Below are 72,089 nucleotides of genomic sequence, written 5' to 3'. Positions count from 1 at the left end.
AATTCACTCCAGCTTAGAATTCACATTCTCAATAGGCCAACCAGTAGACACCCAAACCGATTGAAAACTTTTCTATAATAGACAATATGTTTTTCAAAATTCCAAAGTGACCCCTTCTAACTTTCACTCATAGTCATACAAGAAATCTCAAAACCACCAGTCTCAACTGTTGATACATATGCAATAAGGTAATAACCCAAGTACCAAGAAATCACATTGTGTCGTCATTCCTTCATTAGACAAGTCACGCATGATTCAAGACAACCTCCTAGAACTCAAAAGAATTAGATATCCAAATGGGTAACTTTCTGAAGTCCTTACTTCACCTGATTGGCATTTCAACACAAAGAAACAACGCATAAAACCTCTTGAACCATATTTCCCAACCAAAAGACCTATGTAAGATGTATGTTTGCTATACTTAGGCATAGTCTGGCCACTTCGAATATTGTTGATCATGTGTCTTATCAAGCACCAATTCCTCAAATTACTCATACCAAATACAGAGACCCAACTATATCATCATCAACTCTCAGTCACTATCTCAGAAGAGATAATAGTGCCTCTAGAAAATCCAATCTCTATACCTCAAGAATACAAGAATCTTTATACCAACGAACTCTAACTCTTCCACTTAAAATGACGGTGAAGTCATATATATATATATGTATAAGCACCTCATAAAGCACATTTTCTTTAATCTTTTCCATGTCAAGTAGCATAAATCTCAACCTCAATAGTTACCAGCGGCATAACTTTTATAGCACTTAATCAAATCATCCGCAAATCCATTCACGATGTGTCTTCTACAACTCACACCCTTCTCAAGTGATACAAGACTTATCGTACACTTAAGCAACTAAATTATCCGTGATGTCTTTGACTCCAAATCTTCTGCCCAAAGATGAACTGTAACCGCCATCATTCAATCTCAATCTCACATGTTTCACTATATCAATACTAACATCATATCATAAGTATAAGAACTCTGTCATCCGCTGTTAATCACAAGTAGGATAGTTATTCTCAAAATCACGTTATTGCATAGAAGAATACACCTTAGCTCAACTCATGAGATAATCACAAACATGCAACAAACTCTCCAAGCATGTAGACAATATCAACCTTAAAGTCATGGTTAAAACCATCTAAATCTCTTAGAAACTCACTTATGTATAGTCACGCCATGGGAACTGAAACTCTCTAAGTCAACCAAGTCATATAAACTGTTAACCCAAAAATCCTACCACAAAAGTGTTTGTAATACTCGATTTTACCAATGAAACTTATCGTTTCTCTTATAATACAGATCCAAGCCATTACTATACTGACTCAACTTCTTTTAAGATTTCTCTTGATTAGTTTTTGAGACATCACCTTTCTTTTTCAACACACTATGATTTTTCACCAAACTCATACCAAGTTATCGCGACATGAAACCACATCATCATAATATCCATAGGCCACTCTATCCCTGTCTCACGCGTGATAGTAACTAAAAGTAAGACATTCGCTCTAAAGAGTCCTCCAACGAATCTAGAACAGTTTAGTTCACCTCTCCAATTATGCATAGTCATGCCAAAACTGACATAGAAGTACTCTAAATCCTCAGCACAATCCCATGTCAAACTCAAATTCTCAACAACTAAAACTTTTAATAACTCCTTAAGTATCAAATCTTGGAGCTTGAACCCATTAGAACTATATTCAAGAGTCACCCACTTTACTCTAGTCCCTGATTCATAATCAAACATTCCAAACAACCCGTGTTCTATCTACACATCACCCCCTCAGAAGGAGTAACCTTTCCCTTAGGAAACTGAGTGAATATTTTCCCATTACATATTATATCCACAAGGAATATCAAACCTAAGTCATCCAACAACTTCAATATATTAGTTAGTTTACTACATCACACGTTCAACAAACTTCTTGCCTAAGTCATTCTTGATGTCACATTTCTCAAGTCATAACTAATATATAAGTGTACCTCAGTCCAAGAACTATAACAACACATGCCCATATGATCCCATCGTCGATAGTACCCACTTGGCTTAAAGGCATAATCACATCATTCGAGAACCTATATTAATTTTTCCTCCATAACTACAATGATTTCGTACTATTACTCAACTAAATTTCTCATAGGCTCATATGGTACTAATCATATAACATTCCAAATTATACATCCAATGCATGCATATCCTTGTGACATTTGTGTTATCTTGCTCCAGCTATACAGACCTCCGTCGTAGTGCATCCATCCTATTGGATTGAAAGAATGCCCGTCATAAGAACCTTATAAGAAGTCATACACCTTCAGACCTTCTCACAGAAGATAACTCACATGTTTAGCCTGAATTTAACATCTTTCTGTCACCTTGTCATGGTTACAACATCTATGTGATCAATTGCTCCTCCAACTGAAAGGTCTATCGATACGTCCATACTTTAAAACTATATACTACACTCCGAGATGATAATCAGGCATCCATATTTCCTTTGCATCTCAAACAAATCTTTCTCATTATACATACTCTCTAGGTGTGGTTCTTAGACAACATTACACGTATTACATATATGCCTCGGTAATTCTATCACTTTTCTTTGGTACCATTCTCTACATTATCCTTTGAGGTTATGGAGGTACCCGCTCAATTCACAAGCAACCAACTGTGAAAACATAGCTATCTTATAACTCACAATACCATAACACCCACTTCTAGGGGCACTACCGAACTGAATAATTCTAAATCACATGCTCACTTAACTGAGTCCCTCAAGCCAAAGTTGCGGTCTATACATGGCCACAAGTCCTTTAGAGTGGCCTGCCCTATATTACGTGAAAGCATTTCACACCTAATCCGCGACATCATCACAAGGCACAGGTGCCCAACTAATAATGAGTTCTCGACATTGCATACGAACAAAGAGAAAGAAATTGAAGATTTAGACTTTATGCTAAAACAAAATCGAACAATAAGGAAAGAAAGAAGAAGTTTCCTAGATGCCCTGTAGCTTCACAAAGTTATATATAGACGTCATCATACCGATCAAACTCTACCAGACATTTGCTCAAAACTCGTAGGACCTAGGAACATAGAGCTTTGCTACTAACTTATCACGATCCAAATCCCACCAGGATCATGATGGCGCCTAATCTAACATGCTAGGCAAGCGAACCAATATAAACACAACTGAAACTGAAGATCATCAAATAATAATAAAATAAAATTTGCAAAATTTAATACAAACTATCCTAAGAATTGATGATATAAGTCATGAGTCGCTAATAAATGATACAACGCTGGTATGAAGAAAATACATTATCTATTTGAATACAGATAAACAGAAATACAAGTTCTAAACTACCATGAACAAAATGGCTGCTGATAACCGAAACATTGACGTATCCTCAATGCTCGCTCCCGAACTCCATAACAACTTAGCATTAAAATTTGCACGATTATAATATGAGTATAATCGACTCCATGTACTAAGTAAGTAACAATGCTAACCTCAAAAGTATTGGCGAGGTTTTAGTCAGAGATACTCACTTTATATAACATCTTCTCTTAAGCATATACAATAATAGAGAAACAACTAAAACTAACGGATATTAATAATAAGGTGCACATTCAAAGAGAATGATAATAAACATGCTTTTTCAGATAACAAGGTCAAAAGCACATACAAATGCACCAATTTCGCATATAAAGGAGATATGTAACAACTATTAAAGACTCAACCGTTTCATCGATCTGATACAAGCACGACCCAAAATCCCATCAAAGGCCGTGATGGCTCCTAGCTCCCTTACTAGGCAAGCCAACACTCAATCAACGCACAAAAACTTGTGTCACAAGAATATAACAAGAGTAAATTGTCTCAACTGACAATAACATCTGTCTGAAAAGGAAACAAATGGATAGAGATGGCTAAGTAGGGAAGGGGGACTTCATGTGCTGTGGATCAAGTAAGGTAGCTCTCCACGAAGTCTCCAATAAGATATTCCTACTTAGCCGGATGGGTACAACTAATATCTGCCTTAGAACCTGCACAAAAATATACAAAACTGTACTATGAGTACAAAATTACGGTACTTAGTAAGTATCAAGTCTAGCCTCGAAAACATAGCAATGAGGGGTCAACATCGACACTTACTAACTGTCCAATAAACCGCTAAAAATATAAAAAAGATACGGAGTAAAGCATGGTATCATCAAATAGATACAAAGCCTAGAGATATGGTACATATTGAATTTAGGCATGTTTTGCAGATAAATGAGATTGAATTATATATGAAATACCCAATCCTCCCATAAAGATGTATATCAATTTAACATTTATATAAAAGCCACTGCATGAGTCTAAAATGCATAATTATGCACGCTCGGGATCCCTTCTCAATACCTCACAGCACAAATCCATGTGCCTAACACAGGCCACGTCTCCAAACCAAGCACCAAACTCGAGTGCCTATGCTCACAAGGCCCAAAGTAACATGGGTAATCACCTTACTCCGGAGGGACAGATCCATATCCAAGCGTTGATCATTTCATAGTCGATGATCAATTACCAATACTCAATATCCACTCATAGTGTCCTTAGTGCAAAAATCCTCAACTTCTCATAATATCCAACTCATACATATGTATATGAATTAATATAATTTAGAGGCATCGAAACATAAAAATAGAAATGCGAATAAAAGTTTACATGGCTTAAAGATGGCTACGGCTATTCATGTAATTCAATTTAGCACCACATTTCAATAAGCTATTTCAATATTCAAAATCTAATTATAACATTTAACATGAGTAAATTAAGTCATTTAACCACAAAATCATGAGTCAAACAAGAAACGTGTATGACTACGACTTAACAAGAAAGTTCAACATGGCAAAATAATCATTGATGCCCAATTAAATAAGTCATAACCTTAAGCATGCTTCTAAATCTTAATTATGAGTCATCACGCAGTCATAGAATCTGAAACATGGAGAATAAATTTATATAGTCCAAACATGGCATAATCATAAGCCAAACTCTACCAGATATGGTCATAACCTAGTTATGCATATATTCCCATTACCTCACATATACGTGGCTCCTAAATTAAGAAAAAAGTAGCAAATAAATTACCTATGAGAAGAATTCCCTCTTACAAGGATAGACAAGAGATTTACCTCCACCCTGTAAGACCTTCAACCTTCCAAAATTGCTTTTCTTTTCAAATTCAGCTCCAAACCACTCGAATCTAGTCAAATATTACTTAAATGAGTCAAATAATACTATAGAAATCAATCTTAAATAATAAAGCTGCAATCTTTAATCAATTCTAAAAAATTCAACACAATCCCGCATGGTCAAAACACGAGTCTAGGGGTAGATCCCAACTACTCATAACCCCACGATTCTAACTATATATGTAGATTCTAAATCGGGTTCCGATTTCATTTTCTAAACCCCCAAAATCACTCTCTTAAGTTCATTCCCAATTTTTACAATTTAAATCCTTGTTTTAGGGGTTAGAAATCTATGTAGATTCTTTAAATATAATTACAAATGAGTAAAAATCAAGTACCCTCTTGTATTGTATGAAAATCTCCTTGAAAAAAGCATCTCTCTAAGTTTAGGGTTCAAAATATGGGAGAATGGGCAAAAATATCGAAAATCACAACTTATATAGATTGTCCAGCACTACCCTTCGTGATGCTGCCCAAGCCCAAATTTGCCTCTTCCCCATATCTTCCACCATGAATGCGACAGGAATCTCATGGACGCGAAGGCCATCTAAATATCCTCTTCATGAATGTGACAAGCCCCTATGCCAATGTGAAGGCTCTTCACCCAGCCTTCTCTGCTAATACGGCATGCAACATAGGAGAATGAAGTCCATCACCCAGACCTCACCTCCTTCTTCGCAAATGCGGCTCCTCTCCCGAGAATACGAAGAACAACAACCCCAACCTCAATTTCCTTCATCACGAACGCGGGACACCCCTCGCAAACGTGATAAATAACTGACACCAAAAAATTAACAATCTCCAAACATGCTTCGAGTGGTCCAATACTCAATCTATCTCCCTGTTACCCCATCCAATCATACCATCAAGTCCATAAATACTATTCAGACTTATCTAAGGTGTAATAACCCGATACATCATTTTGAGTTCTAGTTTTCTATTTCGTGATTTGAAGTCTTCAATAGCTTCATTTTATGATTTATGACTTGGGTGCATGGTTCGTTTTGATTTTTAGAAAGTCGAAGATGTGTTTTGATAAAGAAACCTTGATTCTAGAGCTTTGATGTTGTTAGAGTTGACCACTGTCACAATCTTGGTAAACGATCTCGGATCAGTATTTTGATAATTCTGTTAGGTTAGTATGATTATTTTGGATTTGTACGCATGTTTGGTTGGGGTCCCCAGGTGACCGTAGGCTGTTTTGGTGCTTATAGTTGAAAGTTGGAAACTTGAGTTATGAACATTTTAAAATCCTTGAGTTCTAATTCTTAATTCTTGATTTTAGATGTTATTTTGATGTTTTGAGCTTTCAAACGAGTTTGTAAAGATTTATTGTCATGACCCAAAATTTCACCAACGGTCGTAATAGAACCTGACCCCCAAGACTAGGTAAGATAATATATAACATAGATCAAAATAAATGAAACAAGATATAATATAACAAAAATAGCATAAATAGCGGAATAAATCTTCGAACAATGGGAAATATAAAGATACTACATCATCAAATCCCCAAAATCTGGTAGTACGGAGTCATGACCTCTAAAACAAAATACAATAAAGTCTCTTAATAATACAATAATGTCTGAATATAGATAACAGTATGAAAGTTATGGATGTGAACTCCATGTAAACGATCATGCAGCACTACCTCGAGTCTCCACTTACAGCTACTATACTCCCTCCAGAAGTCCGCTACTTCTAATGCCCAGATCCATTCAAAAATGTGCAAAAGTATAGTTGCGTATGGGACAACGTGTACTCAGTAAGTAGCAAGACTAATCTCGGTAAAGTAGTAATGAAGTTCAAGTCATGTGATACCTACTAATAAATAAACCTGTATAGTTCATAGGTATTCACAACATGACTATGGAAAGAGATGCGATATCGTCAAAGATGATATCAAGAAATATCAGCTCAACATGAAAAATTCTATGCCGACTAACAAGTCCAAAACACATATCAGATGCATCAAGTAGCATGTTAGAATTCAACATAGAAAGCATATAAATTGCATGATAAGGCATAAGAGGTTCACTTAAATGATCAAAGCTTCCACCTTTATGCCCAAAACTCATCACATTGTATCCCACATCATAATCAACCAGAAACCCCTCGGTTTCTCACCACCTGTGTGTATTCCATCAAGAGAGAAATATGAGAGGGAGACCTTAAGGGAATGGATCCATATCCACACACTGCACGGAAATGACCTCGTTCCATAATAGTGACTATGTCACCTTAACTGCAGGGCAAAAGCCTCGTGCCATAACAGTAACAATTTTACAATGATCGCGCGGCAAAAACCTCATGCCATAGCCAAATCAATCCGCTCAACATATCTAAATATGCCATAATCATAACAATCCAAAATAAAATTTCATCTTTAAAGAGGCATATGCTCAAAAATAATTAGTAAGGTGCACAAGGACATGATAATTAAAAGTGCGGATGTGTGCTCAAGATGTGAAGAATGATTAAGGCTATATCAAGTATGACAAAAATTACACAAATAGCCCATCTTGACAAATTACAAAGTAGCAATCCTAAACGTGGATACTAGAATGAAAGGAATAGGTCACGTAGTCATACAATTGATTAGAACATGAATCATAGAAGGCACACAACCAAACAAGGACTAATAAACTCCTAAAGTCTAATCCGGTCATGAATCAAACATAGCACCGGTATGTATGTTCGTCACCTTGCATATGCATCTCTTCCCACACATTACAATTAAGCAAACAAGGTCATATCCTAAGGGTTATTCCTTCATAACAAGGTTAGGCAAAGTTTCTACCTAAGCAATCCCAATTAACCTTTCAAAATCACCTTTCCTTTGGAAATCACCACCAACTAGCTCGAATCTATCCAAATAATACTTAATACAGTCAAATAACATCATAGAAATTAATTCCAAATAATAAAACTTTAATCTTTAATCAATTTTCAAAAATTCAACAAAAGTCAACCCGGGCCCACATAGTCAAAACCCGAATCAAGGGGTAGAACCCAACCACCCATAACACTATCAGCCCAAATAAGTGTTTGGTTTTCAAATCCAAGTCCAAATCATAGCTTAAAACATCAATTTTCACTCTCTTAAGTTGTAGGAAAAAATCCCAAATTTCACCTCACAATATCATAATTTGGGTGTTAATAATCCATGTAGATTCTTAAAATATAACCACAAGAGATAAGAAATTACTTACCCTTTAATATTGCGTGAAAAGCTCCTTGAAAAATCGTCCCACTCCAAGTCTAGGGTTCAAAATATGAGAGAATGCGCAAAATCCCAAAATCCCCACATAATTGCACTGCCCAGAAGTATTAATCGCAAAAGCGGACCAAGCACCGCGTCCGCGAAGCACAAACAAGCCTTGCCCAAAATTCCTCCTTTGTGATAGCGGAAGCAGCCTCGCAATCATTAAGTCTCACCTGCCACACCTACGCAAACGCGAATACAACTCCAAGAACGCAATACCTTCCTACCCTGACTCCTCCTTCGAACGCGACCACTCCCTCGCGAAAACGAAGGCCTTCGCCCAGCTCCCACCGCCTCCATCGCGAACGCGGCTGCCCCATCACGAGCTTCCCCAGCTCTAAAATTTTTACACCCCATGTGTTCGTACGTGAAAGTATGCCATAAGTAAATTGATGGAAGCTCGAAAATGAGATATTACATCCCGCATTTTTGTGTGTTAAAGTTTCGTCGTAAGTTAATCGACGTAAGTTCGGAAATGAGATTATTTTGATATTATAAGCATTATGCTATTTCAAACAAGTGATGAGTAAATTCGTGAAGGTGAGAGGGCAAGCAAATCGAAGAAAATAAATTTCGTCGAAGTTTGACAATTTGGGATAAAATACGGCCCAAGCTAAAATACCCGGTATTTATGGACTAGTACCATACAAGGTACCACATGATCATGATAGTAAGGTGTATAAAGTATATTAAAAGTGAGTAGTATTTTAAGTAAGTTGAGATAATTCAATTATGTGGGAAATTGGTTAATTATTGGGTAACGGGGATAAATATTTAAGTAAAACTTGTTGGATAATTATAAGGGGGGCAACTATACACGTGGGGCTATGTAAGTGTGGCAACAAATTGCCAACAGTCTTATGCCTAAGGAGGTGGTGGCACTATTACATCCATATCTCATTTTGGGTGTAAAAATCTGATTAAGAAGGCCTTTCTTAGTTCACAAAGTAAAAAGGCATAATTCCAATCATTGAAATTACAAAGATACAGATGAAAGCTTCAGCAAAAGTCACAACAAGATTATGATCAAATTCATTTTTTTAGCAAGGAATATACAGAAAGGAAAAACAAGGAATATAGGTAAGGAAATTTTTGAAGTTCATATGAGACCTCATGCTACTATAGTGATGACAGTCTTAGATTAGCAAAGAAATTCATACGAAATTGCACTACGTAATAACAACGGGATTTTGCAACTCTAGAGGAGTACGGTGCAATCCTTCTCAAGAATGCCATACGGATTTTCCCTACTCCAGGTATGTTAAGGCTATTCCTTCTTTCTTTGGGTATGGTCCAAATAATACAAATAAAACGAGCAAAATACGCAACTTTCATAAATGACTCTTTTCATAGAAATACTAGGGGTGTCTATATTCTTGATTCCTCATGTGAATTATTATTATATCTTTTGTTCATGGGTCTCAGAAAAATACGTATATGATAAAGTTTATCCGACAGACATATTATTTTTATGACATTTCGAGAAATCTTATTAACGTATTTCTTATGCATTTCATGCATTTATACATATATATTGACCCATGACCAGATGGCGTTATATATGCGTATATTATATATATATATATATATATATATATATATATATATATATATATATATATATATATATATATATATAGAGAGATGAAAAAAGGTTACGGCATTATATACGCACCAACACCGGATCAGCTGGTATACGTTGATGATTTGCCCAAAGTGGCCGAGATGATATGATGGGATGCCCTCAGAGGCTTGATGATGTTATGAACGCATATACCCATGCATGGTATGACATTTATACGCATATGCATGATATTATAATATTAAATGATTCACAGAGATATTCAGATATACATGTCGAGTCTTTTACTCCATGTCTCTCTCATGTCTATTGTCTATTATTTACTAATTTTTATTCCTTACATACTCGGTATATTATTTGTACTGAAGTCCCTTTTGCATGGGGACGCTGCGTTTTATGCCCGCAGGTCATGATAGACGGGTCAAGAGTCCTCCAAGTAGGCTATTAACTCAGCGGAAGATGTTGGTGCACTCCATTTGCTCCGGAGTTGCTTGTTTGGTCAGTATGATATAGACGTGTATTGTTTGGTATGGCAGGCTCCTATCCCAACCTTTATGATAAGTATGTACTCTTAGAGGCTTGTAGACAGATGTCATGTATACGGATACTTGTATGGCCTTGTCGACCTATATGTTAAGTATATAATGGATCACATTGGCCTTATAAGCCCGTATGTCACAAATATGAGTTTCTATATCAGGTTGGGTCATTCTATGTCGGGTATTCTCTCATGTTTACTCTGATTATCTCATGACGCCCCTTGTGACCCACTTACCAATGATGATGTTATAAGAAAGATACGTCACGTTGGTACTCGGTTGAGTAAGGTACCGGGTGCCCGTCGCGGCCCATCGGTTTGGGTGGTGACAAAAGTGGTATCAGAGCCGTTCTGTCCTAGGGAGTCTACAAGCCGTGTCTAGTAGAGTCTTGTTTATAGGTGTGTTGTGCACCACAATTATAAGCAGGAGGCTACAGGACATTTAGGACTGTCACCCTTTCTTCTTACTCTAGATCGTGTGGTAGAACTTAGTTGTAAGAACTCAATTTCCTAAACTCTATCTTGTTCATAATATGACAATGACTACATCTAGAAAGAAGGTTGGTAAGGGATTGAATGTGGCTATGGAAGAGTTGAGTCAGAGGGACTCGATTTTTGCATCATGCTTATGATGAGTAAATGTGAGGTCTTCAGCAGACCATGTGTATACTAAAATGTGTAAGCTTCTTGATAAGGATCCTTAAGGCAAGAATATCCAGCCACCCATATGGTAAAAAGCAATGAGAGAATCAGAAGGTACAAGTTTCAATAAGTTAAAGAAGCAAGATGAAGAAGGGTACGAGTTACCCAGTTAATGAAGATTAACAGTATTTACAATTCAAGCAGAGAAAAATAAGCAATCCGAGTTACTTTCAACTGTAACAGAGATATATACAATTAGCTACACCTATCTCAACTATGCCCTATGGGAGCTAACAGATATGGCATAAGAGAAGGACGGGATATCAGGATCCGGTTGGGGTTAGGGTAACCCAAAATGGTGGATGGATTGTTAGTGTTAGTTGACATTTTTGAAGGATAGTGCAAACGTGGTAATGGATCTCCTTGTAAGATACCTAGATGGTGCACTCCAAAATAGTACAACTAGATACGAGTACTACAAAGATAGGCACTGGAAGCCTGGAAAGGATAAATACTATCTTAGTATGGCTCCCGTCCCTAGTAGAGAGATAATGTTAGGCAACCCGAAGAGCTAGTGGATGGAGCAAAGGGGAGCTAAAAGCAAAAGAATATCTTGTTGAAATTTTCAGAATAAAGTGATAGAAATGTTAACAGGAAATAAGAAGAGAGTTAATGAAGAATTATGAGTAAGATGTGATACATGGATAACAACGGTAGATAAAAAAAATGACAGTATTATAGAATCTGTAGTCAAGTGAAGGAAAAGACGAGAAGTGACAGGCTTTGAGTCAAGTGAAGGAAAAGACGAGAAGTGATAGGCTTTGAGACAATAAGAGAGTAAAGGTCATAAAGTCATATCCGCATTTCGAGAAATAAGTTCGCGACTCTAACGTGATTACCAGAAGGAAAAGTTAGACCCCAAAGTAATAAGAAATCAGTATGGGCTTGTGAACAAGGTAAACTAAACATGAATTGGGGACTGAGTGATTTGATAATAGTCGGCATCATGAGAATTTCATATTGCGTTCCGGCGATAATAGAATGGACGACAGAAGAATAACCTTTAAAAGTCATTCAGGAAGACGCTTCCCTAAAGCAAGCAATGTGAGCAAAGTTAAGCTTAAGGGACTATGTGTGCCAGTTATACTAAGTGTCACCCTCGTGAGTAAGGAATTTTGTTATCCTTGGTATAGAAGGACTACCGCAAGGCGAGTAAGGGTCATCAATGATGTGAAAAGATGCCAAAGAGGAAAAGGTAAAACATCTATAGGTAGATCGTCGTGGCTCCAACTCTTAGTACTCCCCTAAAGGGGGGAATATGGAGTGATGTGGCTTTAAGTCAGAATTAAGTGGTTCTAGTAATTAAGGAATGGTAACGAAAGAATGCAATAAAAATGAGAAAGGGATGAGATTGCACTTATTCAAATCCTACAAATATGCTATTATTCTAGAATATTATGCAAACACGACATCAAGGAAAGGAAGAAAGGATTCTTGCCCGGGATGTTATTGATAAATAAGGAGCCAATGCGAAAGGTAGGTTAAGACAAAGGAAATAACCCAGGAAAGATTACGTGGAATATTGATATGAGAATTGTCCAATGAGTAGTTGGTAGTTAATTTCGGAAGAGCTTAGTTATGGCTAGACAGGAGGTTATAGACGAATCAGCAGATCGTGCAAGATAAACATAGTAAAACCCAATATAGTGAATTCAGCCTCGCGGATATGACATCATGATCCTTGAGAAATATTTAGATAGGAGTTGGGGTAGTTAAAGGTACCGTATGAGTATTACGAAAATAAAAGAGAATGCCACTGGGAAGACAATCAAAATATCAAGTTCAGCAAAAACCCTACAAGCACAAGGTCATGGAGGTAAGTAACTACAGATAATTATAAGCGAGGAAGGACATCAAAAATTCCATCGAGGATATGATGTAATAAGCTCGCAGCTTTACAAGAGTCAGAGGATCCTCCCTAAGTACTACAATGAAATACTAGTTGAGGAAATAAGGAAGAAAGCTTCAACCTAAACATGGTAACTGGAAGGAAAAATGGCCATGTAAAAACAGTCTCACTAAAATATTGTATACACTCTATAGGAAAGTGGCACCTACCATGGCTAATGAACGGGAAATAAGATAAAAAGCAATATTTGAGATCATATGAGTTGCACGAAAATTCCGGCATGTGTGGGAATGAATATAAGATAAGTATGCACGCAATGAGGGGGCAGAAAGATCAGAAAAGTTAATAGCTTACGTTTTAAGAAAGTTGAGAAGGAACGAAAGGAATTATTCGATCAATGATCCGGAGTTAGTTACATTATGAACACACTTGTGATTTCGGAGTATACATATATGTTGACAATCATACAACCGTAGAAGACTCCGGTATAAGTTAAAAGAAAGAATTTAGTCCAGGTCATAGACAAAGGATTGAATTGTTAAAAGAATGTATCCGGGATATTCCATAGTGCCCATGAAGGGCTAAAGTAATAACTAATACCATGAGCCGCAGATCGGAAGATAGCTTAAGCCTACACAAAGGTTGATCAGAGGGAAGAGGAAACTAAAGAGTTACATCAACTAAGTAAATCAGGAGTCTGATTATTGGACCTAGGAAATTTTACAAATCGTGATCGAAAACATTGCAGGATCACCCTTAATATCAAAGGTACAAGAGAGATAGTACAACAACCATAGTCTATATAAAGGCTCTATAATAAAGCTAGTTAGAAAAGTAACAACCTCATAAGAAGTCAGTATGAAGCTCCCACCGGATTGTAGTATTATAATAAAGCTTCATGTTGTGGATGTGAATCATACCTATGTGGAAGGGAGGTTATGAAAGAGATAGAAGATATGATGTGATATTTTAAGGTAAGTAAGGTAAAGGTGAACAACGTACGAGATACTCAAATGCAGAAGGTTGTGAATAGTCCATACTTCGGATAGAAGGCTAGAAGCACGGAAATTCAATATCCAGGAATGATAGCGGCGTCATAAATGGTATATTCTCCAACCTATGATTTCTAGGTATTGAGAGGCCTAGTCAGGAGAGCAAAGAAGAGTTAGAGACGATGTGATATCTCGCTTGATATTCCAGAATAACATAAGGAAATCTATGGGGCAAGCAAGTTAAAGGAAGGTTGCAAGTAGTATAAATAGATATGTGTAGGTCGCAAGCTAAAGTATGGTAGAGCAACAAGATTTTAGGAAGACAAGAGTGAGGATAAGAAAAGGCAAGTGAGAAGATGACGAAAATGGATAAGTCCTCGGGATTAAGCCTGTGAAAATAAGAGAGCTAATGATTTCTCTAAGATATAGAAAGCTCAGCATAGCCTGAATGAACTCAAAGGAGTCTAAGACTAGTAGCAGAGGTGGAATGTTGCCTTGGTAGTAGAATGAGGGTGTAACTGTGATAGATAAAGGATGACGTTCGGGCCTTCGATTGAGTAATTTGAAGAAGATTTCACAATTGTACAGAATTAAAATACCCACTTAAAGTGAATCACAATGGGATGCTATAAAATATGATTATTGAAGTACAATATCGCCCCCAAGTGGATCAGGAAAATCACTTCAAATAATCCTCGATGCAACATAAGCCCTAGATGGATAAACGGATCTATGAAATAAGGTATAGCAATATTCGTAAGTTCAACAGAGTACCGATCGAAGAACTTCAGTATACCTATAGATGCCCAGAGAGACATTTTATCAAGCTCTGTATATGTTTACAAAGTGAGGCCTAAAGATTGGCTAAAAGCTGGAGAAAAAAAGAGAGAGATGTCGCATAGGCGCACTTACAAGGTCAGTATCGTACAGGCTACATGATAGAAGGTAGCAACAATTACGAGATTGGAAGGACTCCAACCACAAGCCATGGTGTGCGAAAGAGGCCTGGGGGGAGGGAATACCTTGGCCTTTGGATTTATTCACAGAACAGTTACCTAAATGGCAAGGAGAGTATTAAAGTATTCGCAAGAGCTATGGGTTATGAGAATGATAAGTGTATCAGTCAACATTCGAGGACGAATGTTCCAAAGGGGGGAATGATGTTACACCCCATGTGTTCGTAAGTAAAAATACGCCATAAGAAAATTGATGGAAGCTCGAAAATGAGATATTACGTCCCGCATTTTTATGTGTTAAAGTTTTGTCGTAAGTTAATCGATGTAAGTTCGGAAATGGGATTATTTTGAGATTATAAGCATTATGCTATTTCAAACAAGTGATGAGTAAATTCATGAAGGTGAGAGGGCAAGCAAATCGAAGAAAATGAATTTCGTCAAAGTTTGACAATTTGGGATAAAATACTGCCCGAGCTAAAATACCCGGTATTTATGGACTAGTTCCATACAAGGTATCACATGGTCATGATAGTAAGGTGTATAAAGTATATTAAAAGTGAGTAGTATTTTAAGTAAATTGAGATAATTCTTAATTATGTGGTTAATTGGTTAATTATTGGATTTGTGGATAAATATTTAAGTAAAACTTGTTGGATAATTATAAAGGGGCAACTATACACGTGGGGGTATGTAAGTGTGGCAACAAATTGCCAACAATCTTATGCCTAAGGAGGTGCTGGCACTACTACATCCATATCTCATTTTGAGTGTAAAGATCTAATTAAGAAGGCCTTTCTTAGTTCACAAAGTAAAAATGCATAATTCCAATCTTGAAAATTACAAAGATATAGATGAAAGCTTCAGCAAAAGTCGCAACAAGATTATGATCAAATTCATTTTTTTGGCAAGGAATATACAGAAAGGAAAAACATGGAATATAAGTAAGGTAATTTTTGAAGTTCATATGAGACCTCATGCTACTATAGTGACGACAGTCTTAGATTTGCAGAGAAATTCATAAGAAAGTGCACTGTGTAATAACAACAGGATTTTGCAACTCTAGGGGAGTACGGTGCAATCTTTCTCAAGAATAGCATACGGATTTTTTCCTACTCCAGGTATGTTAAGGCTATCCCTTCTTTCTTTTGGTATGGTCCAAATGATACAAATGAAATGAGCAAACTACGCAACTTCCATAAATGACTCTATTCATAGAAATACTAGGGGTGTCTATATTCTTGATTCTCCATGTGAATTATTATTATTTCTTCTGTTCATGGGTCTCAGAAAAATACGTATTTGATAAAGTTTATCCGACAGGCATATTATTTTTATGACATTCCGAGAAATCTTGTTAACGTATTTCGTATGCATTTCATGCATTTATACATATACATTGACCCATGACCAGATAGCGTTATATACGCGTATATTATATGTATATAGGATATGGGAAAAGGTTACGGAATTATATACGCACTACCACCTGATCAGCTGGTATACTCATTGATGATTTGCCCACAGTGGCCGAGATGATATGATGGGATGCCCTCAGAGGCTTGATGATGTTATGAACGCATATACCCATGCATGGTATGATATTTATACGCATATGTATGACATTATAATATTAAATGATTCACAGAGATATTTTTCCGATATACATGTCGAGTGTTTTACTCCATGTCTCTCTCTTGTCTATTGTCTATTATTTACATACTCGGTACATTATTTGTATTGACGTCCCTTTTGCATGGGGACGCTGCGTTTCAAGCCCGCAGGTCCCGATAGACAGGTCAAGAGTCCTCCAAGTAGGCTATTAGCTCAGCGGAAGATGTTGGTGCGCTCCATTTGCTCCGGAGTTGCTTGTTTGGTCAGTATGATATAGATGTGTATTGTTTGGTATGGCAGGGCCCTGTCCCGAGCTTTATGATAAGTATGTACTCTTAGAGGCTTGTAGATAGATGTCATGTATACGGATACTTGTATGGCCTTGTCGGCCTATATGTTAAGTATATATTAGATCACATTGGCATTATAGGCCCGTATGTCACAAATATGAGTTTCTATATTAGGTTGGGTCATTCTATGTCGGGTGTTCCCTCATGTTTACTCCGATTATCTCATGACGCCCCTTGTGGCCCACTTACCTATGATGATATAATAAGAAAGATACGTCACGTTGTTACTCAGTTGAGTAAGGTACCGGCTGCCCGTCGCGGCCCATCGGTTTGGGTCGTGACAAAAATAACCCTCTGCCATTGTGAAACTTTCTCCGCAATTGTGAAGCATAATAGACACCAGCAAAATCTGCAACTCTAAACATACTCTGGGTGGTTTAAAATCACTCGAACGACATGGGAACCATCCAATCAAACCATCAAGTCCATAAATACTACTTGGACCTATCCAAGGCCTCCAAACACATACGGAATCATTACGTCTAAGAACCAAAGATCAAACCACAAATTGAACTTCTTTTAAGTCTAAGAACTTCTAATCCTCCAACCAAGCGGCTGATTCATGCCTAACCACTTCAGATCTCAACCAATCATTACATACAAGTTTCATACAATAACACAAACCTTTCCCAAGTCCTAGAACAACAAACGGAGTCCCATATCATCAAAGTCAACTATCAACCAAACATATGAAGTGTCCAATTCTTCAAATTGCCAACTTTTGACAAATAGAATCGAAATCTTTTAGGAACCTCCAAATCAAAATCTGAACATACGTCTAAGTCCAAAATCATCATATGAACCTATTGGAATCCTCAAATCCTAATTTTGAGGTCATTTACTCAAAAGTCAAACATTGATCAACTTTTCAAACTTAAGGCTTCTAAAATGAAACTAAGTGTTCCAAAATCACTCGCGAACCCCATAAAAACCAAACCACCCATCCCCGCAAGTCATAAAGCATCAAGTACACAAATGGTAAGAATAATATTGGGTAAGGGGGTTCTAATAATCAAAACAACCGGTTGGGTCATTACATTCTCCACCTTTTAAACAAACATTCATTCTCGAAGGGGTTTAGAAACATACCTGAACTGCTGAAAATATGCGGATATATTCTCTGCATATCTAACTCGGTCTACCAAGTAGCCCCATGCTCAGTTGGCCTCTCTAAAATACCTTCTCCGACACGATCTCTTTAGAACTCAACTTCCAAACATATCTATCTAAAATGGCCATCGATTCCTCTTCATAAGCCAGATTCTCATACAATTGCACCTTGGTGAAGTGAAAACATGTTACTTATCTTCATGATACTTCCGAGGCATAGAAACATGGAAAACCAGATGAATTCCCGAAAGATTAAGAGGCAAAGCAAGCCTATAAGCAACCTTGCCAACTCTCTCAACACCTCAAATGGACCAATAAACCTCGGTCTCAACTTGCCTTTCTTCCTAAACCTCATCATGCCCTTCATAAAAGAAACTCTAAGAAGAACCTTCTCACCCTCCATAAGAGCCACTTTGCGGACCTTCCTATCCGTATAACTCTTCTGTCCGGACTGTGTTGTGCAAAGCCTCTCCTGAATCAACTTCACCTTATCTAAAGTGTCACAAACCAAATCAGTACCCAATAACCTAGCCCTACCCGGTTCGAACCAACCAATAGGAGATCGACATTGCCTACAATACAAGGCCTCATAGGGAGCAATCTGTATACTGTAATGGTATCTGTTGTTGTAAGCAAACTCCGCCAATGGTAGAAATTGATCCCAATAGCCTTCGATATCAATAACACAGACTCTCAACATATCCTCGAGGATCTAAATAGTCCCCTCGGACAGGCTATCCATTTATGGGTGGAATGCAGTGGTGAGCTTTACCTGCATACCCAAATCTTGCTAAACAGCTCTCTAAAAGTACGAAGTGAACTAAGTGCCACTGTTTGAAATGATTGAGATGGGTACACCATGCAAGAGAACAATCTCTCTAATATAGATCTGAGCCAAATTTTTTGAAGTGTGAGAAGTAATAACTGGAATGCACTGACTTGGTCAACATATCAACAATGGCCCAAATAGCATCAAACTTCCTCAAAGTCTGTGGCAAACCTACTACAAATGCCATAGTAATGCGCTACCACTTCCACTCCGGTATCTCAATCTTCTTAAGCAAACCACCTGGTTTCTAATGCTCATACTTGATATGTTGACAATGAAAACACCGTGACACATGCCCAACAGCCCTTCTTCATCTTCATCCACCCAAAATCCTGCTTTAAATCACATTACATCTTCGTTAAACCTGGGTAAATAGAATACCACAAACTGTGAGGCACCTCAAGAATCAACTGTCTCCAGCCATTAATATTAGGGACACAAATATGGCCCTAAAGTCGCATAACACCATCATCCTCAATAACCACCTTCTTAGCACCACCTCGCTGCATTGTGCCCTTAAGTACCAATAAATATGGATCATCATACTGGGAGCTTTGATACGCTCAAACAAGGACAACTGTGCAATAAAACAAGCAAGAACTCTGACAGGATCACAAATATCCAATCTCACAAATCTATTGTCTAAGGCTTGAACATCCATAGCTAACAGCCTCCCCTCAGTTGGATAAATGCCAAACTCCTCATGCTCTCTGACTGGCTGCTCAAGGAATCCACAACCACATGTGTCGTACCCAAATGATATAAGATAGTGATATCATAGTCCTTGAGTAACTCAAGCCACCTTCATTGCCTAAAATTCAAATCCTTTCGCTTGAAAGTGTGCTGAATGATTAGTGTAAACCTCACATGACACACCATACAAGTAATGCCTCCAAATCTTTAATGCATGCACAATTGATGCTAACTCCAAATCATGGACTGGATAATTCTTCACATAAGGCTTCAATTGTCATGATGCATAACTAATCACGCTAACCTCCTGCATCAATACTGCACCAAGACTAATGCATGAAGCATTACAATACACTGTGTATGACCCTGAACGTATGGGAAAGACCAACACTGGGACTATAGTCAATGTAGTCTTGAGATTCCGAAAGCTCTCCTTGCACTCATCAGAATATATGAATTGAGTGCCCTTCTGAGTCAACGGGTTACAATGGATGAAAATCCATCCACAAAGCGACGATAGTAGCCTGCCAAACCCAAGAAACTCTGGATCTCTATAGTTGTAGTCGATCTAGGCCAACTTTGAACCGCCTCAATCTTTTTGGAATCAACCTTAATATTGCCACTAGACCAACATGAAAAAGGAATGCAGCTGAATCAAAAAAGAACTCACATTTGAAAAAGTTAGCCTAAAGATTCCTATCTTTCAAAGTCTGAAGTACCACTCTCAAGTGCTGCTCATGCTCCCCTCCTACTAAGATTCCTATCTTTCAAAGACTGAAGTAACACTCTCAAGTGCTTCTTATGCTCCTCCCTACTACGTGATTAAACCAAGATGTCATCAATGAAGACAATTACAAACAAATCCAAATAAGTCTTAAGCATTATGTTCATCAAATCCATGAATGTCGTTGGAGCATTAGTCAAACCAAAGGACATCACCAAGAAATCATATTGACCAAAATGAGTCCTAAAAGCCATCTAAGGAAAATTTGGAGCCCTAATATTCATCTGCTGGTAACTTAATATCAAGTCAATCTTGGAGAACACCTTAGCACCCAGAAGATGATCAAACAAATCATCACTACAAGGCAAAGGATACTTATTCTTGATAGTAGCTTTTTTCAACTGCCTGTAACCAATACACATCCTCACATAACTATTTTTCTTCTTTACAAACAACACTGTCACGCCCCAAGGAGAAACGCTCGATCTATTGATTCCATTATCCAACAAATCTTGCAACTGCTCATTTAATTCCTTCAATTCCCTTAGAGCCATGAAATATGGTGGAATAGATATGGGTTGAGTTCCCGAAACCAAGTCAATACCAAATTCAATATCCTGATCCAGTGGTAATAGCATGAAATTCATCGAAAACACCTCCGATAAACTATCTCACCACCATCGTCGAATCCATAGGAGGAACCTCTATGCTAGAATCCCAAACCAAATCCAAATATTCTAGACATCCCTTCTCAACTATATGTTGAGACTTCAGAAATGAAACCACCCTGTCAGTAGAAAGATCAAAGGACCCTCTCCACTCTAATCTAGGTAATCCTAGCATAGCCTAAGTTACAGTGTTAGCTTCACCTGCTAAGATTGAATGATACAGGGATAACCAATCCATGCGAAGAATCGCCTCAAAATTCACCATGTCCAACAATATGAGGTCACCTAGTCTCATATCCCCAAATAGTAACCAAACAATAACGATAGACACGATCTACCATAATAAAATCTCGAGCGGGTGTAGACACAGATAGGAATATCCAAAGAATAACAAGGCATAACCAAATATGATGCAAAATATGATGACACATACGAATAAGTATAACCCAAATCAAATATTACTAAAGTGTCTCTATGACAGTCTGAAACAATACCGGTAATGATTGCATCAGATGCAATTGACTCATGCCTACGAGGGAAAGCATAACAATGAGCATGGCCTCTACTTTTAGGATGACCTCTACCCGTCTGACCTCCACCTCTAGCTAGTTGTGAAGGTGGTGTAGAAACTAGTGCGGGAATCAAGGTCTGAGTACCCTGCTAAGGTACACCCATCCGAAGCCTAGGACAATCCCTCCTCATGTGGTTTGAATCCCCATACTCAAATCAAGCTCTCTGCGAATGTGTCTACTGAGACTAAGCCTCCCTAGGATGACTTGAAGAACCACTGTTTGTGCCATGAACTGGGGATGCACTATAGGAACCACATGCGGGATGTGCACTGAATGACGACTGCATGGATGAGTACTCTGAAACCCATGGCTAGATTAAGCGCACTTGAAGCCTAAAGTGCTTACTGAATTGTCCTACTAGAATAAACTCTACCATAGTGAACCTTGCCTTTAGAATAGGCACCAAAAAATCCTCTAGTACTACGAGGCTCTTTGCCTCTTTGTCCACCATCTCCTGCCTAAGCATATGCTCCAATATCTTAGAAATATCTACATCCTGGTGAAAGGTAGTCTCAGTCTCAACCTCTCGTGCCATCCCAAACCTAAGAATGTAGTTGAGTCCCTCAACAAACCTCTGTACCTTCTCATTCTTAGTAGGAATCAGGAAAGCTGCATAGTGTGACAACCATGTGAACTTCATCTCATACTAGGTAACAGTCATACCCGCATGCTGTAAGTGCTCAAACTAGCTGCACAACTCATCTCTCATGGTGGGCGGTATAAACTTCTCCAAGAAGAGAGTCAATAACTGAGCTCATGTGAGAGGAAGTGACCCTACTAGTATGCTTGCCCATAAGTCTTCCACCACCTCTTGGCTAGCCCTCTCAACTGAAATGTGGTGAAACCAACTCCATTAGACTCCACAAGTCTTAAATTGCGTAGATCTCAAGACACCTATCCAAGAACTCCTGAGCATCAACTATAGTATCACCAGAATAACATGGCGGATCTAACTTCTGGAATTGATCCATCATCTTCTAGTCCTCCATGGTCATATCAGGTCTAATCTCAGGTCTGGATGTAGAAATATATTGATCCACCCCAATGGTGGAATAACCAGAACTCCTGGAGTCTAAAACATAGCAGTGGCCTGCTCCAGAGTGTGAATAGCCAGGGTTTGTGCTCCCCTTCTAGTCTGAGAAGTAGATAGAATTATATGGATCCTACTAGCATATGATAAGCTATCAAAGTAAATTAGGATTTGGACCTGTCACGACCCGAAACTCAACCTGTCTTGATGGCGCCTATCATGATACTAGGCAAGCCGACAACTCAGACATACCAACACTTTCAAATTTAAAATATACTAAAACAAGTTTAAATAAGTAAAAATCTCATAAAGCTGGATAAAACCATAACGACTCGATATAGAAGTTTTCCAAAACTAGGGTGTCACTGAGTACATGAGCATTTATACGAAAACAAAGTCTGATATACTGTCTGAGAAAGTAGAAACTGAATAAGGAAAACTGAGGGATAAGGGAGGAGAGTGAAGGTCTACGGACACCCGGGCAGCTACCTCAAAAATCTCCGAATGATTGTAAACTCGGAGAATCAGCAACCACTGTGTTCGAAAATACCTGGATCTGCACACAAAGTGCAGGGTGTAACATGAGTACATCTAACTGAGTAAGTAACAAGTCTAACCATTGGGCTGAAAGTAGTTACGAGCTTCACATGTACATTTCAATTACAGAATTTCAGTACAGAAATGTAGGCATGCTTCTCAGTTTAATAGTTAAAGCTCAAACATATAAGATATGTCAAGTTCAATTGAAACAAGATATGGTACATCTCGATATGTACATGTCAGTTATGTATGCCAACTGAAGTACAAAACAATGATGAAATCATATGCATACTCTCAGAGTATCAATCACGCAGTCCTCCCATTCACTTCATCCTCACAGTCACTCCTTCCTCACAGTCACTCCATTCTCACAGTCACTCAATCTTCCCAATCGCTCGGCACTCGCACTCAGTAGGTACCTGCGCTCACTGTGGGTGTGCAAACTCCGGAGGGGCAAATCCAGCCCAAGCGCTATAATAATCCAATCATAGCATGAATCAATAAAATATGATGCGACGTGCAGCTTGATCCCATAAATATCCTCACAATCAAGCCCTCGGCCTCACTCAGTCATCAATCTCGCCAGTCTCTCGGGCTCACAAGAATCATGATAATCAGCACAAACAATGATGATATGATGTATCAATAAATGGCAATAAAGACTGAGATATGATATACAAATAATAGCTGTGACTGAGTGCATAATTACAATTTAAGCAAATAATTCAACATGCAACACGACCTTTGTGGGTCCCAACAGTACCAGTATGTAGCCTAAGCATGATTTCTAACATGACTTACAGCTCAATTTCTCTAACACATGGAGAATATACGGAAAACAACAAGATTATTCAACTATACAATTCCATGGAATTTACCAAGTCACAATGCCTACGGTGCATGCCTACACGCCCATCACCTAGCATAATTGTCACCTCAACACCAACACATAACACGTAATTCGGGGTTTCATACCCTCAGAACCAAGTTTAGAAGTGTTACTTACCTCAAACCGTGCAAATCTCTACTCCAATAAGCCCTTACCTTGTGAGTCGGCCTCCGAATGCCTCGAATCTAGCCACAAACAATTTGATATAATCAACATGAGCTAAAGGAATCCATTTTGTAAGAAAATACTAAGTTCTTAATCATAAGTCAAAAAGTCAACTCAAAAGTCGACCCCTGGGCCACCTCTCGGAATCCGATAAAAGTTAAAATATCCGGAAGCCCATTCAACCACGAGTCCAACCATACCAAATTTATCAAATTCCGATACCAAATCACCACTTAAATCCCCAAATTAAACTATCCAAATCCCTAGCCTCAAACCTCCAAAATTCCACCTCAAAAACACACAAACTAGGTGGGAAATTCATTGGGGAAACAATATTATTGAATAAAAATGATCACAAGTGACTTACCTCAAGAAACCCCTCGAAATCCCACTCAAAAATTGCCTTAATCCGAGTTTACAAAGTCAAGAAATGATAAAAACCTCAGAACCCGGCGTTTATATTCTGTCCAGGGCTTTTCGCACCTGCGACCAACTTACCCGCATCTGCGGTGCCGCAGAAGCGACAAATCCTCTGCTTCTGCGGTTCTCCCGGTGACCCCTGCTCCCGCACCTGCGCGAACTTCTTCGCATCTACGCTCTTGCAGGTGCGGAAAGTGCATCAACTGACCCAACTCTGCTTCTGCGCCCAATACGCCGCATCTCCGACCACGCAGGTGCGGAAAATAACCTTACACCTACGACCACTGCCCACTTCTTTCTAGGCCTAAATCAACTACGGACCTCCAAATCACTATCCGGACATACTCCTATGTCCACAATTACCCAACTGAGCTATTGGAACCATCAAAACTCTATTCCGGATCCATTTACGCATAAGTCAACATCTGATAAACCTTTTCAACTTAAGCTTCCAACCTTGAGACTAAGTGTCTCAACTCATTTCGAAACATCTCCAAAACCAAACCGATTATCCCGGCAAGTCACATAACCTAATTTAGCATAGTATAAGCAGTAAATGAGGGAAACGGGGCTACAACACTCAAAATGACTGGCCGGGTCATTACATCCCTCCTCTTAAACAAACGTTCGTCCTCAAACAGGTCTAGAAACATACCCGGAGTCTCAAATAGGCGTGGATATCTGCTTTGCATCTCCCGCTCGGTCTCCCAAGTAGCCGCCTCAACTGGTTGACCTCTCCACTGCACCTTCACGAAAGTTATGTTCCTTGATCTCAACTTTTGAACCTGCCGATCCAAAATGGACAACGGCTCCACATCATAAGTCAAATCACCATCTCATTGAACCGTGCTAAAATCCAAAACATGAAACGGATCACCGACATACTTCCGGAGCATAGAAACATGAAACACTGGATGAACACTCGACAGACTAAGCGGCAAGGCAAGCTTGTAATTCACCTCTCCAATCCTCTAAAGCACCTCAAACGGCCCAATATACCGAGGGCTCAACTTTCCGTTCTTATCGAACCTCATAACACCGTTCATGGGTGAAACCTTGAGTAGTACCTTTTCCCCAACCATGTAAGCAACATCATGAACCTTTCGATCAGCGTAACTCTTCTGTCTAGACTGCGCTGTGCAAAGCCGATCCTTAATCAATTTAACCTTGTCCAAAGCATCCTGAACCAAGTCAGTACCCAATAGCCTAGCCTCCCCCAGCTCAAACCACCCCATCGAAGACTGACACCGTCTCCCAAACAAAGCCTCATACGGAGCTATCTGAATGCTCGATTGGTAGCTGTTGTTGTAGGCAAACTCTACGAGTGGCAGAAAATGATCCCATGAACCCCTGAAATCTATGACACAAGCTCGTAGAATATCCTCCAACATCTAGATAGTGCACCCGGATTGTCTGTGCATCTGAGGGTGGAATGATGAACTGAACTCAACCTATGTGCCCAACTCTCGCTGCACTGCTCTCCAAAACTGCGCTATAAACTACGTGCCCCGATCTGAAATAATGGACACTGGCACACCGTGAAGGCGAACAATCTCACAGATGTAGATTCCAGCCAACTGCTCCGAAGAATAAGTAGTCCCAACTGGAATGAAATACGCGGACTTGGTCAACCGATCCACAATCACCCAAAAAGCATCAAACTTCCTCGAAGTTCATGGGAGCCCAACTACAAAATCCATGGTGATACGCTCTCATTTTCACTCCGGAATCTCAAGCCTCTGAAGCAATCTGCCCAGTCTCTGATGCTCATAATTCACTTGCTGACAGTTTAGGCACCGAGCTACAAACCCCATTATATCCATTTTCATCCTCCTCCACCAATAGTGATGCCTCAAGTCCTGGTAAATCTTCGCGGCACCCAAATGAATGAAATACCGCAAACTGTGGGCCTCCTCAAGAATCAACTCACGTAACCTATCTACATTAGGCAAACAAATCCGACATTGCATCCTCAACACCCCCATCATCCCCAATAGTAGCATCCTTGGCATTACCGTGCTGAACTGTGTCCTTAAGGACAAGCAAATGGGGATCATCACACTTGCGCTCTCTGATGGATCATATAAGGAAGACCGAGAAACCAAACAAGCTAGAACCCGGCTGGGCTCCGAAACATCTAATCTCACGAACTGGTTGGCAAAGGCCTGAACATCATTTGCAAGCGGTCTCTCACCAACAGGAATAAATGCAAGGCTACCCATGCCCACCGCCTCTCTACTCAAGGCATCGGCCACTACATTGGCCTTCCCGGGATGATAATATCATAGTCCTTTAGCAGCTCTAACCATCTCCACTGCTTCAAATTTAGATCATTCTGTTTGAAGAAGTGCTGGAGACTTCGATGATCCGTAAATACCTCACAAGACACACCATAGAGATAATGCCTCCAAATCTTCAATGCATGAACGATGACTGCCAACTCCAAATCATGAACAAGGTAGTTCTTCTCATGGGGCTTCAACTGGTGCGAAGCATAAGCAATCACTCTACCCTTCTGCATCAAGACACACCCAATACAAATCCAAGAAGCATCATAATATATTGTATAAGAGCCAGAAGTAGATGGCAGAACTAGATCTAGAACTGTGGTCAAGGCAGTCTTGAGCTTCTGAAAACTCTCCTCACACTCATCTGACCACCTGAAAGGAGCACCCTTCTAGGTCAATTTGGTCAAACGCACAGCAATAGACGAGAAACCCTCCACGAAGCGACGATAATAACCAGCCAAGCCGAGAAATCTCTGAATCTCAGTAGCTGAGGACGGTCTGGGCCAACTCTAAACCGCTTTTATCTTCTTTGGATCCACCTTAATCCCTCACTGGACACCACGTGCCCCAAGAATGCCACCGAACTAAGCTAAAACTCACACTTGGAGAACTTGGCATAAAGTTTATCCTCCCGTAGCCACTGTAATATAATCCTCAAATGCTGGGCATGCTTCTCCTGGCTACGTGAATACACCAGGATATCATCAATAAATACTATGATAAACGAGTCGAGATATGACTGAAATACATTGTTCATCAGATGCATGAATGATGTTGGGTGTTGGTCAGCCCAAAATACATCACAAGGAACTCATAAGGATCATAACGGGTCCTGAATGCCGTCTTTAGAATATCTGAGTCCCGAATGTTCAACTGGTGATACCCAGACCTCAAATCAATCTTAGAGAACACCCTCGCTCCCTGAAGTTGGTCAAATAGATCATCAATGCGCGGAAAAGGATACGTTTTCTTGATTGTAACTTTGTTCAACTACCTATAGTCGAGCACATCCACATAGTACCATGCTTCTTCTTAACAAACAGAACTTGTGCACCTCAAGGTGACACACTAGGCCTAATAAACCCCTTATTAAGAAGTTCCTGAAGCTGCTCTTTCAATTCCTTCTACTCAATTGGTGCCATACGATACGGAGGAATAAAAATGGGCTGAGTGCCCGGCACCAAATCAATATCCCTGTCGGGTGGCATGCCCGGCATGTCTGCAAGAAACATATCCGGAAAGTCTCGCACCATCAGAACGGAATTAATAGTAGGGGTATCAACACCAACATCGCTCAAAAAGGCCAAATATGACAGACAACCCTTCTGAACTATCTGTTAGGCCTTTAAGTAAGAAATCACCCTGCTGGGAACATAATCTAGAAAACCTCTCCACTCGATCTTTGGCAACCCCGGCATCGCCAACGTCACGATTTTAGTGTGACAATCCAGAATAACATGACATGGAGACAACCAATCCATACTTAATATCACGTCGAAATTGACCATACTAAGAAATAAGAGACCAATTGTAGTCTACAATCCCCCAATAGTCACTACACATGATCGATATACACGGTCCACAATAATAGTATCGTCTACCGGCATAGATACATGAACAGGTGAAACTAAGGACTCACGGGGCATATCCAAATAACAAGTAAAATAGGATGATACATAGGAATAAGTAGAACTAGGGTCAAATAATATGGAAGCTTCTCTATGGCATACTAAGACAATACCTATGATCACTGCATCTGAAGTAACAACATCTGGCCCGGAAGGAATAGAATTGAATCGGCCCTGACCACCACCTGATCGGCCTCCCCCTCTAGGGCGACCTTTAGCTGTCTGGGTCCCACCCCGAGCTGGCTAGGCAGATGGTAAAGTAACTGGTGCGGAAGTCATAACATGACACCTCTACTGAACTGGACCTCCTGGACGACGAGGACACTGTCTCCACATATGCCCAAACTCCCCGCACTCGAAGTAATTCCCCGCTGGTGGTAGTGGGGACTGAATCGGGCCTCGAGTACCAAAGTAACTGCTAGAAGGACCTGGCACAGATGAACCCTAAACCGATGGAGCACGGGATGAACTCTGAGCTGGAAGAGCACTGAGAGATGACTGACCCGGACGAGCATTGTACGAGCCATGGCTAGCTGATGCACCACGATGGACTGGACGAGCCATCTGAGCGGGCCTATAAGGACGACCCTACTGTGGTAGGACTGCCTCCTCCCAAAAGGAACAACACTAAAACCACCTAAACCACGAGGCCTCTTGGCCTCCCTCTCCTTACGCTCCTGACTACGGACCATCTCTAGCTCCGAGCAATATCAACCACCTCGTCGAACCTAGCACCCGATACACTCTCCCGAGTCATAACAAAACACAACTAATAGTGGAGGCCATCAATGAACCTCCTAATCCTCTCCCTCTCAGTGGGAACCAACTAAACCGTGTAACGAGCCAACTCTGAAAATCTCATCTCATACTGGGTCACAGACATGCCATCCTGACGTAGCTGCTCGAACCGTCTACGCAGCTCCTCCCTACGGGTCTGTGGCACAAAATTCTTCAAGTAGAGAACGGAGAACTCATGCCATGAAAGTGGTGCAGCACTGACTGGCCTGCTCCTTTCATAGGCCTCCCACCATCTGAAGGCAGCCCTTGATAGCTGAAAAGTAGTAAAGGAGACTCCACTAGTCTCCAGAATACCCGTCGTGTGAAGAATCTACTGGCATCTATCCAAGAAGTCTTGGGCATCCTCTAACTCAGCCCCACTGAATGATGGAGGCCTGAGCATCCCAAATCTCTCTAGCCGCTTTTGCTCCTCATCAGTTATAATGGGACCCACCTGGGCCTGAGCAACTGCAACCGACTGGGCTTGTAATACCCCCGATGTCTAAAGTCCCTATACACCTACTCTGGAGTATGGGGTGGTAGTCTGTGTACCTCCCCCGGCCTAAGATGTGGCTGGGGCAGTTTGAACAGAAACTGCCTGAGCAAGGCTAGTACAGACAGTCAATATTTGAGCCAAAAGCCTCCTGAAGGCCTGGAATCACTATGGGCACAGCTGGTGCCTAAGCTGGCCCCACTGACTCAACCACATCTGGAACCTGCTCCTGAGCAGGAGTAACTGGTGGATCTGCAGGTGTTGCTCTAACTGCTGTACGAGCTGCACCTCGGCCCCTACCGCGGCCCCAGCCTCTCGTGACTTTAGCCGGTGGTACTGGTGGTTGTCCGTCTGGTCCGGTAGCACGTGTCCTCAACATCTATGAGAGAATATAATAATAGAAGTTTAGTTCCTGGAATTAACAAATTCACACGAGAAGAATGCAAGAAAGTGAAGATTTCCTAAGGATTCGGCAGCCTCTCAAAGATAAGTACAGACGTCTCCGTACCGATCTGCAAGACTCTACTAAACCTACTCATGACTCGTGAGACCTATGCAACCTAAGCTCTGATACCAACTTGTCACGACCCAAAACTCAACCTGTCGTGATGGCGCCTATCATAATACTAGGCAAGCCGACAACTCAGACATACCAACACTTTCAAATTTAAAATATACTAAAACAAGTTTAAATAAGTAAAAATCTCATAAAACTGGATAAAACTGTCACGACTTGATACAGAAGTTTTCCAAAACCAGTGTGTCACTGAGTACATGAGCATCTATACGAAAACAAAGTCTGATACACATTCTAAGATACAAGAAACTGAATAAGTAAAACTGAGGGATAGGGGAGGAGAGTGAAGGTCTGCGTACGCCAGGGCAGCTACCTCGAAAAATCTCCGAGTGACTGTAAATTCTGAGAATCCGCAACCACCATGTCAGGAAACACCTGGATCTGCACATAGAGTGTAGGGTGTAGCGTGAGTACAACCAACTTAGTAAGTAACAAGTCTAACTATTGGGCTGAAAGCAGTAACGAGCTTCATAAGTACCGTTCAATTATAGAATTTCAGTACAGAAATGTTGGCATGCTTCCATGTTTAACAGTTAAAGCTCAAATTTGTAAGATATGTCAAGTTTAATTGAAACAAGATATGGTACATCTCGATATCTACATGTCAGCTATGTATGCCAACTGTAGTACAAAACAGTGATGAAACCATATGCATACTCTCACAGTATCAATCATTCAGACCTCATATTCACTCTATCCTCACAGTCACTCGTTCCTCACAGTCACTCCATCCTCACAGTCACTCAATCCTCCATATCGCTCGGCACTCACACTCGCACTTAGTAAGTACCTGCGCTCACTATAGGTGTGCACACTCCGGAGGGGCAAATCCAGCCCAAGCGCTACAATAAGCCAATCATGGCATTAATCAATAAAACATGTTATCGTGTGCAGCCCGATCCCATAAATATCCTCACAATCAGGCCCTCGGCCTCACTTAGTCATCAATCTCTCCAGTCTCTCGGGCTCACAAAAATCATGATAATCAGCCCAAACAATGATGATATGATGTATCAATAAATGGCAACAAACTAAGATATGATATGCAAATAATAGCTGTGACTGAGTGCATAATTGTAATTTAAACAAATAATTCAACATGCAACACGACTTATGTGGGTCCCAGCAGTACCAGTATGTAGCCTAAGCATGATTTCTAACATGACTTGCAGCTCAATTTCTCTAACACAGGGAGAATATACGGATAACGACAAGATTTTTCAACTATACAGTTCCATGGAATTGACCAAGTCACAATTCCTACGGTGCACGCCCACACGCCCGTCACCTAGCAGGTGCGTCACCTCAACACCAATCACATAACACGTAATTCGATGTTTAATACCCTCAGAACTAAGTTTAGAAGTGTTACTTACCTCAAACCGTGCAAATCACTACTCCAATAAGCCCTTGCCTAGCGAATCGACCTCCAAATGTCTCGAATCTAGCCACAAACAATTTGATACAATCAACACGAGCTAAAGGAATCCATTTCGTAAGAAAATACTAAGTTCTTAATCATAAGTCAAAAAGTCAACTCAAAAGTCGACCCCCGGACCACATCTCGGAATTCGATAAAAGTTTCAAAATCCGGAAGCCCATTCAACCACGAGTCCAACCATACCAAATTTATAAAATTTCGATACCAAATCACCGCTCAAATCCCCAAATTAAACTCTCCAAATCCCTAGCCTTAAAACCCCAAAATTCCACCTAAAAACACATAAACTAGGTGGGAAATTCAATGGGGAAATAATATTATTGAATAAAAATGATCACAAGTGACTTACCTCAAGAAACCCTTCAAATTCCCGCTCAAAAATTGCCTTAATCCGAGTTTGCAAAGTCAAGAAATAATAAAAACCTCGGAACCCAACGTTTATATTCTGTCCAGGGCTTTTCGCACTTGCGACAAACTTACCCACATCTGCGGTGTCGCAGAAGCGACAAATCCTCCGCTTTTGCGGTTCTCCCGGAGACTCATGCTCCCGCACCTGTGCGACCTTTTTCGCATATGCGCTCTCACAGGTGCGGATATACCATCGCACCTGCGCAAGTCCCCCAGCTGACCCAACTCGCGCTTTTGCGCCCAATACGCCGCATTAGCGACCACGCAAGTGCGGAAAATAACCTCACACCTGCGACCACTTCCCACTTCCTTCCAGGCCACTTATGTGATGTCCACCATGCATATGCGGCCTCACACCTGCGACCATGACCTCCGCAAGTGCGATTACACCAGTCCAGAACTCTTCAGCATTTTCTCGAGTCCAAAATTTGATCCGTTAACCATCCGAAACCAACCCGAGGCCCTCGAGACCTCAATCAAACACACCGACAAGTCCTAAAGCACGATACGAACTTAGACGAGCCCTCAAATCACATCAAAAACACGAATCGCACCTCAATTCAAGCCTAATGATAACTAGGAATTCCAACTTCTATAATCGATGCCGAAACTTATCAAATCAAGTCCGATTGAGCTAAAATTTTGCACACAAATCATAAATGACACAATGGACCTACTCCAACTCCCAGAACCAAAATCCAAGCCTCGTAACCACGAAGTCAACTCTCAGTTAAACTTCTCAATTTTCAAAACTTTTTAATTTTCCAACTTTCGCTATTTCAAGCCTAAATCAAATACGAACCTCCAAATCAGTATCCGGACTCACTCCTAAGTCCAAAATCATCCAACTGAGTTATCGAAACTGTCAAAACTCTATTTCGGAGCCATTTACACATAAGTCAACATCCGGTCAACCTTTTCAACTTAAGCTTTCAACCATGAGACTAAGTATCTCAACTCAATCCGAAATATCTCCGGAACCAAACCGACTATCCCGTCAAGTCACATAACACAATTTAGCATAGTATAAGTAGTAAATAGGGGGAACAGAGCTACAACATTCAAAACGACCGACCGAGTCGTCCAAGACCATAGTGTCATGAAGCTTAAGTGTAGCATTAAAACCCTTGGGAACCTGAGCCGGACCCAGTGGAACAACATTAATTGGAGCCTGCTACGCTACTGGAGCTACAAAGTTGGCTCCTCAGAAACTGATTTAGCACGAGCACAACGAATTACAGGTGCTTCATCTCTCACAGGTGCAACCATACGTGCTTTGGCTTGCCCTCTAACCTTGCCCCGACCCCTACCTCTCCCGGCTCTTGCCTAGGGTATTGTCTCCTACTGAGCTGCTGTGAAAGAATATGTTCTCACCATCTATGAGAAAATAAAATAGCAAAGATTCAAACTTTAGGATGAAATAAAGTCACACGATAGAGAAGGAATAAAGTGAAGTTTCCTATTTGTCATGTAGCCTCTCGAAGATAAGCACAAACGTCTCCATACCGATCCACACGATTCTACTAGAAATACTCAAGGCTCGTAGAACCCATGATCCTAGAGCTCTGATACAAACTTTGTCACGACCCAAAATTCCACCAACAGTCATGATGGTACCGAATGCCCAATGCTAAGTAAGCCAAAATGTAACATAGATCAAAACAAACAAAACAAGATATAATATAGTAGAAATAACATAAATTGCGAAATAAATCTTTCAACAACGGGATGTATAAAGATACTACAACACCAACTACTCAAAACCTGATAGTACGGAGTCTTGAGCTCTAAAACAAAGTATAATGAAATCTCTCACTATACAATACTGTTTGAATATAGATAACAGTATGAAAACATGGGAAGAGGACTCCAAGGTTCTACGAATGATCATGCAGCACTATCTCGGGTCTCCACTGATTGCTACTAGGCTCCCTCCTAAAGTTCACTACTGCCAATGCTTGGATTTGCACAAAAATATGCAAAAGTGTAGTATGAGTATGGGAAACTTATACTCAGTAAGTATCAAGACTAACCTCGATGAAGTAGTGATGAGTTTCAAGTCATGTGATACCTACTAATGAAATAAATCTTTATAGTTCATAATTATTCACAACACTGTGAAAAGAGATACAATATCGTCAAAGATCATAGCAAGAAATATCGACTCAACATGGATAATTCTATCTAGACTAACAAGTCAAAATCACATAATAGATGCATCAAGTAGCATGTTAGCATTCAACATAGAAAGCATAGAAAAGGCATGAAAAGGTATAAGGGATTAGAAAGCATAGAAAATGCATGAAAACGCATAAGGGATTCACTTAAATGGTCAAAGCGTCCACCTTTATGCTCAAAACTCATCACATCGGATCCCATATCACAATCAACTAGAAACCTGTCAATTTCTCACAAACTGCGTGTATGCCATCAATAGCGAAACATGAGAGGCGGAGACTTTAAAGGGCGGATCCATATCCACACGCTGCACGGCAATGACCTCATGCCATAGTAGTGACTATGTCACCTCAACTACATATGAGAAACCCCAAGCAAGAAGAGTAAAAATATCACAATGACCGCACGACAAAAACCTCGTGTCATAGCCAAATCAATCCGCTCAACATGTCCAAATATGCCATAATCATAACAATCTAAAATAATAGTTAATCTTTAAAGAGGCATATGCTCAAAAATAATCAATAAGATGCACAAAAATATGATAAATAAAAGTGCAGATGTGTGCTCAAGATCTAAAGTATGACTATGGCTAAATCAAGTATAACAACAATTTCACAAATAGCTAATCTTGGCCAATTACAAAGTTGTAATCCTAAAGATGGATACTATAATGAAAGGAATAGCTCACGTAGGCATACAATTAATTTGAACATGAATCATAGAAGGCACACAACAAAACAAGGTATAATAAAACCCTAATGATTACAATTGAGCAAGAATCATATATAGCACATGTCCTGTATGTATGTTCATCACCTCACATATACGTTGCTTCCCACAAATTACAATTGAGCAAACAAGGTCATCTCCCAATGATTAGTCCCTCACAATAATGTTAGGCAAGATACTTACCTTAGTGAGCCTAATCAACCCTCCAAAATCTCCTTTCCTATAGCAATCACCTCCACCTAGCTCGAATCTAGCAAAAAAATAACTTAATAGAGTCAAATAACGTCATAGGAATCAATTCCAAATAATAGAGTTTTAATTTTTAATCAATTTCAAAAAAGTCAACAAAAGTCAACCAGGGGCCACATGGTCAAAACCTAAGTTAAGGGGTAGAACCTGATCACCCATAACCCCACGAGTTCAAATATATGTTTGGTTTTTGAAACCAAGTCCGAATCATAGCTCAAAACCTCAATATTTACTCTCTTAAGCTATAGGCAAAAACCCCAAATTTTCATATTTTGGGTGTTAATAATCCATGTAGATTCTTGAAATATAATGACAAATGAGTAAATATCACTTACCCTTTAGTCTTGTAAAGCTCCTTAAACAAATCGCTCCTCTTCAAGTCTAGGGTTCAACATATGAGAGAATGGGCTAAAATCCTAAAATCCTCATATAAATATTGCCCTGGGGTACTCATCGTGAATGCTGCCTAAGCATCGCATTTGCGAAGCTCAAACCAGCCTCTCCAAAAATTCCTCCTTCGTGATCGTGGAAGCACCCCCATGATCGGGAAGCCTCGCTTGCTATACCTTCGAGAATGCGACAATAGCCTCGTAAATGTGATGCCTTCCTACCCAAACTGCTCCACGAATGCGACCACCCTCTTGTGAATGCGAAGGCCTTCCCCCAGTTCCCAACTCCCCCATCGCTAATGCGACTGCCCCATCGCATACGCAATGAATAACTTCCCAGCTCCAAAATAACCCTCTGCTATCGCAAGACCTTCTCCGCGATCGCGAAGCACATTAGACACTAGAAAAATCTGCAACTCTAAAAATGCTTTGGGTGGTCTGAAACTCACCTAAGTCACGTGGGACCCCGTCCAATCATACCATCAAGTCTGTAAAGACTACCCAGACCTATCCAAGGCCTCCCCAACCACATATACAGAATCATTAAATCTAAGAATCAAATATTAAATCACAAGTTGAATTTATCTTAAATTCAAGCACGTCTAATCATCCAACCAAGCATTTGATTCAAGCCTAACCACTTTGGATCTCAACCAATCTTTGCATAAAAGTTTCATACGACAACACGAACATATCGAAAGTTGAGGTACAACAATAAGAGTCTGGTATCATCAAAGTCAATTATCGGTCAAACTTATAAACTCTTCAATTCTTCAAATTGTCAACTTTTGACAAATAGAGTCAAAATCTTGTAGGAACCTCCAAATCAAAATCTGAATATACACTTAAGTCCATAATCACCATACGAACCTATCAGAATCCTCAACATCCCAATTCCATGGTCTTTTAGTCAAAAATCAAACCTTATTCAACTCTTCCAACTTAAAACTTCTAAAATAAAACCAAGTGTTACAAATTACTCTCGAACCCCATGAAAACCAAATCACCCATCCCCGCAAGTCATAAAATATCAACACACATACTAAAAATATTAAATAGAGGAATGGGGTTCTAATACTCGAAATGACTTGTTGGGTCATTACATTTATATACTTGTTGTGGTGTTTGGACTGGGGCTCGAGTGAGTTTTGGGGTGGTTTCCTACCATTTTTGCACAAATTGCCGTAGTTGTTATGCTATTGGATCATTGCGCATCGCGAACGCGGAGTATCTTGTGTTCGCATAGGGAGATTTAGGATTGGGGGAAATTTACACTCCGCGAACATGGAGGGCTGACCACGAACGCGAAGGCTCGGGGGAGTTTGCCCTCGTGAATGTGATCGCTCTTACGCGAACGCGTAGAATTTTGGGGCTGGGTGGATTTTCTTCATCACGAACGTGATAGTGGGGTCGTGAATGCAGAGGCAAGGGGGGAATGGCCTTCGTGAAAGCAAAGCAACTTGCACAAACACGATGGTCAGTTCACCATTAGCCTTCGCAAAAACGGGAGGTGCATCGAAACGCGAAGAACACCTGAAACCAGGGTAAAAGTGCAAAACATCATGATTTAGCCACTTTCATTCTTGAGACCTAGGCTACGGATGGAGGAGATTTTTTGAGAGGATTACCACCCCAACTTCTAAGGTTAGTAATTTTGACTTAGTTTTGACTTAATTCCATGATTTCTCGTAGATTTTCACCCTTAAATCTAGAAATTTGATGTGTATGAATTGGGGTTTTGGGAAAATATTTAAGAGAACTAATTATGGGGATTTAGACCTCGATTTGAGGTCTGATTTGATACAAACGACATATTTGGACTCGGGAAGAATGGGTAATCAAGATTTGATCTTGATTTCGGACTTCGACCAAGTGGGCCCGGGTTAACATTTTGTTGACCTTTTCAATATGATAAAGGTTGAACTTTTTTATAGTAGGATAGTTTCTAAAGCGTTTTTGACTTATTTGAGTAATATTTGGCTAGATTCGAGTTGTTTGGAGGCTTGTGCTAAAGGGATAGCGATATTTGAGGGTTGACTTGTTTTGGAAGGAGGTAAGTGTATTGGTTAACCTTAATTTGAGCGAATTAGATTCCATTTGTGGTCTATTTTCTACGTGCTATATGTGTTAGGGGCGACGTATATGCATGGTAACGAGTGTATATGTATTTGACATGGTTAAAGCATGCGGGTAGATCTAACGTTATTTATGCCTTGTTTGCTTCATGTATTATTTCTCATATGCTTTAGTTAGTTCGTGAAGTTACTTGTTTATTCATATACATGCTACTAACTATATTTAAGATTTGTTGAGATATTTGGACATTATAGTTCTTGAAATGTTGGTTCATCTATTGCTGCAACGGCCATGATTATTTCTTACACGGCATATTATGTTTAATCACTCTCGTTAATATTATTTATGCTTCTCACCTTGCTTGGTATTTATTTACATATGCTTGGTGAGGATGAGTGATTATGAAAGAAGGGAGTTTCCTTGCTGTGAGGATGAGTGATTATGCACGATGAGTATTTACTTGCTATGAGGTTGAGATACATTGTACGACAAGTCTTTCAATGTTGTGAGGTTGAGAGATATTACATGACGAGTATTTTCGTGCCTTTAAGGATGAGTGATATATGCACATGGAGTATTTCCGTTCTATTTTTTATGATATTTCTACTCATTTCTTTGTTTTTGTCGATTTGTTGACTCGACTATATGTTATTCTTTTGGATTTGAGTTGTGGACACAGGTTTGGTTGTGATATTGGGAAGCATGATGGTTATTCCCTTTAATTACTCCTTTTACTATTTCTCATACTTACTCTTATTATTTCTCTGATAATTTATCTTGTTATGTTCTTATTTGTTCTATTGCTTATTAACCACATAGGTTTATAAAGTAGGTGTTTTGTCTTAGCCTCGTCACTACCTCGTCGAGGTTAGCTCAACACTTACTGAGTACCTTGGGTCGGTTATACTCATACTATACTTCTACACTTCTTGAGCAGATTCAGGCATTGATACCAGCAGAGTCTTGAGAGGTGCTGAGTCGTTACCAGTCAGGAGATTCGAGGTAGTGTTCCATACTCGTTCGTAGGCCTTGAAATCACCTATCCATTGTCTCTATTACTATTTAATTGTATTAGACAACATTGTATTCTTTTCAAACATTATATTTAGTACTCATTAGGTCTCATGTACTCAATGACACCAGTCTTGGGAGATTGTTATGTCAGATGATGGTTTTAGACTTATTATGTTGTTATAGGAACTTTTACTCTTTATCTATGATAAAATGTTGCTAAATGTTTAGTATTGCTTCTTTATTTACTGTTATGTGTTGGCTTGCCTAGCACGTAAGGTTAAGCGCCATCACGACCCTTCGGTTGGAATTTTGGGTCGTGACACAAGGCCTGCAAACACATTAAAACACTACATCCAAGAATCGAAGATCAAACCACAAGTTGAACTTCTTTTAAGTTCAAGAACATCTAAACTTCCAACCAAGTATCTGATTGATGCCTAAATACCTCGGATCTCAACCAAAATTTGTACACAAGTTTCATTCAACCAAATGAACCTATTCAAAAGTCCCGGAACACCAAACGTATTAAGATAAAATCAAAGTAAATTATCGATCAAACCTATGAATTCTCCATTTCGTCAAATTACCAACTTACGATAAATAGAGTCAAAAATCTTCTAGGAATCTCCTAAACCAAGTCCGAACATATGCCCAAGTCCAAAATTACCATATGAACTTATTAGAATCATCATATCACCAATCCGAGGTCATTTATTCAAAAGCCAATCCTTGGTCAATTCTTATAACTTAAGCTTCCAAAATAGAACAAAGTGTTCCAATTCACTTTCACACCTTCCTGAAACCAAACCAAACCAACCATCCCCACAAGTCATAAAACATTAAATGAAACTATGGAAAGCATCAAAATAGGGGAACGGGGCTCCAATACTCTAAATGGTCGGTAAGGTCGCTATATTCGACCACTCTTAAACAAACGCTTGTGATCAAATGGGTTTAGAATCATATGTGTGATCCAAAATATATGAGGATATATGCTCCACATATCATGCTCGGTCTCCCAAGTTGCTACCTCGACCAGTTTACCTCTCCATTGAACTTTCACTAATGTAATCTCTTTCTACCGCAGCTTCTGAACCTGCCTATCCATGATGTCCTCTGGCTCTTCTTCATAAGCTAGGTTCTCATCCAACTACACTAAACTAAAATCTAACAGAAGGATCGCGGTGATACTTCTGAAGTATAGAAACATGGAATACTAGATGAACTGCAGACAAGCTGGGTGGCAAAGCAAGCTTGTAAGCCACCTCACCAACTCTCTCTAAAATCTAAAATTGACCAATATACCTAGAGCTCAACTTGAACTTCTTCCCGAATATCATCACGCTTTTCTTAGAAGAAACCCTCAGAAGTACCTTCTCTCCCTCCATGAATTCTATATAACGAATCTTTCTATTAGCATAACTCTTCCGCCTGGATTGTGTTGTATAAAGCCGCTCCTGAATCAACTTCACCTTCTTCAAAGCATGACGAACCAAATCAATACCCAACAACCTAGCCTCCCTAGGCTCAAACTAATCAACTAGATAACGACACCGTCTCTTAAAAAATGCCTTATACGGAGCCATCTGGATACTGGACTAGTAGCTGTTGTTGTAAGAAAACTCCGTGAATGGTAGAAAATGATTCCAATGGCCTCCAAATAATGCAGGCTCTCAACATTTCCTCAAGGATCCGAATAATCCGCTATGACTGACCATAAGTATGTGGGTAAAATATAGTGCTAAGCTCCACCTGTATGCCAAACTCTCGCTGAACAGCTCTCCAAAAATACGATGTGAACAAGTACCCCGATCTAAAATGATAGAAACAGGCACACCATGTAAATGTACAATCTCTCTAATGTAGTCTGAGCCAACTTCTCGTAAGTGTAAGAAGACATGACCGGAATGAAATATGTAGACTTGGTCAACCTATCCATAATGACCCAAATAGCATCAAACTTCCTCAATGTCTGTGGCAATCCTATCACAAAATCCATAGTAATGCACTCCCACTTCTACTCTGATATATCTAACCTCTGAAGCAAACCACTTGGTCTCTGATGCTCATACTCGATTGCTGACAATTCAAACACCGTGAAACATGTCCAATAATGTCTTTCTTTATCCTTCACCACCAATAATGTTGCTTTAAATCATGATACTTCTTCATATTACCTAGATGAATAGAATAGCTCGAACTGTGAGCCTTTTCAAGAATCAACTCCCTCAAATTATCCACATTAGGAACACAAATCCGACTATGGAGTCGCAATACACCATCATCACCAATGACCACCTCCTTAGCATCACCTCGCAACACCGTGCCCTTAGGGACAAAAAAATAGGGATTATCATACTAACGAGCCTTAATGTGCTCAAACAAGGACGATTGTGCAATAACACAAAAAGAACTATATTAGGCTCGAAAATAGCCAATCTAACAAATCCATTGGCCAAAGCCTAAATATGCATAGCAAAAGGCCTCTCCAAAACTAGAATAAATAGCAAACTCCATATACTCTCCATCATGCTACTCAAAGCATCCGTTATCATATTTGCCTTACCCGGATGATACAATATAGTGATGTCATAATCCTTCAACAACTCCAACCACCTCCTCAAATTCGAATCCTTCTTCTTGAACAAATTTTGAAGGATTCGATGATCAGTGTAAAACTCACATGACACATCATACAAGTAATGCCTCAAAATCTTAAGTGCATGCATAATAGCTCCAAACTCCAAATCGTGAATTGGATAATTCTTCTCATGGAGCTTCAACTGCCGTGGTGCATAGGAAATCACCTTACCATCCAGCATCAACAACGCACCAAGAACAACGAGCGAAGCATCACAATATATTTTGTAAGACCCTGGACTTGTGGGCAACACTAACATTGGAGTTGTAGTCAAAGAAGTCTTAAGCTTCTAAAAGCTCCCCTCACCCTCATTAAACCATCTACAAGGAACACATTTCTAAGTCAACTTGGTAAATAGGGCTATAATAGATGAAAATTCCTCCATAAAATGGCGATATTAGCCAACCAAACCCAAAAAACTCTTAATCTACATAGTTGTCTAAGGACTAGGCCACCCCCGAACCCCCTCAATCTTCTTCGGACCCACCTTGATGGTCACCACGAGGCCGAAGAATGCAACCAAATCTAACAAAAACTCGCACTTGGAAAACATAGCATATAACTTCTTCTCCCTCAGAATCTAAAGCACGATCCCCAAATGATGCTTATGATCCTCCCTAATACGGGAATATACCAAGATATCATCAATGAATACAATGACAAAACAATCCAAATATTGTTGAGACACACTGTTCATCAAGTGCATAAAAGCTACTAGAGCATTAGTCAAACCAAAGGACAACACCAAGAACTCATAATGTCCATAACTAGTCCTCAAAGTCGTATTAGAGATATTCGAAGCCCTAATCTTCAACTAGTGATAACCTAATCTCAATTCAATCTTAGAGAATACACTGGCGCCCTGAAGCTGATCAAACAAGTTATCAATACGAGGTAATGGGTACTTGTTCTTTATAGTAACCTTGTTCAACTGCTTGTAATCAATGTACATACACATAGAACCATCCTTCTTCTTCACAAACAACACTGGCGCACCCCAAGAAGAAACACAGTCTAATGAATCCCATATCCATCAACTCCTGCAATTGCTCCGTCAATTTCTCTAACTCAACTGGAGCCATGCGATCGGTGGAATTGATGTGGGCTGAGTGTCCGTCATCAAATCAATGCCAAAATCAATATTCCTATCGGGTGACATGATTGGTAGATCTGCAGGAAACACATCTGGAAGTTCCCTCACTACTGGAATGAATTAATAGTAGGAGTCTCAGTAGTAGTATCCTTAACAAAATCCGGGTACGCCAAACACCCTTTCTCAATCTTCCCCGGATCTTTCAAAAATAAAATAGCCCTACTAGTTGTATGACCAAGAGAATCCCTCCATTCCAACCTTGGTAATTCCGGCATTGCCAATGTCATAGTCTTAGGGTGATAATCAAGAATGAAATGATACGGAGATAGTCAATCCATATCCAAAATCACATTAAAATCTATCATTTTCAGCAAAAAAAGGTCAACCTTAGTCTCATAACCCCCATCGATGACCACACAGGATCGATATACACGATCTATCACAATGGAATCCCCGATAGGTGTAGATACATGAATAGGAATATCAGGAGATTCACAAGGCATATCTGAATAAGAAGAAAAATATGATGACACATATGAATAAGTAGGCCCCATATTGAGCAACACATAAGCATCTCTATTACAGACTGAAACTACCCATGTGGTCACAGCAACTGAGGTTACTACCTCGGGTCTACCAGGAAAAGCATAGCAATGAGCCTGTCCGCGGCTGGTAGGACCTCCAATGACCTAACCCCCTTCTTTAGAGTGACCTCTCATTACATATCCTCTCCCTCTAGTTGACTATGCAAAGGGTGATGCAACTGGTACGGGAACCACTAACTGAGAACTTTGCGGAGTTGTGCCTTTACCACACCCGGGGCAATACTTCCTCACATGGTTGATGTCTCCACACTCATAACAACCCACGGCTGAATGAGGTTGATGAACTTGAAACTTCCCCTGATGATCGGAGTACCCACTAGGAGAACCCTAACTAGACAGAGCCTAGTACGAATTCACTGGAAAAGCACTAAAAGATGATGGAACTGGAGTGCTAAATGATGGTCGAGATACTACACCACGTGCTACATGCTGAGTAGAATAAGCTAACCTGCCATAATGGCCTCTAGCAAACCGACCCTCTTGCTTCCAGATGAGGTACCATTGAAACTACCACAATGGCGAGGCCTCCTATCCCTCATCATGGCCTCTCTCCCCGGAATACAAATACGCTTGCTCCTCTGGGCTATCTCCTCGACATGATGGAATGTAGTCCCAACCTCTAACTCTCGTTCCATAGCAAGACTAATGCAATAAGTCGAACCCTCAATAAATAGCCTCGCCCTCTTTACCATGATAGGGATCAAGAAAGCTTCATGGCGAGAAAACTATGTGAACCTCGCCTCATACTCGGTCACTAACATATATCCTGTTGAAGATGCTCAAATTGTTCTCTCAATCCATCCCTCCTGGTGAGTGGGATGTACCTCTCAGGAAATAAATGCGAAAACTAAGTCCATGTAAGAGGAGATTCACCCGCTGGCTTGCCCAGCGCATAAGTCTGCCACCATCTCCTCGCATCACCTCTCAGTTGAAATGTAGTGAAGTCCACTCCATTGGACTTTATCAAACCCAAATTATAAACTAGCTTGTGACATCTATCTAGAAAGTCTTAAGCAACCTCTGAAGAACCACCCTCGAAGTGAGGAGGATGTAGCCTCTGAAACCTATCTATTCTCTTTTACTCCTCAACAGACATGGCAGGCACAACCTAGCCCCAACTGGCAATATGCCTTAAACATTGTTGTTGGTTACTCCTGAGTATGAGTGGCAGGGCTCTCAGCTCCCCCTCCAGCCTGAGATATTGGTAGGGGGAACTGGAACCACTCCATCCAGAGTCAAGGCATCAATGAAACTGACCATTTTGGCCATAGCCTCTTGGAACCATTGTTGAGTCAACCGACACTGCTCTAGTGCACTCACGGGCCCCAAGGGATACTCCACATCTAGCTGTGACTGTGCAACCCCGGGTGGGAGACTTGGCCTTACCTCGAGCCTGTCTTTCCCTATAACCGCTGGTACTACGTCTCGCTCACCTGTTGTTGCTGAAACATGCGTTCTCACCATCTATGAGAGAGTAGAATAGAAAGATTTAGACTTAGACAATATTCAACGCATGATAAGGAATCAAGAAAACAAAAGTTCCTAAATCCCTATAGACTCTCGCAATAGATACTGACATCTCTATACCGATCTACAATACTCTACTAGGCTTGCTCGTGACTTGTGAGACCCTTGGAACCTAGAGTTCTGATACCAACTTGTCATGACCCAAAATCCTATCTAAGGTCGTGATGGTGCCCAGCTCGCTTACTAGGCAAGTCAACACTTACCAACAATAATAGAATCTAATTATTAAGTCATTATCAGATTTATGATATAGATATGAAAGCGCAACCAGTCTCAAAATAGTATCATAATATACATATGTCCATGATAGCGTATGAACACAACTACAACTGTTAATCAATGCCCAAAATCGGGTGTAATAATGTTACAAGCATCTAACAAGAGTAAATAGTTGATTGTAGGCAATGAACATGTGTTTTAGCCGCATTCTGCACTCTAATTACTGCACTTTGAGCGTGTTTGAGCATAAATGATGGTGATTTGTACTTATTACGTGTTTTATGCTTTGTAGGAGATGATTCCGAGTTAAGAAGAAGTTCTGAAGCTAAATCGAATAATTGAAGCTTTGAAGTCTGAGTAAAAGCCAAGGAATTAAACCGGGACCAAGTCCGGGGCTCGTGGACCGGCATTGCATACAAAAATTGGAAGAAAGTGCAAGGGTTATGACATTTGTACTAATGCTTCGCCCCATGCGTAGCACAGTGCAACGCATCAGTGCAAATATGCGTCAAAAATTTGAGAAGTTCAGAGACTTGTAGTTTTTGGGTGTGACAGAAAAATACACTAATGCTACGCATAGTGCGTAGCATCAGTACAAAACTTTGTCAGACAAGCTAAGTTCAGAAAGTTTACAACCGAGCAAATTGCACTAATGCTACACACCCTACGTAGCATAGTGCGACGCATGAAGTGTAAAAAGTTTGTAGGTTTTCCCACTTCGGGTCAAAGAGGGTAGTTTTGTCCGGGTTCATTCCTACTTGGTATAAATACACTAGATACACATTTTTAGGGGCCTTTTGACCTTGGAAGCTTTGGGAGAGCATTGGAGCCTACAAGACACAAGATTTCATCATCTTTCCATCAATTCAATACGGGAGTTTGCATTATAGCGTTAAATTGATGTTTTCTTATTCTTTAGTTATATTTGTGATGACTTTCTCCGTGATTATGGAGTAGTTTCCCTTAGTGTTTGACGGATATGGTATTTTATTTGATATTTGTGGATTTTAACTCTAGTTCTTTGCTTGAATTCGCTTATGGAGCTTTGAATTGATTGCAACTTTATTCACCGATTTATTTAATCGAAGAGGAATATTTTGGTGATTATCTTTGCATTATTTGGTAAAGTTTAATTCAGTGATTCTCTTAAATAATCGAAAGAGCTTGTTGAATTGTTGATTAAATCAAGTTAGGAGAATATTCGAGAGACGTTTTCCTGAAGACTAATCCATTAACGCATGCTCGCATATCTTCATAGTGCTTATATTAGTTCACCTCGTAGAGTTAATATTTAATCGAGAGAGGACTCTTGACTACACGTTTAAACTAATCATCAACTGAATTCGTGAAAATCATTAGAACATTAGAGTGAATTAAACTAGAGTTGGATCCCAAATAGCTATCTTGCACCTATCCTGTCAAAACCCTTATTTCTCACATTGGTAAAAACTCAACTCTGCTAATCTCTAGTTCTTTGCAGCCAATTGTCATTTGCTTTACTTTAGTAGTTAATCGTAGTTCATAATCATTCCAAATCAAGTTTTGATCATCCTGAATAGTAGTTAAACCAGAAATTACTAGAGCATTATTTAAATCCAATCCATGTGAAGAAGATAATTTAACTATACTATCTTTGGCTAGGGAGCATTAATTTTGGGTTGTGTTTTGCACTCGTCAAATTTTGGCGCCGTTATCAGGGATTGGCAACCGATAGTGTTCAAATTAGTTTTTTGTTGCTAATTCAGAAATTTTTATTTTATTTTATTTTATTCTTCACGGGTTTCCTCTTCCATGTGCAGCCAATAGATTGACTCCTTTGGTGTATGACTTGATCTTCTTCAAAGGAATTGATTCCATACAATCTAGAGGTGGAAAAGAGTCTACGACAGTTGAGGAAAGAGAAAGAACTCACCGAAAAATTTTTGGGGCAACCTTTAACCAAGAACACATGGATAAAAATGGTGAGGACAAAGTAGATTTAGCTGAAAGAGAGGCAGCACAACAGAGATAAGAAGTTGCATGGATAACAGCTGAGGCATCCCGTAGAGCTGCTGATGAGACCGTCGACGATGATGGGGGTCGAAGATTCAATCTAAATCGACCATTGGTTGAAGACTAGTTCGAGAATGCGGTACCTAGGCCTGGTAGAGCACTGTGTGATTATGCCAGACCAGTCTACAATTAGAGACTGTCCAGTGTCAGACCTCCACCACTAGCAGCGAATAATTTCGAGTTGAAGCAAGGCTTACTTCAAACTATTCAGAACAACTGTCTTCATATGGAAGGTGAATGAAGACCCTAACACTCACTTGTCAGATTTTGAGGAAATCATGAACACCTTCCAGTACAATAGAGTGTCAAAAGATGCAGTATATTTAAGGGCATTCCCCTTTTCTCTGAAGGATAACTCAAAGCACTGGCTTCGTAGTTTACCAATGGGGTCGATCCGGACATGGGAAGATATGATTAAAAAGTTTCTTGACAAATACTTCTCAACTGCTAAAACAATGAAATTCAGAAGGGAAATTCACAACTTCTCCCAGATGGACACCGAAACATAATGGGATTGAATTGTGGATGCAACTCCAAGACTTTTAGGAGGGACTGAAACCTCCCTCACGACGAACTCTGAACACTGCAGTTGGAGGTCCTTTAATGAAGAAGACCCCTGAGGAGATTGTTATAATTCGTGATGAGCTCTCTGAAGATGCTAACCAGTAGCCTGCAGAGAGTAATGATAGAAGAAAATCAGTTGGGGTTCATCAAGTAGATTCTAACACAGTAGTGCAAGCCCAACTAGACGCCATGGCCAAAGAGATGAGAAAGTTGACCTTAGCCAAGGTCCAGAGCCAACCATCACCAGTTTGTGATTTCTCTGGAATGGGACATCCAACGCATAAGTGTCAGGCCTTAGCTGCAGATGAAGTGGTAAATGTTGTGGGAAGCTTTGACAGAGACAACTACCAGAGTGGTAATAATTTTAACTCTATGGGACAGAGGCACCCAAGCTTTTCTTGGAGTTCACCAAGTGGTGGCCTGAACTCATGGCACAAGAATAACTCCAGATCCCAAGGACAAGGAGCTCCAGGTTTTCAAAATCAGTAGAGGTAGCAATATCAGCCTCCAAAGTCTAATCAGTCTACCATGGAAGATCTAATGATGCCTTTATTATTAAGACATATGAGAGGCTTGAAACCCATAGCTCGGCTATACTAGAACATGTCCAACTATCAAAGAATTGGGCACAGCCTTTCGAAACCTGGAAAGACAGGTTGGGCAACTAGCTAGTCTATTGTCTGAGAGGGTTCCAGGGACACTCCCTGCTGACACTGAAAGAAATCAAAAAGAGACAATAAATGCAGTGTTTTTAAGGAGTGGGCATGAGTTGGAGGATTCCATAGCAAATCAAAACGATGAGCCGATTGAAAGACAGGTGGAGATTGTGGAAGAGCAGAAAAATGATAACGTGCAAAAAGGTACAGGAATGGTAGATGATGGTCTGAAAAAGAAGGGGAAGATTAGATCTCAGAAAAAGAAGAAGGATGATAATGCAACAAATAATGAGACAGAAGAGAATGACAGGTGGACAATCATGCTCTACACCTTTCCCCTAGAAGCAAAGAAGAGAAAGGTTGAACAAATAATTCGGGCGCTTTCTAGAAGTGCTCAAGCAGGTGCATGTGAATATACCTTTCACAGAGGAGAATAGGGAGGTCCCGCTGATTTTAGGAATACCCTTCTTGGCTATGGGTAAAATTCTAGATATTCAGGAAAGGCAGCTCATGCTCAAAGTGGGGGATGAAAGGCTAATCTTCAAAATGGAAGGAGAAAGGGGCGCCATGAAAGAGCAAATTGGAAAGAGTGAAACTGATAAGTGTCGGGTGTACCCAAAGAAGGCGGAAAAAAAACTCTCAGTATGGATGTGTGCACTCGGTCGGGTGTGCAAAGGAGATCCCGACTTCGATTCAAACCCCGACTAGATGAATCATGGAAGTTTTCTTTACCTCTTACTTTTCATTTGTGTGTCACAGCGGCATGGCCACAATTTAAAGTGTGGGGTGGGGGATGATGTAAATATGTACATATATGTTTTTTATTTCGTTCGGAAAAAAAAAATTAATTTTTCCCGACGATGGAATTCCTCAGCCGTCTTCTTGAGGGATTAAAGTCGAAGAAAATATTTTAGCCATTTATTTTTGTTTTGTTTTCTTAGGTAGTGTAACAATTCCCCCTTGATTTTTCTTTGTGCCGCGGTTCTCTTCCAAGGGTTTTGTTTGAACTGGAGTAGTTAGTTTTTCTTTTATTAGGAATAGTGAAGTCTTGTGCTATGATATTAAATGGAGATGACTTTTCTTGACGTTGTTGTACCTTGAGAGTAGTGAGTGCCTTAGTTGTGATTTCTAGGCTCAGTTCTTGACTCATGTATAAGTGCCTTAAATTGTTTGATTTTGACTTTGCTTAACTGCTTTGACTAGAGAGTTAGGATGGATTCGATTCTAAGTGAGTTATGTGTCAATGTGTGTGAGAGATTTTGTTGATATTCTGTGCATGTCGGTTGATGTCTAGAACTTGCCCCCGTGTGTTTGCAAAGAGAAATAGTAATCTTGTTCAGTCTAGGAAGTGATATAGGCATTTCTTTGTTGAGCTAATTATATGTTTTACCCACCTAATTATTGTGTATCCTAGTTATCCCCTTTGAGCCTATAATCCTACTTATTTGACAACCACACAACAAGCATGATCCTTGTTTGAATTGACTATCTATTTGAACCTTCTACCTCTCTTGAACGCTTGATTTTGTTATGAGCTTGTAAAAGCTAAGTGAGGTATGGTCGGGTTTTTGAGTGGAACTATTGAAAAAGGAGAAAGGTGCATTGTTGGAAATAATTGTGAGAGCGAATTGAAAGAAAAAAAAAAGAAAAAAGTGAGTTTGCTTGAAAAGAAAAAAATCAGAACTTAGAAAAGAAAAAAATGGATTCCGTGCTAGTGGTAGTTCTCATCTTATTTGTGCTTAAGAAAATTGGGAACTTGATGTTGTTATATTATGAAGGTGTGGGTTTGGTTCAACATAAGTGTGGGGTTTAAATTATTAATGTATGTATGTATTAAAGTACTTAGGGAGGTGTAGTCACTATTATCTATATGTATCCTACTTATCCCGCAGCTTACATTACAACCAAATTAAGCCATGCTTGATCTTTGACTGAATGAGCTCGAATTAGTAGAATATTACACTACGGGCAAGCCTATGGTACGTTTTCTGTAGCGCATGAATTTTATTTCTGAGAGTGAGTGAATTCTCTCTATCTTGAATTGCTATTTGTTCTTGAATTTTAGTGTGTGTGGAACTACTCTCTATCTTTAGTGTGAGGCTCACATAATTTGCGAAGGAAAGGTAATGTCTTTGGCCTCTGTGTTACAGTAAGTGAGCAAGTTTTTGACAAATACGTGGTGCTTTTGAGTCGAGCCTTGAGGCTAGGATGTTATGATAGGATGTTTGACGAATACACACTTAAATTATGCTCGCTAGTTAAATATAGTATAGTATAATATTGTATCCACATGGATTGGATTTAAACGGTATTTTCGTAGTTTCTAACTTGATTGTTATCGAGGAGAATCAATAATTGAGATTTATATGATGAATAACTAAAATTAACTAAGAATCTAAAGCTATTGACTAATGACAATCGAAACAAGATTATTCGAAATGGGATTATTTATTTAATTACAATCGCCACTTGGGATAATTAATATGGTGTCCCAAGTCACCAATTTATTTTAAAATCTCAAATCGAGGAAATTGACTCTGTTTAAGTCCGCGAAAATCAGAAGATCGGGTAAGGAATTATGTTAACCCGGGAGAAGATGTGAGGCACTCCCGAATTTCATAATTTTAGCACGGCCGCTTTAATCATACCTGGCTTAATTAATTATTTAATTACGTGTTTTAGAACCTATGTGCATTTTATCTTTCACCGCTTTTAAATTACTTGATTATGGCGTTATGGAATTATCTTGAAACGAACCACGTGTGTGTGAATCCGTTTTATTTAGTGCGCTAAAAATCATGCCACGCGTACGTGTACACAATTAATAACACTTTATTATTATAAAGATCGTTTCGCTCAAAGTTGCGTGAACGCATACTTCGATTTTAGTTTGGGAATTATGGTCATGTCACGCGAACGTATAAATAATCACGATGATTGATTTAACTAATAGCGTGCCTAAAGCATACTAATCGTATTCATAATTTACTTAAGATTATTGTGAGGCCAAGAATTATGGACAAGATATTATTTTGGAAGAAATGAAGTAAACTAGTTAAGGAAAGGTGGGCTAGCTTATTCAATTATTTCTCGTGGGCCTTAAAGAATTCATCTTATTTGGCCCAAATTTATTCAAGACCTCAAATCTGACCTCTCAAGTCCAGTGAACACCCGGCCCAAGTAAGTTAACAAATAATAGTCTAATTACTGCTTTTGACCCAAATCTCTTCTACATCACCTAAGACCCAACAAATTGTCTTAAAGAAAATGGCCCATCCTATTCCCCAAACCAAAGGAAAATCTCAATTCTAATTCTCTCTCAAATATCAAAATAATGCAATTTAGCCATATCACACAATTGATCGGAAAAGACAACAATCAAACAGATTAGAAAGGGAAATTATTAAGCTATCGGAATATCATGCTCACATTAGCTTGTAAGTGGACAAATTCATAGTTTCAAGCATTCATTAATCTAGTTTCAAATAAAATAAACAAATCAAAAGAGCAAACAAAGCAATCAAAAGAGAATAACCAGAGAAACAATATTTTAACAAATCACAAAAAAGAAAATATCTAATTAAAGAGAAACAACAGCAGTAATTAAGAAATGGAACTTCAGAGCATAAGGTGAAGAAAATGGACCTTCATATTAAATTGCTTCAAACAACAAAGCTGGACTAAATTTGGACATTTAATAGGGAACGACACTCGACCAAAATCAACGGAGGGAGCTTGAACTCGACCTCGACGACTCAACTTTAGAGCTCGAACTCATCTCGTTTTGCCGCATTTTTTGGGGGCTGCTTGGGGTGTTTCAGAGCTGGTCTTTGACTGGGATTTTGGGGTCGTTTTGGGTAGAAGAAGGCAGCTGGGTTTTGGTAGTTTTGATGGGTGTTTCAGCTGGTGTTTTGGCTGGATTAAAGGGATGTTTTCGTGATGAAAACGACGTGAAGAAGATGAGGTTTTGATGAGGACTTACTGCTTTACTGCTGTGTTTTGGGTGTTAAAGGGTGTATTTTAGGTGCTGATTTTGGGGGTTAGTTGTGCTGGTTTTCAGTGGTTAAAGGTGGCCTTACATAGCTGAAAATGGAGGAAAGAAAATAGTGATTTTAGGCGGAGGAAAATGGTGATCTATGGTGGTCTTTGGGTGGAAGAAAATGGAGTAATAGTGGCTGTATTTTTTGTGTTCAATGACGGAAGGGAAATGAAGGAGATGATGTTGGTTCAAGCTTTGTTGAAAGTTTTTCTTTTCTTCGCCTTTCCCGTTCCTTTCTCTTTTTCTGTTTTTTTGCTCCTCCCAGAACAGCTTTTTTATCCACTCCCTCTGTTTTCCGTTTCTTCTCCACTCCGGTTGTTCTCCTTTTTTTGTGTGTGCTGTTTTAATTGTGTGATTGAATGGAAGATATATAGGTGTAGGTATAGGTATTAATTGATGGCCAAAAAAATAAGAGTGTATATCTGCATGTGAGTTTTGAATGAAAGCATGTGAGCTTGTTACCAAAGATACGGAAGAATCTTGCTAGGTGACATTTTTGCATTGATTCTTTTTTTTTTATTTATTAAATATAATCAAAATTAACGATACTACACTAAAACTAAAAGCTAGAAAGAAAATAGAAACTATTAAGGAAAAAGTTATAAAATTGCTAGTCTTACCAAAATTAGAAGAAAAATATATTTTTGTGAATTTTTTTTCTTTTGCAAATTAAAACAAAGCTAGTAATTCAAAAATGTGAATCTTTTGTGAGTTTTAATTTCCTAAGAAACATTTATAAAAGGTAAAACAAAAGCTAAAATATGTAGATAAAACTCAAAGAATATTTACATACTAAAAAGTAGTGAAAAATCCGATTATGGTCAAAAATTAGGTGCTCACAGTTATTAGTGGGAGAATATAGGGTATTGATAGGATATGTGCAAGATAATTGTTCTGGATCTAACTCTAGATAATTCACTTGTAATGTTCAAGTGAGTCTCTCGGATTTACTTAATTATTAGTTCAAACGTTCAGCAAAAACTCCTCTCTCCATTAAGCACGTGAAGATATACAAGAATGCATAGTGGATTGGTATTTAGGAAAACCTCTCTCGATTATCCTCCTAACTAGGTTTAATCAATGATTCAACTAGCCTATTTCGATTACTAAGAAGAATTAATGAACTTAACCAACAATATAATGCAAGAATATCCCAAGTTATGCCACACTCGATTACATGAACAAGTGAATATAGATGCAACAGTTAAATCATCCAAAAATGCTTCAATATATAAAATTAGAGTTATAATCCACAAACAATCATCAATACACCAAATTCATCAAACCCTAAAAGGAACTACTTCATAGATATGGAGAAATTCATCACAAATAAAATTAAAGTATAGGAAAACATAAATTCAATCCAAACTCGGGTCTTGAGTGAGGAAGGAATGATGAAATCCTTGTACTTTTGCTCCTCCAACTCCTCCTTAGCTTCCTTAGGTCTAAAGTGTGTCAAAAGTCTCGGAAATAATATTTTTTCATGTATTTATACCAAGTAGGGTCGGGCCTAGATGAAATCACTTTCTCCTAGCCGAAATAGGAAAATTACTCTGTAAAAATTGCACAGGCGCTCCGCATGGGAGCGACGCGCCATGTGGGGCATTAGTGGGAAAATTCAGAGAGTTAGTTCTAACAGGCAGTACGAATTTTTCACAGCCGCGGCGCGCCACGCGCCGCACTAGTGCACTTTTCTTAGAGTACAGATTTTTCTTGCGTTTTGACGTCCAGACTTGGTCCTAGACCCCCGAACACGATCTCGGCCTAATCCCTTGGGCTTTTACTCATACTTCAAAGCTCCAAATCACTCAAATTCATTTCATAACATCTACATAGCTCGGAATCATTCCTACAAGGCATAAAACACATAATAAGTGCAAAACACTATCAATTAAAGCTCAAAACAAATGAAGTGCAGTAAATTGGAGTGCAATAAGCGACTAAAATACGAGATTATAGCATACCATCAACACCCAACACTTAAAACATTGCTCGTCCTCGAGTAATCCAACTACACTTTATATAGATACGACTGTTTTTCAACAACTCTCATAACTTATTATATCAAGAATAATTAAAACAGATTAAGCACAATACCGTAACATCCCCACCTCAAGATTTGACTCACAAGCACCACGCATTATTCACAACCCGCTCACTTACTCTAACATAGAGGTCAGCGACATTACCTTTTCTTCATGAATCAAGTGCCCTCACACAACAATAGAGAGTAGTTCCACACATAATGAAATTTAAGAACAATCAGGAACTCAAGATAGAAAGAATTCACTCACTCTCAGAAGTAACATTCATATACCACAAAAGACGTACCATAGGCTTGCCCGTAATGTACTACTCTACTAATTGAGCTCATTCAGTCAAGAATCAAGTAGGACTTTAATTGGTTATAATGTAGGCTGCGGGGTGGGTATGATACATATTACATCCCGCATTTTCGTATGTTAAAGTTTTATCGTAAGTTAATCGACGTAAGTTCGGGAATGAGATTATTTTGAGATTATAAGCATTATTCTATTTCAAACAAGTGATGAGTAAATTCGTGAAGGTGAGAGGGGAAGCAAGTCAAAGAAAATGAATTTTCGTCCAAGTTTGACATGTTGGGATAAAATACGGCCCGAGCTAAAATACTCGGTATTTATGGACTAGTGCCATACAAGGTACCACATGACCATAATAGTAAGGAGTATAAGGTATGTAAAAAGTGACTAGTATTTTAAGTAGGCAAAAATAATTCTTAATTATGTGGGTAATTGGTTATTTATTAGCTAATGGAACATTACCTAGTTAATTAATAATTGGTGGTGGATTGATTGAAGTCTTTGGATAAAGACTAAAGCAAAACAAAACGTGGCAGCCCTTTGAAATACATTAAGTGACTCGTAACTTGGAAGGCAAGGTGGCCATTTAAGTGTCATGTGTATGACACTTCCATAGGATATCTAATGTTTGGCCTTGGAACTTCAAGTCAATCTCAAATCCAAACAATTCCAATAAAGTTTGGAATTCCGTAAGCATACCCATGATCCCTTTGATTATTTCAAGTTAATCTCAAATCCAAACAATTCCAATAAATTTTGGAATTCCGTAAGCACACCCATGATCCCTTTGATTATTTCAAGTTAATCTCAAATCCAAACAATTCCAATAAAGTTTGGAATTCCGTAAGCATACACATGATCCCTTTGATTATTTCAAGTTAATCTCAAATCCAACAAGAATAATTCCAACGAGATTTCTTAGCACCGTAGCAACGTGAGATTTTGCGATTCTAAAGGAGTACGGTGCAACCTTTTCCAAGAATATCATACGGATTTTTTCCTACTCCAGGTATGTTAAGGCTATCCCTTCTTTCCTTTGGCATGATCTATACGACACGAACGAAATGAGCAAATGCACAATTTCCATAAATGACTCTATTCATAGAAATATTAGGGGTGTCTATATTCTTGATTCCCCATGTGAATTATCATTATATCTTCTGTTCATGGGTCTCAGAAAAATACGTATTTGATAAAATTTATCCGACATGCATATTATTTTTATGACATTTCGATAAAATCTTATTAACGTATTTCTTAAGGCATATTATTTTTATGACATTCCGAGAAAATATTATTAACGTATTTCTTATGCATTTCATGCATTTATACATATACATTGACCCATGACCAGATGGCGTTATATACGCGTATATATGTATATTATATGTATATGGAATATGGGAAAAGGTTATGGCGTTATATACGCACCACCACCTGATCAACTGGTATACGTTGACGATTTGCCCATAGTGGCTGAAATGATATGATGGGATGCCTTCAGAGGCTTGATGATGCTATGAATGCATATACCTATGCATGATATGATATTTATTCGCATATGCATGATATTATAAAAAATAAAATGACTCACAGAGCTATGCACACGTACATGTCGAGTCTTTTACACCATGTTTCTCTCATGTCTATTATTTACTGATTTTCATTCCTTACATACTCGATACATTATTTGTACTGACGTTCCTTTTTCCTGGGGATGCTGCACTCCATGTCCGCGGGTCTCGATAGACAGGTTGAGAGTTCTCCAAGTAGGCGATCAGCTCAGCAGAAGATATTGGTGCACTCCATTTGCTCCGGAGTTGCTTGTTTGGTCAGTATGATTTAGATGTGTATGGTTTGATATGGCGGGGCTCTGTCCCGACCTTTATGATAATTATATACTCTTAGAGGTTTGTAGACATATGTCGTGTACGTGAAAGATTGTACGGCCTTGTCGACCTATATTTTGAGTTTATAAATGATGATGTTGGCCTATTAGGCCCGTATGTCACGTGTAAATGATGATGTAATAAGAAAGATACATTACGTTGGTACTTGGTTGAGTAAGGTACCGGGCGTCCGTCGCGGACCATCGGTTTGGGTCGTGACAATACATTTGGATATAAGAGTGACTACACCTCCCTAAGTACTTTAATACATACAATTAACTATTCAAAACCCCACACTTATGTCCAACCATAACTCTGCCTTCACATCAATATACATTAACCCCCTACTTCTTTAAGAACAATTACTTCAAGTTACCACTATCAAGGAATATTTATTAGAATCATACACTTTTTTATTTTCTTTTCTTTTCCAATTCAAATGGCTCTTACTTTTTTAAAATAGTGCACTTTTCTCCTTATTTCATTAGTTCCACTCAAAAGCCAACCCAATCACCCCACACTTTAACTTTTACAAAGTTCATAACAAATTCAAGTGCTCACGAGAGGTAAAATATTCAAATAGATGGTCAATTCAAATAATTGGATAAGGCTTGTAATTTGGTTGCCAAAGAAACAGGATTACAGGCTCAACGGGGTCAACTAAGATACATAACAATTAGGTGGGTAATACCATATAACTGGCTCAACAATGAGATGCCTATATCACTTCCAAGAATGAATAAAACTATTATTTCGCTTGGCAAACATACGGGGCAAGTTCTATACATCAAATGCAATACACAGAATAACATAAAACCTCGCACACACATGGCACATAACTCACTCAGGATTGGACTATCAAGACACTATAGTCAAAGCAGTTTAGCAAAGTTAAGATCAAATAATTTAAGTTACTTATACAAGATATAATAAAGTTAAGAGATATTGCTTTCAATTCAAATGATAGCACAAGGTTTTTTACTCCTAATAAAAATAAAAACTAACTACACTCGGTTCAAACAAAACCCTTGAAAAAGAACCACGGCATAAAGAAAAACCAAGGGGGAATTAATACACTACCTAACAAAAGAAAATCTTTTTGTCATTTCTATGGTTTTTTCAATTTTCCAACTACTACAACTAACAAAACTAACACATATACATACAATATTTAATTATCCCCCACCCCACACTTTAAGTTGTGGCATGTCCCAGTGACATACAATTAAAAAGCATAAGGAAAAGGAAAATTTCTTGAACATCTAGTCTGGGTCTGAGTCGAAGTAGGGATCCATTCCTCGCCTTCGGCCTAATGTGCACATCCATGCCAAAAGCTTCTTCTCAGCCTTTTTGGGGTACACCCCACACTTATCTTTCTCACTCACTACAGCCTTCTCTTCCTAGCCTTTCACTTTTCACTCAACACTAGCAGTTGGTTTGTCCTTTTATGCCCCCTTTTCTACATTCATATCAAACGTCATCGTCTCGTCACTCACTCTAAGCGTGAGTTTCCTCTCGTGTATATCTATTATAGCTTTACCAGTCGCTAAGAATGGTCTTCCTAGGATGAGAGGGACCTCCTTTTTCTCCTCCATAATCACCACTATAAACTTTACAGGAAATACGAACTTATCCACCCGAACTAACATATCTTCCATTATCCCCTCAAGTATTAAAGTCGTTTGGCCTGCCAGCTGCAAAGATATTGGTGCAGACAGTATCTCTCTGATTTTTTTCTCTAGTTTCCTGTAAATAGATAGAGGCATTAAATTAATTGAGGCACCAGAATCACATAAAGACTTATCAAAATTAATAGAGCCTAAAGACCAAGGTATAGTAAAACTCCCTGGATCTCCACACTTTTATGGGAGTTTGTTTTCCAATATCGCACTGCAATGCTCTGTGAGCTTCACCACTGAGGTCTCCTCTATTTTCCTCTTCTTTGTCAGGATCGCCTTCAAGAATTTGGCATAGGTAGGCATTTGAGAGAGAACTTATGTGAATGGCAAATTTACATGAACCTATTTCAGCACATCCAAAAATCTCCCAAACTGCTTGTCCAACTTTTCTCAACATAGCTTTTGAGGGAAAGTTAAAGCAGGCATATGCTTGCTCTCTTCAGGTTCCTCCTTTCTCGAAGTTTCTTCCTTCTTTTTCTTCTCAGTTTTCATCGGGCCCTTCTTCTTTTTATCAACATCATTTTTCAGTTGCTTCCCACTTTCTTGTTTAAGTATTACATCATCTTGGATCGGGGTGGGATCTTTCAATACTTGCCCGCTTTTCAAGGTCACAACATTTATCGTTTCTTTGGGATTTTGTTCTGTATCAGCGAGGAAAGTACCTACAATCCTCTAGGATAATATTGTTGCAATCTGTCTCACTTGTCTCTCCAGGTTTTGAAGACCAGTGCCTAATTATTTGATAGCTGCTCCATAAGCGTCCAGCCTCTCATCTGTCTTGATAATGAAGGCCTTCATTAAATCCTCTAGACCAGGCTGAATAGGCTGTTGAGGCTGAAATTGCTGCCTCTGCTGATTTTGGTATGCCGGAGCTCTTTGTCCCTGCGGTCTAGAGTTATTTTGTTGGCAAGCATTCACAGTACCTCCAGATGAACTCCATGAAAAACCGAGGTGCCTCTGACCCATTGTATTGAAATTGTATTTTCCCAACAACATTTACTTCCTCAGTTGAGGCTTGACACTCATGAGTAGGATGTCCTCTTTCACATATATCACAACCTGTGTGAGGCTCACTTTGTATCGATGCTAAGGTCATCTTTCGTATTTCTTTGGCCATAGTATCAAGTTGTACCTGCACAGATATGTTAGCATCAACTTGGTGAACACCAGTTGATCTTCTTCTTTCAGCACTCTCAGAGGGCCACTGATTTGCATCTTCAGATAACCCGTCAAGAATTGTAACTATCTCCTTTGGAGTCTTCTTCATCAAGGGGCCTCCAGCTACATTGCTCAATGTTCTACGTGAGGCAGATGTCAATCCATCCCAAAAGTCGTGGAGTTGCATCCAGAGATCAATTCCACTGTGTTGACACTTTCTAATAATCTCCTTAAACCTCTCCCATGCTTCAAAAATAGTTTCATTCTCTTTCTAGCAGAATATATGGATTTCTCTTCTAAACTTGCCCGTTTTAGCTGAGGAGAAATATTTATCAAGGAATTTTCTGGTCAACTCTTCCCAAGCTCTAATTGATCCTGTGGGAAAGCTTTGAAGCCACTGCTTTGCATCATCTTTGAGAGAAAAGGGGAATGCCCTTAAGTACACAGCATCTTGTGACACCCCATTGTATTGAAAGGTGTTCATAATCTCCTCGAAGTTCATTAGATGCGTGTTTGGATCTTCGTTTGGCTTTTCTCTGAAAACACAACAATTCTATAGAGTTTGAAGCAACCCTTGCTTCAATTCAAAATTGTTTGCTGCATTTTGAGGTGGTCTAACACATGATAAGCCTTGATTGTAGACCGGTCTAGCATAATCTCCAAGTGGTCTCCCAGGCATGGGAGCTATATTTCCGAACTGATCTGCACCCAAGGGTTAATTTTGAGCAATTCTCCTACCCCTATCTTCTTCATAGATAATATGTGCATCCCTAATAGCTATTGCCTCAGCATCTCGTGCAGCTTGTTCTCGTTGTTGGGCTGCTTCTCTCGCAGCCAAATCTACATTATCTTCACCGTTTCCAGCCATAAGTTCTTTGGTTGAGGATTGCCCAACCTTTTCTGTTGTATCGGTGAGATTTCTTTCCTTCCTCAGATGTCGCAGCTGTTTTTTAATTTTTGGCTCATATGGTAGCACTTCCTTCACAGAAGTTCGAGTCATGCACCAATCTTAACATGTAACCTACGCACAGTCAAAACACAACCAAACATAAAAAGAGAAAAGAAAAAGAAAAATAAAAAAATAAAAATTCCTGAATTAACACTACAAAATATTTCAAACATTGTTGATTGCCAAACCACGGCAACGGTGCCAAAATTTGATGAGCTCGAAACACACACTTAAATTATGATCGCTAGTCAAATATAGTATAGTATAGTATAATATCGTATCCACAGGGATTGGATTTAAAAGGTATTTTCGTAGTTTCTAGCTTGATTGCTATCCAGGAGAATCAACAATTGAGATTTATATGTTGAATAACTAAAATTAACAAAGAATCTAAAGCTATTGACTAATGACAATCGAAACAAGGAATAAGCAAAGAAAGTTATCAGTGGAAAAATATAGGGTTTTGATAGGATAGGTGCAAGATAATTATTCAGAATCTAACTCTAGATAATTCACTTCTAATGTTCAAGTGAGTCTCTCAAATTCACTCAGTTATTAGTTCAAACATTCAGCAAAAACTCCCCTCTCGATTAAGTTTTAACCACAAGATGAACCAATTTAAGCACGTGAAGATATGCAAGAATGCGTAGCGGATTGATCTTTAGGAGAGCCTCTCTCGATTATCTTCCTAACTAGGTTTAATGAATGATTCAACTAGCCTCTTTCGATTACTAAGAAGAATTAATGAACTCAACCAATGATATAATGCAAGAATATCACAAGTTATGCCTCTCTCGATTACATGAACAAGTGAATATAGATGCAATATTTAAATCATTCAAAAAAGCTTCAATACATAAAACTAGAGTTATAATCAACAAACAATCATCAATACACCAAACCCTAAAGGGAACTACTCCATAGATATGGAGCAATTCATCACAAATAAAATTAAAGTATAGAAAAACATAAATTCAATCCAAACTCGGGTCTTGAGTGAGGAAGGAATGATGAAATCCTTGTACTTTTGCTCCTCCAACTCCTCCTTAGCTTCCTTAGGCCTAAAGTGTGACAAAAGTCCCGAAAATAACGTTTTTCATGTATTTATATTAAGTAGGGTCGGGCCTAGACAAAATCAACTTCTCCTAGCCGAAATAGGAAAATTACTCTGTAAAAATTGCACAGGCGCTCCGCATGGGGGCGACGCGCCATGTGGGGCATTAGTGGGAAAATTCAGAGAGTTAGTTCTAACAGGCAGCACGAATTTTGCACAGCCGCGGTGCGCCACGCGCCGCACTAGTGCACTTTTCTTAGAGTACAGATTTTTCTTGCGTTTTGACGTCCAGACTTGGTCCTAGACCCCCGAACACGATCTCGGCCTAATCCCTTGGGCTTTTACTCATACTTCAAAGCTCCAAATCACTCAAATTTATTCCATAACATCTACATAGCTCAGAATCACTCCTACAAGGCATAACACACACAATAAGTGCAAAATACTATCAACTAAAGCTCAAAACGAGTAAAGTGTAGTAAATTGGAGTGCAATAAGCGACTAAAATACGAGATTATAGCCTACCATCATACAGTAAGTGAGGAAGTTTTTGAAAAATACGTGGTGATTTTGAGTCGAGTCTTGAGGCTAGGATGTTATGATTGGATGCTTTGTCTGCTTTAAATATTCTTGACATGATGTGGTAGGGAAGTTGTCAGATAATAAGGTCGTTTCTATGTGAAGTGTAGTTTGATTGCTCGAGGACGAGCAATGGTTTAAGTGTGGGGTGTTGATGGTAGGCAAGGAACATGTGTTTTAGCCGCATTCTGCACTCTAATTACTACACGTTGGGTGTGTTTGAGCTTAAATGATGGTGATTTCCACTTATTACGTGTTTTATACTTTGTAGGAGATGATTATGAGTTAAGAAAATGTTCTGGAGCTAAATCGAATAATTGGAGCTTTGAAGTCTGAGTAAAAGCAAAAGAATTAATCCGGGATCGCGTCCGGGGATCACGGACCGGCGTTGCATACGAATGCTTCGCACCATGTGTAGCACAGTGCGACGAATCAGTGCAAATGTGCATCAAAAATTTGAGAAGTTCAGAGACTTGTAGTTATTGGGTCTGACAGAAAAATACACTAATGCTACGCATAATGCGTGGCATAGTGTGTAGCATCAGTACAAAATTTTGTCAGACAAGCTAAGTTCAGAGAGTTTACTACCGAGAAAATTGCACTAATGCTACGCACCCTGTGTAGTATAGTGCGACGCGTGAAGTGTAAAATGTTTGTAGGTTTTTCCACTTCGGCTCAAAGAGGGTAGTTTTGTCCAAGTTCGTTCCTACTTGGTATAAATACACTAGAAACACGTTTTTAGGGTACTTTTGACCTTGGAAGCTTTGGGAGAGCGTTGGAGACTACAAGTCACAAGATTTCATCATCTTTTCATCAACTCAATACGGGGGTTTGGATTGTAACATTGGATTGATATTTATGGATTTTAACTCTAGTTCTTTGCTTGAATTTGAATTGATTGCAACTTTATTCATCGGTTTATTTAATTGAAAGAGGAATATTTTGGTGATTATATTTGCATTATTTGATTTGGTTTAATTCAGTGATTAAATCAAGTTAGGAGAATATTCGAGAGACGTTTTCCTGAAGACTAATTCATTAATGCATGCTTGCATATCTTCACAGTACATATATTAGTTCACCTCGTAGAGTTAAGATTTAATCGAGAGAGGAGTCTTGACTACATGTTTGAACTAATCATCGGGTTAATTCATGAGAATCATTAGAACATTAGAGTGAATTAAACTAGAGTTGGATCCCAAATAGCTATCTTGCACCTATCCTGTCAAAACCTTTATTTCTCACATTGATAAAAGCCCAACTCTGCTAATCTCTAGTTCTTTGCACTCAATTGTGAATTGCTTTACTTTAGTAGTTAATCATAGTTCATAATCATTCAAAATCAAGATTTGATCATCCTGAATAACATTTAAACAAGAAATTACTAGAGCATTATTTAAATCCAATCCTTGTGGAGATGATAATTTAACTATACTATCTTTGGCTAGCGAGCATTAATTTTGTGTTGTGTTTTGCGCTCGTCAGTAGTCTCAACTGGCAATAACATATGTCTGAAAAGGAAATAAATAGACAGAGATGGCTAAGTAGGGAAGGGGCTCCATGTGTTGCGGATCCAATCAAGTAAGGAAGCTCACCATGAAGTCTCCAGCAAGATACTCCTACTAAGTTGGATAGGTACCACTAGTACCTACCTCAGAACCTGCACAAAAATGTGCAGAAATGTAATATGAGTACAAATTTACGGTACTCAGTAAGTATCAAGTCTAGCCTCGAATAAGTAGCAATGAGAGATCAACATCGACCCTTACTAACAGACCAATAATCAGGTAAAAGCATAAATAAGATACAGAGTAAAGCATGGTATCATCAAATAGATACAAAGGCTAGAGACACGGTACATGTGAAATTTAGGCATGCTTTGCAAATAAAAAATATTGAACAAGATATCAAATACCTCAATCCTCCCTCACACATTGATATGATGTATATCAACCAACTTTTATATAAAAGCCACAACATGGGTCTAAAATGCATAATTATGCATGCTCAGAATTCCTTCTCAATACCTCACAACACAAATCTATATGCCTCACGCATGCCATATTTTCAAACCAAGCACAAAATTTGAGTGGCTACGCTCACGGGACCCAAAGTAATATGGGTAATTACTTGACTCCAGAGGGACGGATCTATATCCAAGCGTTGATCATTTCATAATCGATGATCAATTACCAGTAATAAATATCCACTCATAGTGTCCTTAGTGCCAAAATCCTCAATATTACTCAATATTAAACTCTTCAACTCATGCATATGTATATGAAATAATATAACTAAGAGGCACCGGAACATAATAATAGATAAAAGATCACATGGCTAAAAGATGGTTATGGAGGATATTCATGTTATTCAATTTAGCACAACAGTTCAATAAAATATTTCAACATTCAAAGTCTAATCGTAACATTTAACATGAGTAAATTAATCCATTTAACCACTAAGTCAAGAGTCAAATAAGACAAGTATATGACTACAACTTAATAAGAAAGCGCAACATGGCACAATAATCCTTAATTTAACAAGCCATAACCTTAAGCATGCTTCTAAATCATAATTATGAGTAATTACGTAGTCATGAAATCAACGAAACGTGGATAATTAATTCACATAGTCCAAACAAGGCATAATCATAAGCCAAACTCTACTGGATGTGGTCATAACATAGCTACACATATATGCTCGTCACCTCGAATATACGTGGCTCCTAAATCAAGAAACAAGTAGAAAATAAATTACCGATCAGGAGAATTCCCTCTTACAAGGATTGATAAGAGACTTACCTCTACCTGGTAACACCTTCAACCTTCCAAATTTTTTTTTCTTTTTAAATCCAACTCCAAACGACTCGAATCTAGTCAAATATCACTCAAATAAGTCAAATAATGCTATAAAAATCGATATCAAACTATAAAGCTTCATTCTTTAATAAGTTCCCAAAAGGTCAACAAAGGTCAACCCGCAACCCACATGGTAAAAACTCGAGTCTAGTGGTAGATTCCGACTACCCATAACCTCACGAGTCTAAATATATAAGTGGATTCCAAATTGAGTTCCACATTTATGTTCAAAGCCCCCAAAAGCACTCTCTTAAGTTCATACCGAAAATCCCAATTTCTACACTTTAAATCCATGTTTTAGGGGTTAGAAATCCATGTAAATTCTTGAAATATAATCAGAACTTAGTAGAAATCACTTACCCTCTTGCCTTGTATAAAAACCTCCATGAAAGTTGTCCCTTTCCAAGTCTTCGTTCAAAATATAAGAGAATGGGCAAAAACCCCCAAAATCACAACTTATATAGTCTGCTCAGCATTATCCTTTGCGAACGCGACCCAAGCCTCGCGTTCACGAAGCACAAATCTACCTCTGGCCCAAATCCTCCTTCGCGAACACAATAGGAGTCTCGCAAATGCGAACGCCATTTGCCTCTCCTCTTCGCGAACACGACAAGGCCCTATGTGAACGCGAAGGCTCTTCACCCGGACTTCTTCCCGAACGCGACCTTCAACATGTGAACACGAAGGCCATAATCTCGACCTCCTTATTTGCGAACGCGGCTCCCGCTCTGGAAACGTGAAGCACAAAAGCCCCCATTCCCAATTCCTTCATCGCAAACATGCGACTTCCCTCCCGAGCGCGATGAACACCAGATACCAGAAAATTAGTAATCTCCAAACATGCTTCCGATGGTCCGAAACTCACCTGAACCATCGGAAGCCCATCAAATCATATCAACAAGTCTATAAACACTACCCGGAACTATCTAAGGCCTCCAAACACATGCGAAATATTGCATATAAGAATCAAAGATCAAATCACAAGTTGAACTTCTTTTAAGTTCAAGAACTTCCGAACCTCCAGCCAAGTGTTCGATTCATGCCTAAACACCTCAGATCTCAACCAAACTTGCGCACAAGTTTCATTCAACCAAATGAACCTATCCAAAGTATCGGAACAACAGTTGCATTCTGATAACATCAAAGTCAACTATTGGTCAAACCTATAAACTCTCCAATTCTTCAAATTGCCAACTTACAACAAATAGAGTCAAAATCCTCTAAGAACCTCCAAAGCCAAATTCGAATGTACGTCCAAGTCCAAAATTAACATACGAACCTATTGGAACCATCAAATCACCAATCCGAATTATTTATTCAAAAGTCAAACTTTGGTCAATTCTTATAACTTAAACTTCCAAAATAGAACTAAGTGCTCTAATTTACTCTCAAACCTTCCCAAAACCAAACCAACTATCCTCGCAAGTTATAAAATATTAAAAGAAAAAAACGGGAAGCATCAAATAGGGGAACATGACTCAAATATTAAAAAGGACCAGCCGAGTCATTATAGATAGTCTTCAAGTATCCAACAACTTACTATCAAGTCTCATACATGTATAAAATACATAAATACGCATTTGTAGATGATATATTTGAGTGTATACATTAATTTAGAATGTCTATGCATAATAAAGAGTCAAACTTGGTACCAAACCGATACAAATCCATGTGTCTGACACGAATCCATATGTCCATTGCATGCACACAGCCGGTGAAATATTGGTGTTCAGTCACTCTCGAGGGATGGATCCATATCCAGACGTAGTCTGTACATAAATCTATATGCCCAAACAAATATTTTAATAATAGGAATATCAATCCATACTCCCAACAAAAGCATTAATCAAGAATAAAAATCCATACGCCCAAATAGATTCCTCAATAGAGAAAAGTGAATCCACACACCCAAACCATCTTAGATGAATGATGAGAACTATATCTATATGCTAACATGGTGCATATAAAGAGACAGTATATGACTAAATAGTTCTAACATGTAACACAAGTACATAAAATCCATAATGTTAAAGTAGCATGTAAATGATGCCTATAATCTTAGCGAGGACGCTGAGTCCCAAGGGGGGTTAATGAGATGCCCATGACGGAGGGCGGACTGATGAGGGTGAGTCAAGAAGGACTGGCAGGCTTCTAGGCTAGCAAGCTTTTGAAGAAGGGGTGCACATGTCACCTTAGGCGAATCCCACATCGGAATAAGAGAGAAAATTGAAGATCTATATGAGGCATGAGTTAAGCTCACATGGTACGTGCGCTTTAAGGGCTCGAGGTGGCGTAGCCCAAAAATTATAAATCCGTACGGGCCTAGGACCTAAGCGGATAATATATACCATGGGCTTGGATCGTGAAATATAATATCCTATCATGTTACAAAAGCATAAGAGAGATACCTATAAAATAGAAATAATTGTGCAGATGCACATAGAGTCATAACACAAGTAAATCAAGTAAAGCGTATACCAAACAAGGCATAAACAATCTAAAATCTACCCAAAGCATGGCACAACCTCGGCATCCGTATATACGCTCATCAACTCTCATATGCATCATCTCCAAACATGTAGCATATGACACAAAAGCCCATTTTAGGGAATATATCCTCAAGTCGAGGTTAAACAAGATGCTTACTTTATATCGGCTAGCTTTATTCTTCAAAATCTATCTTTTCTAGCTCCAAATGCATCTAAAGAGCCCAATCTAGTCCAAATAATTCTCAAGGAAGTCAATTAAAGCTATAGAAATCAATTCCAATGATAAAACTTCAATCTTTAATAAAATATCAAAAGTCAACCTGAGCCCACATGGTCAAATCCCACAATAAAATTCGAATCCCGTAAACTCATAATCTCACGAGTCCATATATGTGATTAGTTTCTAAATTTGGGTCTAAATCGGAGCTTAGAATCTCAAAATTCCATTTTTAAAGTTTTGGCTCAAAATCCCTTTTTTCCTCTTCTAAATCCTAAGGTAAAACCGATGATAGATTCATGTTATAATCATAAATTTAAGTGAAAATCACTTACCCCATCCTTCTAGGATAAAAATCACTTTAAAAATTGCCTCAATCCGAGATCCCTAGCTCCCAAAAATGATAAAATAAAGTCGAAGTACTTAATAGGTTTATAAACACAGGTGCGGAATTTTTTAGTGCACATTTTTTTTAAATAACAGTATTGCCCTTTCTTCACTAAAATAGTCATAAATTTTTGTAACGATGTCAAAATAACAAACTATTTAAATCTAAATACTAGACTCAAAGGCTACAACTTTAATTAAGTCATATTCACCAAATTCTTTATATTTTGGGTCAGTTCTCTTTTGAATTTAGGCCAAGTGTAGAAAACTACGTTTCTGCACTTTAAATCTTTCAAAACTTGCTCCAAACACGCTAAAACTGACTCGAGCTCCCTCGGATCTTGTCCAATCATTCCAACATGTTCGTGTACCATACACAACCTTGTCCACGGGCTCAAAACGTATCTAAAAGTATCACAACTGAAAATCAAGATTCAAACCAAAATATGAACTTTTGTACGTTCTTCAAGTTTTAAATTTTACAAGTTAGCCCGAATTACTCCTGAGCCCTTTGGGTCACCTCTCAACCATGCAAATAAATCTGAATAACCTATATGGACCTATCCAAGGGCTCAAAACTTCAAACAAAATCCAATAACACAATAACAAGTCAAACTTATGAATTCTAAAGTTTTTCAAATTGCCAACTTTTAACCAAAAGAGCTGAATCCTTCCCAGGACACCTGAGACCCAATCCGAATATACATAAAATTTCCATACTGAAACTTCAAATCACCAATCCAAGCTTGTTAATCTAAAATATATGATCAACTCTCTTAACTTAAGGCCTTTAATTAGGAACTAAGTGTTCCAAATTACTCCCAAACCTTTTGAAACCCGAACCAACCATACATAAAAGTCATAAAATATCATATGAATCTACTCAAGGTCTCAAGTCATAGAATGAGATGCTAAAACACAAAACAATCGATTGGGTCATTACACCATTCAAATTCGATGGGTTGCTGAAAATGTCTACCAAAGGGGTCATTCACAGTTACTTCACTAGGTAAGCTATTTGTTACATTAACTCCATTCAATAATAATTCCAGCATATGATACACTAGTTTACTTGGTTGCGCATCCATTCACAAACAATGGAGTACATATAGTACTGGCCATCCTGCTCAACGTGTTACAACCCAGCATTACATGGGAGTTTGGGCTTAATCCATAAGGGAATTTCTGTTGGAATTTAACATTGAAATTAAAATTAGGGGTCCATTACTTAAGGAAAATTGGTCTACTATTAATATTGTAAGGGCCTCCATATAAGATGTCCTGTAAATCCCCAATTATCTGATATTTGATAATGTGATAACCCTTTTCGTGGAGATATATTTCTGGTTCTGCAACTATAATACTGTAAGGGCCTCCATATAAGATGCCATGTAAATTCCCAATTATTTAAAATTTGATAATGTTATAATCCTCTTCATGAAGATATATTTCTGGTTCTACTACTATATTCCAAATTTGTATCACATATCGGCTCATATAGTTATAACCAAGCGTCTCATCGATTACATAAATAATAAGAGTTTTTCTTTATTTTTCAGTCTCAATTTCCACCTCTGATATACGTTAACCACAAATTGTCTATTAACTACTTCAGGTGAAATATAAGACAAGTTCATATCATTTTCAACATAATGGTTCCCTGCAAATAAATTTACCCATGGTGCTTCAAGAAGAGTCTATTTTCTCTGAAGCGCTGGTGACTTGATTTTTTGCTTATTTTGCCTCTCAACAACACTTGTATGTCCATTTGTTCCCTGTCTGCTTAGACAAAATTGCATGAGTAATTGGTTGTACCCACACTCGTAAATGGACTCACATGATCAATTTGCTATATCACAGTCAAAATACGCTTCTTAGATGCACCTGCATTTGTGCATGAGATCCCAAATCGAGTGACCTAGTTTGGAATTGGTTCCTAATCAGAGTCATCACTTGTTGTGAATTTTCATGTTTGATGGTTTTTGGAATCCCGCGTTCACTGACGAAGCTTCTTACAGTCCTGAGCGGCTACTTTTTAGGTGTTCTTCTATTAATTATACGTGATTAAATTTTTAATCTATGTCAAAAAGCATAATATATAGAAATAATATAAACTTAAATTTTTTCTATTTTCGTTATAACCTAATTTATAAAAACATAACTATTTTATATACAATTTAGATAGTATTAAATTTTAATTTATTTATTTGTTTTTTAAAATCCGTAAATAATTAAACAACATCACAATAAATAGACACGGAGTTTGAGCAGAACGGCTCCCCGAATAGAACTAAATCCAAGTAAGGTAGTGTAATAAAATACTCCCCCCGTTTCAAAAGATTGTCCTAATTTGACTTGGCACAAACTTTAATAAAGAAGGGATGACTTTTGAGATATGTGATCTTAAATAAGCCATAGCATTTGTGTGGCTGTAGAACTTTTGAAGCTTGTGGTCTGAAATCTTTCATAGTATTTGCAATAGTGTCAATCATTTTCAAACAGATGGAGTACGAAAAAAAGATGTCAAGTCACAATGGGGATGGAGAAATTAGGAGTTCATAGAAGGCTTGACTTAAATGGTGAGTAATGGAGCACCACTCCAATAAATGGGTTAGTTAGATTTTTTTCCATTAATGGTGAAGGCACGCCACACTAGAGAGCCTTGTTCTTATAATATTTTATGACGATCCAATAGATCGTTTTGACTACTAGCCCTTATCTCCGTATTTCGAGACATCTATTAGCTTCATTTGATATTTCTTGATTTGTGTGCATAATCTGTGTTATTTTTCAGAAAGTTTATACGTAAATATTTAAAGAAAATGTGATTTTTGGCTTTAATAACAACTTGAGTTGACTACGATCAACATTTCAAACGAATCTGGATCGGTGTTTTGAAGATTATGGTAGGTTTGTATTGTGATTTTGGACTTGGGCATATGCCCGAAAATGAATTTAAAGGTCCCTAGGTTAATTTGACTTGTTTTGTCGAAAATTAGCAATTTGAATGTTTGGAAATTCCCTAGGCTTGACCGTAGGTTGAATTATGGTTATCGGATTTGAATTTTGGTTTTGGAACTTGAAATAGGTCCGTTTTACTATTTGAAACTTGTCTGCAAAATTTGGTGCAATTCCGAGTTGGTTTGATAGGCATCATACTCTTGGTAGTTTTTCTAGATACTCTTGAGTTTCCTTTCAAATTTCATATGTTTTGATGTCATATTTGTGGTTCCGGATATTATTTTGGTATTTTGATCATGTGAACGAGTTTGTATGATGTTATTACACTTATGTGCATGTTCGATTTGGAGCTCGAGGGGCTCGGGTGAGATTCAGATAGGCTTTGGAATAGTTTTGGACTCAGGAGGTGCAGATTTTTTAACTTCTGGTGTTATATGGTTCGCGATCACAAATCTTCTCATAATCGGGAAGGAAAAATTTGGGTTGTGGGTTGGTTACTCTTCGTGAATGGAGAGGTAGGTCGCGAACGCGAAGCTTTGGGGTCTTACCTTACGCGAACGCAACTCACTCTTCGCGAACGTGAATCTTTGGGGATGACCTGGGGGGATCGTTGTGGTGTTCATCGCGAACGCGGCCCTGGTGTCGCGAACGCGAAGCATACTAGGGAATAAGCCTTCGCGAATGTGATACAGACCTCACAAACGCGAAGGCCAATTGGCCAGTGCTCATCGCGAATGCATTAGGTGCTTCGCAAACGCGAAGAATACTTGAGGCCTAGATATTTAAAGTGCTGAAAGTCGGGATTTGGTCATTGTTTACCATATTTGAAAGATAGAGCTCGGCCTAGAGGCGAGTTTGAAGAGATTTCATCCCCACTTCATTGGTTAGTGATTTTTAACTAGTTTTGATGTATTTCCATAATCACCCATTGATTGTAACCTTTAATCTATGAATTTCATGGTAGAAATTGTGGGTTGGGTAGAAATTAGAGATTTTGCAAAATTGATATTTAGACCTCAAATTGAGGTTGGATTTCGAAATAAATTACATAACCGGTCTAAGGAGTGAATGGATAATCAGGTTTTGGTCCGAATCTCGGATTTTGATCAAGCAAGCCCGGGGTTTACTTTTATTGACTTTTTCAAAATTC

General features: G+C 38.9%; 1 long non-coding RNA gene and 1 other non-coding gene across 3 annotated transcripts; one reads left to right on the top strand and one right to left on the bottom strand.

The window, feature by feature from the left end:
• Positions 1 to 30,613: 30,613 nt before the first annotated feature.
• Positions 30,614 to 52,742, bottom strand: LOC107774032 (uncharacterized). 2 transcript variants are annotated; one of them, XR_012698033.1, is made up of 4 exons: positions 51,987 to 52,742; positions 35,440 to 35,506; positions 34,692 to 34,878; positions 30,614 to 30,878 (listed from the first exon to the last, which is right to left on the bottom strand). It is a non-coding gene; the product is annotated as an uncharacterized LOC107774032 (long non-coding RNA). The 2 variants fall into 2 exon arrangements; XR_001645414.2 differs by lacking the exon at positions 34,692 to 34,878 and having other exon boundaries at positions 51,987 to 52,741.
• A 6,900-nt stretch (positions 52,743 to 59,642) lies between these two features.
• Positions 59,643 to 59,749, top strand: LOC142168455 (small nucleolar RNA R71). The gene has a single exon (XR_012698317.1). It is a non-coding gene; the product is annotated as a small nucleolar RNA R71 (small nucleolar RNA).
• The last annotated feature ends 12,340 nt before the right edge of the window (positions 59,750 to 72,089 follow it).

This window comes from Nicotiana tabacum, chromosome 13 (genome assembly GCF_000715075.1).
Source record: "Nicotiana tabacum cultivar K326 chromosome 13, ASM71507v2, whole genome shotgun sequence".
NCBI lineage: Eukaryota > Viridiplantae > Streptophyta > Magnoliopsida > Solanales > Solanaceae > Nicotiana > Nicotiana tabacum.
This window is presented reverse-complemented; position numbering and strand designations above follow the sequence as displayed.